The sequence below is a fragment of the Anarhichas minor genome, unplaced genomic scaffold, assembly GCF_050575085.1.
Source record: "Anarhichas minor isolate MPS153535 unplaced genomic scaffold, ASM5057508v1 ptg000003l, whole genome shotgun sequence".
Classification (NCBI taxonomy): Eukaryota; Metazoa; Chordata; class Actinopteri; order Perciformes; family Anarhichadidae; genus Anarhichas; species Anarhichas minor.
Window position 1 is genome coordinate 8441477 of NW_027466449.1, and position 60948 is coordinate 8502424.

The 60948-nt window shown below is 42.3% G+C and overlaps 2 protein-coding genes across 2 annotated transcripts; one reads left to right on the top strand and one right to left on the bottom strand.

Annotated features, from left to right (window-relative positions):
- Positions 1-34582: 34582 nt before the first annotated feature.
- Positions 34583-49669, top strand: LOC142954987 (rho-related GTP-binding protein RhoA-D). Its single transcript, XM_076096375.1, has 5 exons — positions 34583-34716; positions 43551-43706; positions 45685-45805; positions 47187-47317; positions 47782-49669. The coding sequence occupies exons 2-5, from the start codon at positions 43551-43553 to the stop codon at positions 47953-47955; spliced, it is 582 nt and encodes a 193-aa protein (XP_075952490.1). The 5' UTR covers positions 34583-34716; the 3' UTR covers positions 47956-49669.
- Positions 49670-49889: 220 nt separating this feature from the next.
- Positions 49890-60127, bottom strand: LOC142954979 (putative helicase mov-10-B.2). The gene is made up of 23 exons (XM_076096364.1): positions 59869-60127; positions 59684-59786; positions 58437-58618; positions 58182-58278; positions 57951-58092; positions 57431-57683; positions 57203-57316; positions 56541-56721; positions 55824-55966; positions 55376-55561; positions 54306-54418; positions 54015-54211; positions 53654-53751; positions 53386-53483; positions 52756-52854; positions 52479-52581; positions 52282-52399; positions 51402-51593; positions 51172-51240; positions 50963-51088; positions 50795-50883; positions 50580-50692; positions 49890-50469 (listed from the first exon to the last, which is right to left on the bottom strand). The coding sequence occupies exons 1-23, from the start codon at positions 60000-60002 to the stop codon at positions 50408-50410; spliced, it is 3012 nt and encodes a 1003-aa protein (XP_075952479.1). The 5' UTR covers positions 60003-60127; the 3' UTR covers positions 49890-50407.
- Between the last annotated feature and the right edge of the window lie 821 nt (positions 60128-60948).

The following is a 60948-nucleotide window of genomic DNA, read 5'->3' on the forward strand; positions in this document are numbered from 1 at the left end:
CTCTGCCCTAAATGCATAATTTTGTAAACGAAGCATCTGCTTGTGTGGTCCCAGTAGCCGCATGTGGATCAGGCTGAGGCTGACACACACCATCACTCAAAAATAGTTTTGCTGACATTCCCCAGAAATATGTAGCATCTAGGAAGTATACTTGGAATGACAGCTCTGTCTTCATACCTTAGTGTTTCGGCTTGTTAAACGTTACTGAAGCAATAACAAGAAACGGTGGAGTGTCTGCAAAAAATACCATAAAATAACATAAAACGTGAGAGCAGATGCTGATTACTGCAGAGGCGATGAATCATGACGCTGAAGAGGTGGGTTGCTCTGTCAACCGAAACAAAGTCTGTATTTCGGTTTCCCTAAATTAGGACGAGCCTTTTATCAAGAGCACATTTATTCTGTGTCTGGTACCGGAGCCGCACAGATAAAGCAATACACTGAGAGCTTTCAGAGGAATAATGCGCTGGAAATACTGCAGAGAAAAGCCAGGAAGCAGCTGTCAATATCAATCTGTGCAAAATGACTGTTAGCATGATGTCAGCGTTTCTAACATAACTCTCGGTGTAGTGGCATGACAACAGAATTACAGTGAAAACATATCAAAACTGGCTCTGGGGAAGTGAAGATGGTGATCAAGGCCCTGAAGAGACCCAGTGCGTTCTAGCAGCATGGGGACACTTTTTGTGGTGGTTTTTCAAAGAGGGTGACATGTTTTGCGTGCTGCTTTTGCGTTTTTTGAGCGCCTCACGTTTTTGCATGAGCTCTCTCAATGCCTCAAGTTGAACATAAATCAACTCTGAGAGAAAAGCGCCCTGCATCATTAGCGTTCTTTGCTCATTTTAGTGACTTTTGCTGGACACACGGAGCTATATGACTTCACCAACTGTAGTTTCCATGATCTGAATAGAAATAGCAGGCCTGGAGGCCAATTAGTGCCGTACTTGTTTTCATCCATTTAAACTGTACTATTAACTATCAGGTAGCGAGCAGTTCATGGTTCGTGTTAAGCTAACATTAGCACTCATTCTGTGTAACAACAATAAAAAAAAAGGACATATAAAACTGACAAAACAAACACTGTCTGATCGGGCGGTGTGGTGTGCATAACACAAACTTCACCTCTTTCTTTTTGTTTGTCTCTCCTCCCCAGATCACTCCTCACTGCCTTCCTGTTTCACCTTGCAGCCTGGTGCACATAACTTATGCATGCTGTTTCACACAGGTAGCCATGATTTGGTATCTGCCTGTGAGTATGTTCATATGTGTGTGTGTGTGTGTGTGTGTGTGTGTGTGTGTGTGTGTGTGTGTGTGTGTGTGTGTGTATTTAACCAGCAGCCATAGATAGCAGCAGAGCAATAATGCTGTATAACTCATCCTAATGATGCACAGTGAAGCAGCAGGTAAGGTCAACACAAGAGATGTGGTGGAAGGTGAACTGCCTAGACACACACACACACACACACACACACACACACACACACGGACAGACTTGTGAATGAATCAATCCCCAACAAACACACCTCCAGGCTCGTAAACATGTACCCTGCCAATCTCTATATCACTCCCCATCCACTTTCTCCCATATTTGCCTGCAACCCATTTATTCTTCCGCCTGCCCTTTTTCTTCTGTCCATTTCTCCATCCCTGCACCTCTCTTCCCTCGGCCCCTTCATCCCTCCTCCTCTTCCACTCCCTCCCTCCATCCCTCTGTCTCATGGTGATATTGTTGGAGGTCAGTTGACGCCCTGAGGAAGAGGGTTGATGAATAGACCATGATCACTGGCTGTAATTACAGTGTCAAATGAACTGTTAGCTGTCCAGTATGTGCAGGTTCAGTGTTTGTGTGTGTGTGTGTGTGTGTGTGTGTGTGTGTGTGTGTGTGTTCTCTCCTAATGTGCTAGTCAGCTCCCCACAGATGCTGCTGCCATATCAGCATACACAACAACAGATGGGCTCCAGTTACACACCCACACACACACACATGCAAAAACATTTTCTCACGTATCATTTCTCATAGTATGAAGAAATAAAAGTAGCATCTTCAATTAGAATATTTATAACTGTACGTGTGTTTGTGTTTGTGAATGGGGAGCATGGCGCTGTTGTCTTCATCCCTCTTCATGCAGGCTCAGGTTTGTATCCAAACACTAAACCACAATACATCCTGTCCTTGCAGATCAAACTCAGCAGGACCCTTTAACAGTCTGGCAGATGTAGAGTTTTGGCACACACAATCATACACACACACACACACACACACACGCACACACACACCACAACGTTATAACCAACAGATCAGGGTGAGCTATTGACTTCTACACACATCTCTCTACCAGACACGATAATGGAGACCTGAAGCCACTGGGGCAGGCAGATCAGCAGCTGGGCTGGCAAGATTCTGAGGCAGACAGACGGCCAAACAGTGAGTTTGGTTTTTCTGATGGAAGAGATTATGTCTCTTTTTTTTGTTTCTGTCTCACTCACGGAGAGGAAAGAGACCGAAAAGACGTTCTTGAAGCTGGTCCAATCTACTCTTGAGTATTTTCAAATTAGAATATTTTTACATATGTTAAAGCTTCGGTCTAAGACTAATGTAATACTGTAATATAGGGTCTTTCTTACACCTGCAGTAACTGATGTTTTTTGCCCACTTAAGGGAAGTGGAAACACGTTGTGAACACAGCATCGGCACATCATCACTACCTTTCACCTTTTAAATTGATATGCAAACTTGTTAGCACACCGTTGCCTATTTACACATCCAGCAGGTATGGCGGCATGTTTCTCTCCACTTGATGAGTGTTTTTCCAATGTTCACTCTGTTTTGACTCTGTTTTTGGTCTCTTTTTAGCTGCTAAACACTCCACTTTGTTCACCACCTAGTCTGTCTGCTGTTTGGTGCTGAGCAGGTAGTGTACAGTGGGTTTTTACTTTTTCACTGAGAACAAATGCATCTTGCGGCTGAAAATGATGTTACGCAAGCGGTGAGAGTGAACCAAACATTAAACAGCTGAAACTAAATAAACCTCAGGTTCATTACTGGGAGCGACCCCTTTCACATTGTTACATCATTTTACATTTTTATTATAAAAGTATCGTGATTATAGTCGCATTAAACTCTGCTCTCTGCCAATAAGTGTGCATTAGAGTCAGAAATACGCCGGCATAGAGAGAGTGTGATTGTTTCTGCATCTGAGTTTTAGAGTGATTTGGTTTTCTACATCCTGTTAATATGGGCGGACATTTTCTTGTGCTGTCACTGTAAATTGAGTGAATCATTTATAATGCTTGGCCTCATGCATCCATGTTCCTGCAAAACACACACACACACACACACACATACATGCCTTTGTTTCCATGGATGCGTTATATGAGGAGAAAATATTTACAATGCCGAGGCAAGTCACCGAATCAAATTGAAGAGCTGCATCTCGAGGAAGAGAAAACATGAATACTCATTCACTGCCACGTGTGCGTGTGTATGCCTTTGAGTGTGTGTCTGAGTGTGCATGCATCTGTATGTGTGTGTGTCAGAAAGACAGAGAGACAGAGAGAGAGCCTGTGTCTGTCTAGTTGGTATTCCAGGGTGGCTTGTTGTGAGTGTGGTTTCCTACAATTCTTATCAGAATTGTGATCACAGAAAACTGGTCTCCTCAAATGGAACACATCCCTCCCTCGCACTATCAGGGATGCACACACACGCACACACACACACACACAGACACACAGACAAACAGTCATCCCTATGTTTCTCTGTTCGTGCTTCCATTCCTCGAGTCCAATTCAATCTTCAATTTATAATCTGCCGCAGAAACACGCGTAGCCAAGAACATGAGTGCAATTTGGAACAATCTGAGGTTAGTATATCTGTTTTATGAATATATAAGAGTTTATTTCCTTTAGAAGTCCTGCTCAGAACCAGCAGACAGCTAAAACAATTGCTGGCTTTGAAAACGTGAAAACAAAGGGAAAGAATGCCTCGCCAGATACAATGGACCAGGAAGAAGAAGCCATGTAATATTCAGTCTGAAAAGTAAAGAGTTCGACATTTTGAGGACTGGTGGGGGGGAAGAGGGGGTGGGAAAAAAAGCAAATGGCTGCCAGGTTGTACTTGAGTACAACCTGGCAGCCTGGCTTGTCTCTTTCACCCTGCACTTTATTTCCTGAGATTGAAACGCCCACTTTTTTCATCAAGAAATTGTCTAATTGGCAACCCAGTAATGCAGTCGAGAAATTCAAAGTGCATAAGCTATGTACTCACTTTAAAGCAACGCAGCACTTCAGTAGCGAAGCAGATCTGCTCGCTGATGTGCTGAGTAATGCATCACACACAGCAGTTCATGCAGAGGTAAAAAAGTGACAAAAATACTGAGATCTTGTTCAAAATCTGGCTTTGCTTCATTCTGGGAAATGTGTCCTAGTTAGCATCCTGCTGCTCAGTTTACACTCTCACATGCACCCACACTAACACGTTCCTATGCTGCTAATGAACAGGCTGCTTGCTCACTTGGGATTTCTCTCCTTACATGTTCCCTTCTCTCTACCTTCACTACATCCTTCCATCCCTCCTCCCCTCCCTTCTGCATTGCCATGACAGCTTCTACTCTCCAGGGTTCAGACACTTGACGTGTGTAACTCATACAAACTCAGACTGGCAAGTTGTATGAAACCAAAACGCACACAAACACTAATAATACGCAAAATTACATTATTTTTCCCCAAGACAATTCAAAGGTAATGAAATACACTTTGTGCTTTATCCCAAATAAGCACACACACACACACACACACACACACACACACACACACACACACACACACACACACACACAGCGATATGAGGTGATCTTCAGTCGCTGCATACATTAACACATGTCAGTATGACACCTCTTGTAAGTGACTGAGCTGTCACCTCTGCATCTGCAAATTGGATGAACAAATAAATCTATAATTCTCAAACATCACAGGCTATTTGAAACGCGCTAATCCCCACATCCGTAATGTATTCATGTTATCCGTCTTCACGCTTGACACGCACAACCCCTCTCATTGAAATATTTGTTTTCACATCCTTTTAATCAAATTTGCATGGATTGATTGGCAGAATGTTTAAAGCATTGAATCTCTCGCCTATAGATAGCTCAGCAATCCGTTTGAAGACCGAAAGATACACTTGCGTCTTAGTTTAACATTGTGTTGTTGTGATGTGTGTGGTAATTCAAGCAACGATAGTTATTTCTCAGCTTGTGTTGCAGGTCACTGTTATGTTTCATCAAAGACTTGCCGTGTCAAACAGCCCTACATTTAAAGCCCTACATTTGAAAGCAGACTTCAAACATGTTTTTTTTTAAGTCAATCATATAAGCGTGTTTTACTCGGAGGCAGAAGAGGATGAATTGCTCAAGCCAGGTTAAAAAACCTTTGAAAATGATCTGGAGCATGCAGAAGTATGTTGCAGAAATAGAGAATAGAGAGAAAGGGAAAAGGAGAGGATGGATCATCATCACTAATCAGCTCTCTCTCTCTAATCAGTCAGCTAACACAAAACACAAAGTCAGAACTGGTGCCAACATGGCTGTTTGAAACCTCGTCTTCAGTTCAGTGAATGCCTTACATGGGGAATCCTGGGATATCTAAAAGAAGAGTATGAATTTAATCTTTACCCACCCACTGTTCGGCCTGCAGGACGCTAGCACCACGCAGACTTTTGATGGACTACTCGCACAATTCAAAGTTACAGAAATATGACCGGCTGAACTGGAACAAAGGAAAATATGGTGTCTGCCACACATTTAAAGCAGTCAAACTTTACATCCTATAATATTGCAAAGTATTGCCAACAAGTTCATTGTGATGCTGCCTCGGTTTTTTAAGTGTCAATAACTCCTAAGTAAAGCAATTTATGCTTCATTGTCTTTCCAAGTTGTAGGTTACGAAGGCTATGAAGTTGACATTTTTTATATGACATTATGGATTGTTTTACTTTACTTAGTTTGACAGTTGTCTGGATTGTACTTGTGCATTATTCTTCTTGTAAAAAAAAAAATCGATTTTTAGTAGGCAGAAGAAGTTGAGTTTTCTGAAAAGTGTTGCCAGTTATTTTCAACAGAAAGTATCTAAAACCTTCTCAAAAAGTCACAAGATGTTGCTAGATTACATACAACATACACAAGTGTGGCTGATGATACATACATATAGAGCTCTAAAAGTATTATTGCAAGCTGACGATCAAAAATAGTCCATTCATCTGTAATTAGGCAAACCCTTCCCTAAAAGAGAGCTGGCTGTTAATGGGTTAAAGAGAGAAATCTACTTTTTTTTATACAACACCATATGTGTTGTGTTTGTGCCTAAGGACCCAAGTTAGACACCAGACACCTCAAGGAATTCCCTGTGGTGCCAACAAATGATAGTGTTGCATTTGCCCCCTCACTGGTTTTACTATCTAGCAGCTGTAGTTAGCTGTAGGGTGCTATCTCACCGACAAGGCTACATCAAAAACAACGGCAGACAAACAATTAAGTGGTCACAGAGGTGTAAGAATTACAAGAGCAGTCTGTTTAAATGGATGCAATTTTTGTGTGTGTGTGTGTGTGTGTGTGTGTGTGTGTGTGTGTGTGTGTGTGTGTGTGTGTGTGTGTGTGTGTGTGTGTGTGTGTGTGCATTAATGAATGTGCGTGAGTGTGTGATTGAGTGGGTGTGTCCATAATTAAACCTGAGCTTCTCTAGAATAACACACATTCACACTACAGCACGCACCACCTGATTATGCCTGATTACAGACTTCTTACTTCTGGGTGTGACATGAGATTCAGATATACGGCTCGACACACACATAGCACAACACACACACACGGCCAGTGTCCCGTCGACCCTGGCAGCATATTCCCAAAATGAACAGCATCAGTCCTGTCAACACAGAGATCTCTCACTGCGACTGAGAGACTCATACACCTGGTCGTAGCACACACACCGACACAAATATAAATCTGTGCACACACACACACACACTCAATAAACACATCTGGCAATCAGAGATATGCAGAAACACACAGCAGGGAGTAGAGGATCAGTGGGATATTGATATTATAAACACACATTCACACACCTGTGCACTCTCTCTCTCTATCTCGATCCCTCTCAAACACACACACACACACACACACACACACACACACTCCACCCCTGACAGAGATACAGACTGTTACTGACAGGCTGGAGGACGAATGATTTCCTGGCAGCCATCGTCTCCTCGCCTCTTAATCCAGGCTGTGGGAGGCGGGCAGTGTTGACATCTGAGAACAGTGTGTGGGATCCTTTCATATCTGACCTTTAACACAGCCAGACCAGAGCAGGTAAAGGTCCACAACTCCCCAATGACTTGCATAGATTTGATAATGCACTCCAGAGCGAGAGAGAGAGAGAGACAGAGAGAGAGAGAGAGAGAGAGAGAGAGAGAGAGAGAGAGAGAGAGAGAGAGAGAGAGAGAGAGAGCGTGCACTGGGACAAATTGATAGACCTTGAATAAAAACCTATTGGCTACAAAGAAAAATAGGTTACTTCCCCTTTCTTCTTAAAATTCAGATTCCCTTTTTTCCTCAATAGAACTTTGTGCTCATGAGACGATATTAGCAAAAGCTTGAAATGTTGTGATGGAGCATGAATATATTCATTAGAGTATTCTGTGTATTTCTGGTTTTAATTTATATTCATAAACACAGAATAGGGTCCTTAGTGGGTTAAATAGGTGGCCCTACTTTACGCCCTGTTTAATTCACATTCTCACCACATTATGTGATTGCATCATTAATACAGCATCATAGTGAAAAAACAACCAAGTATCTTTTTTTAGCATAACTTTTTACACTTGTGAATTGGTGACCTTTAGAGGTGCTGCAAGCCGATTATCCTTGGACAGAGACAAGCTAGCTGTTGCCCCGTTTTACAGCCTTTGTGCTAAGCTAAGCGGACGGCCTGCTGGCTGTAGCTTAATATTTACTGTAAAGACATGGTAATAGCACCAATCTCCTCATCTATCTCTGCACCACTTCCCCAAAATGTCAAACTATTCCTTCAATTATACAATAACCCTCCTGTACTTGCATGCATAGATATTGTAGAAATTAAAGATATGAATACAAAATGTGGGCATTGAGTGTCAAAATCCAGTATTATGCCAAAGTGTCCAATATCCTCAAGTCTTTAAATAGGATTGCAATACGACTTTAGTCTAGTGAGGTCGCTTTAATGTGGCATGGCATGATGGCAAGTGTTGATCATCACTATCACCAAACGACCTCCCACATCCACAGCTCTCCCCAGCCGGGAGAAGGGAGATAAGGGCAGGCTTTGACCTGCCACCCGTACCCACGACACCTGCCACATGGGTCAATCAGCCAGGGGTGCCACGTCTGTTAGGGCCAGGGTGAGCCGGGTAGCTGGTCAGCAAGCAGTTTAATCTCCAACAGATTCCCACCACCTGGCTCTACTGGCATCGCACCAAGCCCTGCAGCCCTCCAATCTGGCAACCCCTACTGTCATGTTGCACAGGGTTCAACGGAAAGTGAACTGGAAATGGACGGATGGATGGATAGATGGACTAAGCACATAAGCGCAGGCAGCCTACATTTGAACCTCCATCTCTTAAAGAAAACGGGTTTCTTCTGTCGTGCCATGATCAGTCCTGCTGCATGTTAGCCCCAGGGGAGGATTTGCTCTTGGGTCTTTGATTACCAGTTTGCAGTCAGGCTTTTCAAAATGACACAATTCTTAGATTCCCCTTCAGCAGTATAGCATGTGGCTTGTACTTAAATCTCTCATCTGTTGGATGAGGATTTAGCATTTTGGGTTAGCTGTCCATGTCTTTGTTGTAAATGTGTGCTGCAGAATTGTTTTATGCCTCTGACTGCAGTGTGAGGTTAACCATGTGTGGCTGAGCTCCAAAAGGAGGCTGAAGGAAATCAAAGAAATGCTATGTTTTAGTTTTACAGCGTAATCAAGAGGGTTGTACAGTATTTTGCATCGAGGGTATAACTGGCTGCACTAGATTGCATAACCAACGAGAATTTGTGACACAATTTGGACACAGCAGATTAATTTCCGTATCTTACAAATCCGCCGCTCAGCACATTATCAGCCTTTCTACACACAAAATAAACAAATACATGCACACAGACCCACACTATGCCCCCATTCACACACACACACACACACACACACACACACACACACACACAAATCACTTTGCAAGAGGTTTAACTAAATGATTAATTTGTCTTCTGTATTAACTTATAGTTCTGTGTTTCTATATGTCTGTATGTGAACCCTTTACATTACATTTGTTGGGTTGTTGTGGGAACAAAGACAAATCCAATTAAACTTAGATCATCCACCGTTAACACACATAAATAAGACAAATGAAAGTATTACGAGTTACTAGAGCTGAAACTGATCTCTTATATCTTCGTTCTGACCAAAAACAATACCCCAAAGGTATTCAATTAACAATGATATGAAGCAGGGAGGAGCCAAAACTGCAAATATTTAGTATTTTTCACTTTACTGACTCAAACGAATAATAGATGGCGAGATTAGCAAAATTGCTATCGTTCAATGTCTTAAATGTAATATTTTTATACATATTATCTATAATTGCGATCTCATTTTGATGCTTGGAAACACTGAAAATCCAATTCAACTGAATTAAAGTAAATGGAGTTGATTTGAATTGAGACATGTGCTGTGCAGGAAACCAGAGACAGGAATGTCTTTCAACACCCAGACACATTTGGGTGACTAGTAATAGTCCACAATGTTCCATCAATCATGGTTATTAAGCACAGTATAAGAGAAAATATTTTCACTTGAGTCCCCTGGCTGCTTATTTTTCACGGTCTCATTGAACGGAGAAAGTTCGGAGATACAGACACCGCGCCCTCCCTCGCGATACCAACAAACAGCATCTCCATGACTCAACATCATAACGCAGTTAAGCAAATGAAGAGCTTGTATTTGTGCTGCACTCGGCCGCCACTTGAAAACAGAGGGGCACGAGTCTGAGAAATGGAGCACCCAGATTGAAATAGATGAGTGTAAGGCAAGAAAAGAAACCGAGAGGCACCGGGACATGGAGAGAGGAAGGCACACGGAGGAAGAGAGAGGAATGGTTCGTAGGTGGGGACCTTGAAAAGCTTTTGTTCTCTGGACACAGAGGGTTAGTGAGGCATCACTTGGCAGTTGGTTCAAAGCAACAAACTCTAAATCAATCTTTTACAGCTTGTCCAAACAGACTCACACAGACATGCACACACTGACACAAAAAACGGACATACACACGGTAGCAACCACAAACAAGCAGACACTTTGTAGTGTCGACCTGTGTTGAGGAAAAAAAAGCTTTTCACTTTTTCACTTCCTATATGCTTGAAATAGGAGAGTCTGGCTTGATACTGAGACTGTGTGTGTGTGTGTGTGTTGATATAAAGTGTGTGTGTGGCCATGCTGTGTTTCTTTAATGAGCTCGGTTTACACACTTCGTTAATTGGCTGGCACAGCAAAGGACCATCCAAGATCTACAGGCCAGTCTGCACACACATATACAGATACACATCTCCATTTCACTGCGCTTATTTATTCATGTATTAGTTAGTTTGTTCCACTAGGTTCACTTGCAGGCTGCTGTAGTAATTGCCACTATATTCCCTGCATTGATTTCCACTCCAACGGCAACACTCTGTGCCATGCACATGAGCACACACACACACACACACACACACACACACACACACACACACACACACACACACACACACACATGCATACACAGTCGCCGACTCCCTGTGCAAATCTGCCTTTGCAAGAAACAAAGCAACTGCAAATTGTATTCTCACTCAATTTATCCATTTACGTGTATCTCCCTAACATGTATTCATTTTGTGGTAACAAAGAGACAGGTGAGACAGCAAGAACTGCAGCCATTCTAATTAAAGTATCTGTGAAGGGAAGAGAGCAGAGCTTTCTTTCAGCACACCCCTCATCACACTGGCTGTAAAAATAGCATCAGCCCCACAATCCCGTGCAATGTTCTCTCTGCTTCCAGCTCAGGGCTGGTTTCTGGTTAGCAATAGGAGGAACAGTGGAGAGATGTTGCCGTTGCTGTACAACAAACACAGAGCAGCCAGATTCGGTCCACATAGGCGTTCTGTTAGAGCCGTATGTGATGGGGCAGTCGGACTGGACTGTGTATGTGTGTGAGAGAGCCATGCAAAACATGATTACAGATGGTAGTGGTGGATGTGTGTGTGTGTGTGTGTGTGTGTGTGTGTGTGGGTGTGTGTGTGTGTGTGTGTGTGTGTGTGTGTGTGGGTATGTGGGCAGGCAGGACAGGAGGCCTGCTGGGAGAGATAACTTCTCAAATCTGTCCTCTCCTTCTCACTCACACCCTTCTGCTCAGACCTCTAAAAGCTTACCCCTTAGGCTTACCCTGCGCACACATACAAGCACACACTCGAGCACGTGCGCACACACAGGATCCTCATATCAACCCTATCCCCAACTCCCATTTCAGTCGTCACAGTTCTCTGAGGTCCATTGGAGCTGCGGTTGATTTGGGTAAGATGGACATGGAGAGACAAGAGAAAGAGGGATGGACAACAAGTGCATTAACACAGGTCTGTCCAGCCGGGGGTTGTTATCTATTAATGTGGTGCAAGTTCACACATGCGTGCGCATATACGCACATATGCACTCACTTACACGAGCAAACACGCATTCACAGAGGGAGAGAGAAAGTTGGAGAGGGGTCGTTTAATATTTAAACAGGATGCTTTAAAGTCTAAATTGAATTAGGGTGACACAAGGAGACACTGTTCCCCCAAAAATCTATTAAAATCTCATGCATTCTACAGATATACTGCATGAAACTCAAAACGATGGCAAACAAAGCTTATTTCACAAATCTCCATCTTCTGTTTGTCCTCCATGTGCTCTCTTTCTAGAATTACTTTTTGTTTTTTCAGCAGCGGTTCTTCCTTTGCAGCGACCCGTTGCCCTCCCCTCCCCTCTTTATCCCCGTGAACAAACAACTACACGTCAGATGGATTTTCCCTGCACCGTGCTTCATTGCATTATCTCCTATTTTCCAAGCACCTTTGGGGCTGAGAGGACAGACAGAAGGACCAGGCGATGTCAAGGAGATTCTTTAAATCCCCCCATGCTGGGGAGTCTCAGCTTTGAACAAATATGTCCTTAAAGCAGCTGAGCACCCCCACCTCGGACAGCACTGTCATCCTTGTTAGTCAGAAATGATTATGATCTGAAGAATTCTGAAGAATTCATGTCAAGCACACCAAGTGGGCTACACCTACCACTGCTAACATGTTTGGACCCTGGTGTTTGTTCCTGCAGCACCACAGACAGCTCCCTACTGCATAAGGCGCAGTCAGGACGACACAGGACAGCAATACCCAGAAGTCCTTTAAGAGCCCAATTAGTGTCGTCAGGGGTACGCAGATTGTGCAGGATATACCCACCTCTAAACAGACAATATAAAGTATACTCACAGCTCAGTCTGACACTAATTCCTACAGCGTACAACCCAGATGGGGAAATTTGACCTGATGCCTCACTGACGGTCATCACGCTGCATGCTCGTGATGACATTTAACTCATGAACACTTCATTCTCCTTCCTGAGTTTGATGTAAAATGCATATCACAGTCATCCATATTTTTTCAGAGTCATAATTAAATCAATCTTTAAAGAAGACAAAGACTCAGAAGATGGACTTAGGCACAGTATCACTTTGAGCTAACAATGCTAACATGCTGACCATGTTCACCAACTTAGTGTAACATTTTGTCAACAGACCGTCCAACAGATCAACATTGCCATCTATAGACCCGTACCGCTATCATGACTACAAATACATTTCTAATTTTAACATAATACTACAGAAATTCTTAATCAGTCAAAGCCAAATCATTTCTTGTTGAGATAAGAGCAACAAAACGTGTAGAAAACATATTGATTAAAATAATTGACAATGTAATTCCTTGTGACCAAAAGCCCTAAAGCCATCGGCATCACAAATAAAGCTCCTGTTTGTGCCCTTTTCTGCCACAGCTGCAGTCCGGGGGAGGACACAAGGCCGGCTTAGCCTCATCACATAAAGGCAGGCGGAATGCTAATAAAGTTGGATTCAATCAAATTGAAAGCAGTCTTTTGGTAATTCATGGCTTTAAATTTAGAATTTCTGTTCTGCATTCAGAGCCTCTCTCTGCCGTTCCCACAGAGGCTGAGTGTTATCCTCACTCCAACTGAGAGGATGTTGTGTTATCTACTGACTTCGTCATACAACATACTATGATTACAAATGATCTTAAAGTGGTTCTGAATGAAATCCTCTTTTGTTATTGTAACGTGATCTTTGGTGCTAAACAAACTGCTGATGTTCCATTCCTCACGGTAGATATCATCTTTTTCGAGTCACTTTTGCTTTTTCCTCTCGCCATTTGTTCATTAAGTCCTGTTTTCTGGCGGCGCTGACACATGTCTTTGTCTCCTCGGCCTCGGGGGTTATCACTAAATCCAGCTAAGCAACACATTCCTGTAATGAACAACTGTGGCTGCTGGCAGAAAGTATCGAGCGTCACAATCTGTCCACCAAATGGTTTTCTCTCGAAAAGACCGAACCAGCACTGGGTATTTAAAATAATGAATAGCAAATGTGAAAGCTACATACATGTTCAGTTATAAACAGCATTAAGACAGATGTTTATTTGTATTAAACGTTGCATATTAAAACCGACCCAGGTTTGTGTTCATGCATATGTGCATGGCTGTGGTTTTCTCCCCGTGTGTGCCCTCAAAATGCTCTGGCTAATGGCAGTGTCATAATATTAGTCATATTAGGAGGGGATTAGTAAGAGAAACCGTCTTAAGGATGTGATCCCAGGGAGGGGGGTGCCAGATACTGCTTGTATTACTGTCAGCCCTGTCTCGCACACACACTGGGAGCCTAGCAAGCCTCGCCTGCTCTCTTCAATAGGATCTGTAGAGAAACATGTCACACCGAAGCGCATCACCTACTGTAGCTCATTCCCCTTCTTCCACTGTGTTGTTTTTTTTATATATATCTCATCTATTGGAGTGCTGGTGTGAAACATGTCTTGTAGAAAAACAGAAATGCTCCGGCTGTGTATGAACGTTGAAGTGTACAGATTAGGAGAACAAGACCAACGCTCTTGAGCTTCTTAACAAGGTGTTCCCTCTTACTGTCATTTGTGTTTGAAGCGACTTGAAGTGACTTCTCAGTAGCTAAAGTGCACGACTTACGTAACAGTATGTTTCTGAAAATGTAGTGTCGATACCGGTGACGGCTGGCCGGTGGAAGGGCGCACATGCAGCGAGCCACAAAGCTTATTCAGTGTCAACAGCTTCCATAGGATCCAATGGGAAGCGGCTCGATTCCCGGCCCCTACAGTCTGCCTGTAGAAGTGTCATTGGGCAAGATACTGAACCCCAAATTGCTCCCAAAGGCTGTGCCATCACTGTGTTTGTCAATGTGCATGAGTTTAGATCCTGACATCTTGCATGGTAGCCTCTGCCATCAGTGTCGGAATGTGGGTGCGAATGGGTGACTGTTGCCATGTAGTGTATAGTGTTTTGAGTGGTCGTAAGACTAGAAAGGAGCACCATTTACCGATATGTAGCTATTAACACTATATCATTCATTTCCAGCTCCACTGGTCCGGGCAGCTGTCAATGGCAAGATAGCATGGTAGGCTAAACTGAAGGCTGTTGCAATTTGTTTTACTGCACATTGAAATTGCAATAACAGAAGCAGTAGGCCGTTAAGCATTAAGCCGAATATAACAACCAAATCACGACAATATGTTTATAAAAAATTGGTCTGAATACATTGAAATAAACTATATATTTTTTCTAAATCTATGTTTGTTTTTGTTTGCTTGAATCAGAATCAGAACCGTTTATTGCCAATGTATGTAACATACAAGGAGTTTGTCATGGCAGGTGGTGCATAACATTAGACAATCAACAACAATCAACAGTGCAAGGAATAGAAATTGAGAGAAAAGTTAGTCGCCAAGATGAGCTGTTGCATGGAGTGTGTTTGCTTGTCTGATTCCATTTTTAAGTAATTCTTCTACAGTTGGAGTCAAAGTCTCTCTGACCCAAGATAAACCACAACATTGCTAGTGTGTAAGCAGAAGCTCTCAGGAGCCCCACCCAGGTAAATAATCATCATCAGCCACTGGTTGATACGTGGACACAAAAGTATAAAAATGTGTATGTTTTTATTCCTCCATCCCCTACAGCTCTGCCATTGGTGGGCTTCAAGCAAGAGACCAGCTACACCACACTAACACACAACCAGCTCCCTGCAGTAATAGCTGCTGTGTTTGTGCTACATCTTAAACATACCAATCTACAGCATATAAAGCTTCATACTGAATGCATAATTGCATAATTAGATATAATTGCATGTGCTGTGGGCTTGCCCAACAACCTAATGAGGCAGCCATAAAGCTAGTGGTTCCACTTATAAGAGCATAATGAAAGACTACAAGATAAAAGGGCATACACAGACAAACACAGGCAGCCAGTAGGATATGCCCTGAGCAGAAAACAGGACAAAAAGAGAGAGTAGAAATTATTAAAGTGAGTTGAAGACTCTCATTATACTCAACAGCACTCATCGCTGACTGTGAGTGTCTCTGTGGTTCCCATGTCACAGCCTTTTGGGACGTCATTTGCTCCCAACTTTTCTTTCGCCGTCGCTGAAGTAATGACCAAGACGAGCCTCGCACAAACACTCCTCAGGAGAGCAGACATCTCACAAACACACACACACACACACACACACACACACAAGGCCGGGCCTAACTATGGCGTCCTAATGACCACAGTGATTGCTGCGTAGTTGAGCCAGAGGGTTGTATGTGTGGCGTAGCTCTGACTTCTGGTTAACGGCTCCTCGTTGCCGTCAGCCATAATGAGTCAGCCGTGACGCCGCCAAAAGCTGCAGTGTCTGTGTCGGTCGGTTTACTGCCGCCGCGGAAAGTGATACCACATCTACAGCCCACACACTGGTGGAGGCTCCTGTCACTGCAGACTCATTAGCAGAAGCTACAGCTGCGCCGAAATCAACAAATCAAATTGCTTTCTTAATAAGTTGCAACGTGTCACGGCACAGTTGGCTGCTAAAAAAAGCAACCATTGTTCTTAACCGCAACATCCACCGCAATCTAATGTTTCTGAAATGTTGTCAGCTATGCCTCGATGAGCCAGCAGGTTTTTACAGTTCTGCAACATTGAAATGTGTCAACCAAACAAGCGCATACGAGGCAATCACCACTACACTATTAAAGAACTATTCAGCTCAACTCAGATGCAGTGCTTTAGTTCCTGGTGACAATCTGATTGAAAGAAAACAAGTGATGCGTTGTTCACTTCCTGATGTACACACTGAAGTACAGTTTATTGCTTAGCTTAGGGGAAAAAAGTTATATAGTTGGTGACAGTGACTCTCCTAACTGAACTGAACTAATCAATCAAAATGTCCACCTCTATTTTGAAATGAAAATTTGAGTTTGAGAGTGAGAGGCTGACTGTGAGACAGCACAGCAGAGAGTTTGGTCAAGAGAGAGAGATGGCCATTAACAGTGTAAATGAAGGGAAACATGTAATGACAGGACCCTCGAGTCACTGATGAGGGTGATGGATGGCTTTCAACTCAAATATATGGCAGGTCATCACTCACCGCAGACTTAAGCACGAGCATACGATGCATTTTCGGACACAGAATCACACACACTCACTCATGCTCTCTCTCATTCTCTCCCCTATTAACCTTCTGCTCATCCACTTACACTGCCTCGCATGTGCTATTCAGCATTGCATTGTTGGCCCTGCAATCACATCAATAGCTTTGGAAAACACTCATCTATGCACGGAAACACAAACACACACACAGAGCGTCGGTCAGCGTTGCCCTATTACATAACCTCATTAGTCAAATAAGGAAAGCACTGCCGCAGTATTCCTGTCTTCTGTCTTTTTCTTTGCCACAAATAATTATCATTATCTATAACCATTTGCTTATTATTTTCTGTTAGTTCTTGTTTTTAGCGTACAAAATGTATAAAATAATGACGAATAGCAATCAAATAATTACAAGAGTTCAACATGATGTCTTAAAGTTGCTTGTTTTGTCTGACCAACTGTAAAACATCCCGAACAAATCAATACAATATGGCTGTAACTGGAAAACATTTGTTATTTTGTACTTGATAATTATTAATTTAGGGCTGCTACTACGGATTATTTTTATTGTTGATTATTTTGTTATTATTTTAGTTTATTTTTAGATGAATTGGTTAAAATCTTAAAATTGCTTTTTATTTCTAACAAATTGTCCAAAACCGAAAGATACTGAGGGAAAGAAAGCAAATCCTCATATCTAAGACTCTGTAACTAGATTTATTTTGGCATCTTTGCGTGTAAATTACCGAACTGATTACTCAGTTATCAAAATTGTTGGAAGAGTTCAACAGGAGCTCCAAAAATTGCTAATTTTGTCCAATCGTCAAAAAAAACAAGTTCACGTGAATACATTACGGCAGAAGTTTATTTCTATTTGAAGAATAACATAAACTATTTATTTAGAGCTGCAACTACGAATTATTTTTATTCTGGATTAATCATTTAGTCAATGTTCAACAAATTGTCCAAAACACAAATATATTAAATTAGTGGAGCTATTAAATATAGAAAAGATGATCCTCCTCAAATTTAAAAAGCAAGAACCAGAATTTTTAAAGCATTTTTTATTTATCTATACATTTTACATTTGTCTTTTATTTTGCTCTTCTTTGTTTTGTCTTGGTGCCTTATTTTGTCCTTTTGCACCTTATGTTGACTGCCTTGTTTGCACTGCTTCTAATCTTAAATGTGGCACCATTGGTTCACTCGGTTATCAAAAGTACTGCCATGAATTTTCTGATGATCAACTAACTAATTGATTTTCTCTCATTTGACCACTGAGTTAAACAACAAACAGCTCTACACACACTGCCCTGGCTGTGACAACGACTGAAAGAAATGCTTGATGTTTCCCCCCCGATGCAACTTCTCTCCTCTCCCTCTGGTCTTCGCCACTTCCTTGCTCTGTAATCAAGGGAATCGGTGTGTGGGGTACAGAGGTGCTGGGTAAACAGTGGTTCTGCAAAGTGCTTTTTGCCGGGCTCTGTATACCCGGGTAATAGAGGCAGTAATGGAGTTTGTTCAGGCTAAGGTAATCCTGGAGCTGTGAGCGCAGCATCTGCTGCTGTTTCCCTCTGACGCGGTTCTGTTCCACAGCAGGTACTGATGCTGTTGTAGCTGTCACCGTTACTGTCCCACACAAGCCGTTTGGGAGCAAAGCAATGTGTTGTGTGTGAATGTGTATTTTCTAGAACAACAAAAGTGTGTCAAAAGAAATATATATGTTTGTGTATATGTCTGTGTGCATCCTGAGCAAAACATACATACAGATAAAGTGAGGGTTTGCTCAAAGATGTGTGTCTGTGGGGGAGGGAAGGTGTCTTGAAGTGTGTGTGTGTGTGTGTGTGTGTGTGTGTGTGTGTGTGTGTGTGCTTGTGTGTGTGTGTGTGTGTGTGTGTGTGTGTGTGTGTGTGTGTGTGTGTTTGGTAGAAAAGTCCGGGTCTGTGTGTATATGTGTGCGCAGAGAAAGAATCTAAAAAATATATGTTTGGATGTGATAGCTCACCTTTGGGAGGTGGGATAAGAACAGGGCTGGCGGCTAGGAATGAATTTACGGGGCCCGATCTCCCAGAAACAATTTCTTTATGTGGGTTACACACATTTAGAGTGGCTACTCGTCCCCCCTGGGCCTCGGCACACCACACACAGCTACTGGAGATGGCCAATGAAATACAGAACACCTTTTATAGGACACATGCTTTTTATTTATTTTTATTTATCCCCGATAGCTTTCTCCCCCCCCCCCCCCCCCCTTCTCTCTCTCTGTGTTTAGGTCTCTGTCTCACTTGCTCCTGCTTCTCATTCTTGTTCTTTCTCTTTTAATTATCTCCTTTTCTTTTCTCATCACGCACAGCTACAGGAGGTGGCAAATACAAACAAGATCACCTTTAACACATACTATACTTTTTTATTTCTTCCTTGCTCTCCTTGTCTTTGTCTGTCTCTCTTTCTCTCTGGACAGCAGCTTTGACAGTATTCCCATGACCCAGAGGGCTTATTGGTAGAAGAGAAGGATAAAGGAAGTGAGAGAGAGATGTGTAGGAAGAGTTAAAGGTGTACAGGGAGACATAAGGAAATTGTGGATTATGGAAACATGAAAGCTTGCTGTATTTTAAGGATAACTCGCGTGTGCTTTTGGTCATGTTGCCAGAAGGAGAAAGGGTAAAATTGTCCAATTTAAACCAGTCCTGTGGACTCTGCTGGTTTGCAAATCAGTGTATCCCCTACATTGCCAATCCCATACAGCCATTCAATTTCCAAAAGCAAACATGCGCTGGGGCGTCCCTGTGGGACAGGGATTAAGACGCCCACTATGACCTTTGTTGCATCTCTCTCCATTATTTCCTGTCACCTTTCCACTAATCACTATGTAATAAAGGAATAAAACGGCAAAGAAATCAAATAAAAAGCAAAGATTCACCTAAAACCGAGTATTGACCGAGGTGGTTCCTCTTTACATCATCCTCTCCATCTCTCGTGTTATTTCAGTTAAATAGTTTGCCTGGATTTGAAGGAGATATAATGTGAGTCAGCCAACCTGGCAATTCATTTTAAAGTAAGGACACATGAGGAGAAGTGCTATTCTGTTGTGTTTTATTTAGTGGACCGGTTGTGCAGCCGTCACAGAAAGGAGGCTGCAATTACTTAATGTTTCCTAAATGACACGGCACAAAGGAAGACATAGATTGCATAAAATGCATGTAAAGATTTATCTTCATTAAAAAATGAGTCTAAATACTTTTACCTCCTGCTCACTTGAACGTCATTTCCATTCTACCTTCCTCTGTCCTCATTTTTCTATCTTTCCTTTCATTCTCTCCATTTTATTGAATGAACTGGTGATGTTTTAACATTTCATGATGGTATTCATCAGCCTGTGGCCATATTAAAAATACATCTGAGAACCATCCTAGGAGCAAGTGACCTCACATGTATTTGTTTCTTTTAATGCATTCCTTTTCCACATAAACCTCAGCACCTTATCTTGCACCCCCCCCCCCCCCCCCCCCCCCCCCCCTCCACCCGCCTCTAGCTGCCACCTCCCTGCATCTCTACTCTCCTGTCGCTCATGTCGCACTGTCAGTTCTCTTCCTGCTTATTTTGTTACTCTCTCACTCCACTTCTCAGCCTCGCCTCTTCTATGTTCCTTGCAGAGGCTCATGAAAACAGGGGGAGAGTAAGAGACAGAGACAGATGGAGCTGGAGCATGTCAAAAATATGTCCACAGTTGGGATGACCCTCTTTGTTTAAATCCAATCACCCTGTATGCACACACAAGGATTTTATGAACAAGTCAAGGGGATTAAGGCCAGAAATAGCCATAAGATAACATGATGAGGAGACACAAATGTTACCATGCAGGCTGTTCTCATACACTGTTATTCGCTATACCTACGAAAAGTAATGCACTGTAATATCTCACTTAATCAATTTACTTAATTATGAGCCAGGACAGGGGACGTATATAAAATGAGAGATAAAGTCTGCGTACAGAAGTAGTAGGTCTCAGAGTGGATGGTTGAGATACAAACACTGGACTTTCATCTGGGAAACCGCTGTTCATGTCTCGTGTGAAACCAGAAGTAAATGTTGAATTATTTGTCACGTAACTTTTGTACTCAAGTAACAACACTTCTGTAGTTATTTTAACCCAAAACACGATCTTTTGCTAAACCTAACCAAGTAGTTTTGTTGCCTAAACTCCGCAGGCGCTTGCGCAGGTGCACTGATCACTCGTGTTGCTTGACATTCGTTGGAAAACTCACAAAAAAATAATAGGAAGACTTTTCATAAGATATCATACGAACCATTGTAAGAGGATATGTTGCGCCATGTTACCTCGAACAGTGTATTTTAACATATCCAGAGCTAAAAGTAGCGACTGCAACAACTCACAGCCTCTACACTGCTACCACATTGATGCACAATGTGTCCACTGTCGCCAATAAAGGTCATCTTATGAATCACCATCTACAGTAGATCAGGTGATCCATGGTGCATGCTGCAGAAGACGCCCACCGCTTTCAGGGTGATGAGTTCTTCTACATGCTCCACACACACCTCACTTTTGTTATGTGTACAAGCACTATGTTCCTCTCATGTAAAGACTATACAAACCACTGTTGAGCGCAACTATTTTTATTTTTTTTCAATGGGAGACAATTTAGTGCGAAGGAAACGTTAAGATTCCTTAGCTGTTCTTTCACCATGAAATAAGGCAACAACATATTTATAATTTAGCATCTTTGGACACAGCACAGCTCATAGGATTTGTCAAAACGAGGTGAGCAGCTGTTTGCGCCTGCTAAAGCTCTGCATAAAACAGCGCACTGAACCCGGTGCCATATGCCCGTATACGCACAGCTTAGACCTACGTGCCCCCTTTGTGCACACGCACGCGTGTGTGAGAGAGAGAGAGAGAGAGAGAGAGAGAGAGAGAGAGAGAGAGAGAGAGAGCTGTGCAACACCTGAAACACCCGCAATCATTTGTCTTTGCTGTAAAAGCACCACCGCGATAATAAAACTCATACCATGCCAGAGAAGGCTGATGGGATATTACCGCGAGGAAATCTTTTTTGCATGACTCTCATGCATTCATAAAATCAATATCTTGTATATTCCCTAAAATGGAACGGATGAAGTGTAATCCATTCCGTGCGTAACTGGTTTTCAAAGACGAGATGAGTCGACTGTTATAAAGCATATTAATCACGCGTGGCAGGTGTGCCACTAATTTACTTTGTCTCACGCGCACTGCCAACCGTCAACAGAAATCGCATTAAAACCGTGGGCTGCACCAAGCTTATCTGTGCAGGTGTAAAGGCACTGATCCATACCTGTTGGTGCGGTGTGGTCTTGTTCTGTTAGCCCAGCAGGTGATCCTCTCTCCTCATAGCCGCTCCGCTATCCGAGACGGAGGAGAGGCTCGCATCCCCTTTCCGGTACCATAAAACGGCTCCTCTCTCTCACACACCGGCCGCTTAGGTTCGACTGAAGCGGAAAAAGTTACACCATACCCTCCACCTCCGCAGCCGGGCAAGAGAGCAACGAAGCCGGTGAGAGATATGACCTCCTGGGTTACAAGCAGCGGTTACTCCGGTGCAAGAAAAGGTCCCCTGAAAGTTCCGCTGCTCTCCTCCGCTTTTGCCCAACGGGGTGAGACAGGAAACTTAATTATTAAGACATACCAACATGGAGGAAACGTCCAAGTTAAAACCTCCCCCAATCAGCCTATTGTTTTGCACCGAGAATCCCCCGTTTATCCTCTTCTGGGGGAAGCGACGACAAAGTAGCCGAGTGTGACGGGACAGAGGTGCGATGCGGTCGGGGAGTCAGACAGACTGTTGGTGCGCTCCCGCCTGTGCGCCTGGAAGACAGAGAGCGCTGCTTCACTGTCAGCTGTGAAGCGGAGCAGCGCTCCCTAGCGGCCTGAAGAGGGAACAGCTGACTAGACAGGCGCATGCAATAAATGTAAATGATACTGTACAGTAATGTGAAGAAGAACATATGGGCTGCGCCAAGACCTGTTGGATATATGATATTTGTCCTCTCTTGTCGACATAGACTGGTAGACAAACATAAAGAGGCATGAGCTAATGTAGGCCCTATCAGCAACCACACACACGTACACACACAGTCACACAATTCCAAATGCGTCAGCAATGGCTCTCTGGGGGATGGATGCTGGACATGGGGAAAGTCTGAAATGTTTGTGTCACTTCAAGAAGGACAAAACCATATTGGATCGCCCACACCCTCCCCCTCGTCTCTCTCCCTCTCCCTCTCGCAGCTGTGTGAAGTTCAAATTAAATTGAACTCACTTTAGCTGAGCTATGGGCATTTCCCGGTAGACTATAGCACCAGGAGCAGAGGGGTGATCGACACCATGCCCAACCGAATTGACCTGTGTGTGAGTGTTGGTGTTTGTGTGTGTATGTGTATGTGTATGTGTATGTGTGTGTGTGTGTGTGTGTGTGTGTGTGGTCTCCGTCTTCCACTGCCTGGAATGACCTGAGCTGCCCAAAGAAGTTTACTCACAACAAATGACTTTGTCCAGACTCTGTGACTCTGCAGTTCATTTGAGGAGGCAGCCCCACTGGCTCTGGGGTGTAACTGTGTGTGACTGTGCATTTATGTGTGTGTGTGTGTGTGTGTGTGTGTGTGTGTGTGTGTGTGTGTGTGTGTGTGTGTGTGTGTGTGTGTGTGTGTGTGTGTCTCGTCTGTCTGCATAAGAAACAGGTAGTAATAGGTATCAATGCCACAGAAGTCAGGCAGTCGAGACACTTGGTCATAAAACACTAGACACACAAACACAGCCAGTGAAAGTACAGTTGAAGTTCTAGCGGTGTGTGTGTGTGTGTGTGTGTGTGTATAGTATAGCCTATGTAGGAGTTAACATGCAAGTGCCAGAGTTTGTGTGTCTGTGAGGTGTAATCGAGGTGATGATGTACGGCTGCACACATGGACGACAGGGTAATTGATCCATAGTGGGGGCGTGGTTGTGCGGGTGTGCTTGTGAGGAGGCTTAGTGCCATGTCATATATCATTTCACCCAGTGAGCTAATCTGTTACTCTGAAAAAAAGAGTTCCGATTACTGAACTCTCCTCTCCTTTCCGTCCCCGCTTCTCGAGCCTTCAACACTCTCCTCCTTAACACTTTTCCCCTCTTTTTTCCCACACTCTGTGTTTTATTTCTCATTCTTTGATTCCTCCATATAATATAACAAAGCATTCTCCTTCTCTGTCTCTCTCTGACTGTCTCTCCATTGCTTTCTCTCTCTCTCTCTCTCCTCAAGTAACACGGGTGAATCATGGCTAACCAAGCCACCGGATTTGTCTTCTACACCGTTCTCTGGCAGCACAGTCAAACTCAGCATGTGGATTGCGAGATAACAAAATAGAGATGCTAGATCCCTGTGCTGCTTGGAAGAGCTCAAAATCAACCTAATTCCTTTGGGATCTGTGGCATTTGCACACATACATCGTCACCCACAGACATGTATACTCACTCACATGCACACACTCCAACTGGTGGCCTCCCAATCACACAGGGAGGGATTTAACATGTGCCAATCAGAGTGCTCGGTGCATTTCTGTCACAGAATAGATAGTCAATTCCCACAGAGAGAGGCTTTGCAGACCACAGCCCAGGAGAGTCCCTGTTTTGCGTACATGGAGAGGCCCATGCTAGCACACACACACACACAAACACAGCCACGTGGACATATTAATAGAGCAGCTCAAAACAATCTAATCACGTTTGCTTTTCACACATTTCCTTCAATCACTGAAAGGGAAATCAGCTCAACGAAAACAACTGAAATGGAGGAAAACGCTGTCGGACCATGAGATAATCCTCACAGGGATGAGAAGTTTGCCACATGGCCTTTCGTATCATAATCAGAGCTGTTAATGAGAGCAGACGATGTACAATGGAGCAGATGCAAAACCTCATAGAGAAAATGTAAAAAGCAATATTTCATGGCCTGTCTGTTCCTCTCAGCCCCCTTAGCCCATCAGTTCCTGAAGTAGATCTTTAAAGCAGCTATATGGTCAATATTTCTATCTATCTAGTATTTACAGCCACAGGATTTGCTCGACATGTAGCATCAGGTAATTGTTGGTTTTGGGTCTTTTCGTGGGATTTGTTGCCATAAGAAAAATATGGAATAACATCAGACCTATATATTTTAAGAAAAAGGCTATTTCCCATGGCCTCCATCTGTTACAATACATTCTAACTGTCATCCTAAAACGTACCCAGCACAATACTGCGTAACATTTGATTGCCATGTAAACACATCAAAGTAAAGATGAAAGCTTGTTCCACAGTATTATGTGTACAAACGTGCGTGTGTTTAAAAGCCTTGCCAGATGACTCTTATTAGCAAAACCACGTGAGTGCATCGCTTCATTTGGAATAAACACACAGAAACACACACGTTGTGTTCTGTGTCGCATTGGCAGGCAGTAATACCAGCATTAGCATATGAAAGACGGCAGCTGGAAGGTGTAGCTGTCACTGTTGTTGTTTCTTGTTGCTTGTTGTGTTATTCATTTGGATGGCAGCTCCTCTGTTCCTGCTAACCCTCGCCGCTTTTGCACTCCCTCCCGTCTTTCTGTGTGTCTCCTTCTGTCTTGTCAGTCATGTCTCCTCTTTTTTCTCCCTCATGTATCATACTCCTCTGGGAATGCAGGGGATATACAGCACACATGCATGTACGAAGGGTGGACACTCATTCCAGACAGCTCGTAGATTTGTGGTAATTTTTCTCGGTCAGAATTCAAACATATATGCTGACTCTCTGGAAATTCTAAAACTTACTCCCTCAAAGTTCCCACTAATCTAGGAATCTCTGCATTAATTTGTAAACTTGAAAGAGCTGAATAAGCTTCTTTTTCTTTGACTCGAGCAGTGCCTTTTAGAAGAATGTGATTTACAGTGTTAAATAAGTTACAGTAGATCACTCATCACAGAGCGTTAGTGGAGTTGAAAGACAGAGCTGCCCTCGCCAAAGAACACTTTTTCTCAAATAGCAGCAGGGTGCCACCTACCAACTGAACTCTCTCTCCTCCTGTCTGCTTCCGTCTTTCTCCCACTCAAAGATGTAAATGTTCAAACAGACTAATTCCTTCAAAGCGCTGATGAGCATGAAAGATCATTCTCCGCCCTCATTGCTAATTGATGGCCTTGCATCGCAGCATGAAAGCTCCATGAGCCATGCTTGAGACTCTCATTAGCGTTAACTACACTAGAGTTAGCCGCATTAAATTTACATGACATCCTAGACACACCTTATATCGATCTGCTTTCTGTCACGTTAAATGTCATTTACAGTACATGGAAATGAGCTGAATGATGTCATTGCCAAAGAAAAAGAGGCCTGATAGCCGCAGTGTTTATTCAGGTGGTCAGACTATCGTTGCTCTCTTCCTCACCTTTCCTTGTGACTGGTCACACCACCGGTTCATGCTTCTTTTTCAGCTTGAGCTTTCCCCCTGGGACAGCCAGTGTGGCATGGGACCGTAGGCAGTTGTTGAACCTCAGACACAAGAGCAACATGACAGATTGACTGACAACATTTCCCAGCTGGTATGGCAGCACCTGGAGATCCTCTAGGGAGAGCTGGGAGGATGCTGCTTTTAGAAAAGATCATCTATGACGCTCTGCTTGCCCTGTGAATGAATGCAGGGGAAGATGCATTTAGTCGTTTTTGTAAAATAAGTCTAACCTCCTTTAAAACGACATTAATTCATTCAAGCTGTGAACCCAACAATGTCACATGTTAACTATATTAAGTCAATATTCCCTCTTCTTTACCTCTGTTGTCTGTCTTTAGCTGCTGAAGTCTCCACTGTGTTCACCTGCTAGTTGCTAACTGGGTCTGATATTTGGTGCTGAGCAGGTCGTGATTTTACAGCTTTTTCACTGGAAACAGCTGCCTGATGAACCTGGTTAATGACAGCAGTGAATGTGAGTGCGGGCTATAAGAAATAAAACAAAACAATGAGCTGAAAGACACCAAAACTGTAAATGTGGGCTATATGTGGCTGTTGGTTTACCATGAAGAGCGAGTCCTCTCACACATTGTTACAATGCAAATGCAGCTTTAAAGGAACAGTGTGTAACATTTAGTTGGATTCATTGGCGGAAATGGAATAAAATATTCATATGTTTAAATCAGCGTATAACCACCTGAAACAATGTTTTCATGTTTTGTTTTCATTTATTATTAAGCTGCAGTGCACATCTCTGATCTCTCTGCCGGGGCTGAGCTCCTCTAACTAACACACACACACACGCACGCACACAAACACACACACACACACACACACACACACACACACACGCACACACACACACACACGCACATACCAGGTGAAGGGAAGGTTACTAGAGTTGACGATGACTAAGCTCGTTACTGTTGAAGATAAGGGAAGTAATTACGTCATCATATCGTCGTATGAATTGTATTGTAATGTATTGTACTTTTAGTGGACTAACTAAGCCACAGGAGTGATCCAAGTGTGTTTAAAGGAACAGTGTGTTGCTGATTGCAACCAACTAAATACCCCTCTGTTCACCCCACCCTTTCCAAGCATGTCAGGTATGGGTATCTTTAGGATTTTATTGCTACTAGGAGCTACTCTTATCAATACTATGTTCTTCTTCATGACTAAATAATTGCTTTTAATAACAAATACATTCAGAACAGGATTAGAATTGATTTCTATTTTAAATATAACTAAATATTGTTTCTAGAGCAGCAAAAGTAATGTTTACAACAGCAAAGTCACCATAAAAAGTAATTAATATCTGGAAATAAACAAAATAATTAACAAGTTCATAAAGAACGATGAACACAGACGTCCATCTGTAGCCGTCAGTATTGTAGTACTGTGTTTGTGTAAACAGTGGTTTAGAGACTGTGGACACAGCCGATTGAATTAGGTTTTGCTTTTGTTTACATGTTCGTGCTTGAACAGATGTATTCATAACGTTCTGACTTTTTAACTACACTCATGTCAAAGGATTAAGTGGCAACAACTCCACCAATCAGTGGTCCAGCGGTAACACGCGTAGGCTTGAGGACATGCTGGATCGCAGCCTCCTCACATACAGTTGACTTTGATGAACACAGCAAGGAGGAAATGAAGAGCATCGTGTCACCACCCGATGTTCTGTTCTGCTGTGTTCTCAAAATGTCGCTCCTTTACGCTTCGTCAGGTTTTACACAAACGTAGACACAACAGGAGTGCACCAGAGACATCTCTACAGGAATAGACGGTCCTCAACAGGCTTTGTCACCAGGCTGCAGTGTTTGCATTCAGCGCCAAACACGGAACTACTGTAGCCAGATGTTTTCAAAGAATGTATGCATTGATTAAGCATAGAAGTAAGTAGATTACCAAACGTGTCATACGTGTTGATTATAGGAATGCAGAGAGTGATGATCCTTTAACTTATCAGATATCCATGTGTGATGGGAGTCAGTTAAACCATAGATGGAGGAGGATATGCACACCAGCTGGAGAGCTCTCTCTCAGTGCAACGAGAGACTTGTTTCCATGGCTTTTTAAAATATTCAGTGGTGAAGAGGTGAAGATGATGGCACCGCTTCACCAGGCAGTGCAAATAGAAGCTCTATTTCTTTGTGTGTGTTTTTTACAGATACTGGGGAACAATAGAGAGTAACAGAGAAAAGGTCTTAGTACCAATCCTTAAACAACTCAATTCCTCAGCTTGTGTCTTGACCTCTCAGCTCCACTCATCTGAGCAGCAGGTTTGTGAGGTCCAGTTAGATAATCTCCTGAGCACAATCAGATACAGGCGTTATAAGGCAACAGCCACTCATAATCCAAAAATCTTTTCAAGAAAAACAACAGCCATAAAAATCTGGGATTATGTTGTTCCACGCTACCGGTCCAGGGACAGGAATATCTATTGCTCCTTCTGTCTTTCTTTTTTTAATCCTCTCTCACTCTCAGTGTTTCTGTCTTTCTCTCCTCCAGCATTTCTCTCTCTCTCTCTCTCTCTCCCTCTCCCTCTCTTTCCTTCTCTCAATCTCGTAAACAGCTTTAGTAGGATGGAATCAGACAGATAAGGGTCTATTTGGAGGCTGAAGAGCACAGTTGCAATGTCGAATGCACTTGTCAGGTTTATACTGTACTGTAGTACAGCTAAGAGAAAGAGGCAGAGAGCATATAGTTGTTTGAGGGATTAGAGGCTGTTCTCCCACTTGCATTGGAAAGTATTAGTAGATATTGTGCCTTTAACTCATCCCTGCATCCACCACCCTGCTGTGGCTCAATGTACATAAACTGGATTAGAAGGTCTGACACAAACACAAGTACTGATGCACGCCTTTAGGCTTTACATATTAAAACAGCACAGCTGGGTATTTGACCCAAGTGAAACGAGATAAAAGTTGAACTGTCCCCTCAATTCCTGGTTTTTATGTTTGCATGGCTTGCTCATCCCTGTCAAGCCTTACAAGAAGGAGGTAATTGTTTTTAAACTCCTTGTGAACTTGTTCTGCTGAACAAAAGATTCACATTCATATAGGTTTAAATTGCCTGATACTCACACTGCATCCCATCCATACAGATGCGTGTCTGTAACCCCATAGAGGCATCCCTGTGCAAAGCACAGCCACCGAAAGCAATTCAGTCTGTTTGTATATGCTGCCAGTGGGACCACACTGCATTCATTCATCCGTCTCACCCCTCCCTCGACACTTCTTTCCCACCTGCTTCCCCCTGTCCCCCTCACTTCTTTCCTCTGACCCCATTTCCCCCCCCCCCCCCCCCCAATGACAACACCGACACATGATTAATGATAATCCATGCTGGCCAATGGTTGTGATGTGGGAGCGTTTTTATACGAGGCAGCAGGGATGATTTCCACTCACTCTTTCTCTGTTCCCAGTTGTGTCTTTTACTCAACTGACTCCAGCTTACTGAGAAAAAAGACACCAGAGGGAGCCACGATGAAAGACACTTTGGAGAGGAGGAAACCAGTGAGCCCACAATCCCTGCTACTAATAGCACTATTTTTGAAGTACTCCGAGCATGAGTAGGAGGAGGCAGACGAGGTCGGTGGTTATAAATGTCGTCTTCTGGAGAAATGTGTTTTTCATTTTTAGTTTTGGCCTTGTTCAAAACGTCAATGTTGCAGTTGAAGGGGTGAACGAGCATGAGCAGTAGGCAGGGGGTGTTTCATCGGAAGTCAATAGTGGTGAAAATCTGTCTCTCAAAATACCGTATGTGAAGAAAATGAATTGTTTTGTACCCATGAGGAAAGAAAGGCATACAGAGGAGTTGTTTATTGTCACTATTTGTGTGATTGTAGCGCCATCTAGTGGTCAGGTCTGTTGTATGTTGATGGGAAAAGTTACTCTCCTCAAGAATATCGGCCATGTGTTGTATAATATTAGACTATTTACTTGAAATATTGATGGCTATTTTGTGGAATATTTCTTCATGTTTTCTTAATATAATCAGCAGATATGACTTGTTTTTCTTAAAGGTTATGGAGATTATGAAGTTACGATAGGAGACATAGACTTAATATCTTCAGACCTGCTCATAAAATGCCCATCCCAAGTTCTCAGAGCCTATATTCCCAGACCCATAGAGCAACAGTCCAAAACCCGAAAATATTCAGTTTACTATCATAAAAGACGAAGAAAAACCGAAAACATTTACAATTGAGATGCTGGAACCAGTGATTCTTTGCCATTTTTGCTTAAAAACTGCTCAAACCCTTTATTCTTTTCCCCGATTTACTAATCAATGAATCATTACAGCTCCATTGTTGATAACTTGTTTATTTTGCTTTCCCCATCTAATCTTATTTTTCCTCTATTCTGATTGGTATTCAACCCATTTTGACATATATTTCCTCATTTAATCAGTTACTGGTTAAAGTCACTGGTGTGTTAATTCAGGTGCCAGGTGTTTGTTATCACAGCCTATCGCATTATTAGTCTAAAGATGTTTTGGTTCACATTGTGAATTTGGTCCATGGCCAAAATATTGTGTCTCTAATCATTTCCGTGCTGACGGAGTATGAGGGACCTTTTCTTTCTAAGCATGAAAGCATCTGGACTGAAAACGAGTCCAGATGTTGACTCCATTGTTTTAACCAAACGAGGTTGATGAGGTGGATTTCCTTCTGTTTCTTGTCGTCAGCCTTCCTCACTACTCCAACAGATTACCTCGCGCAGACAGTGACACGCATGCCGGTTGTACTGTGTGTGTTACACCACTAAGGGTCGCTGCATCATCACATACTGCAGCTGTGTAAATGCCGTGAGGGTGAAGTGAGGACATCTAGTCCACCTCCTGTCTCATGAGAAAACTTCCTCAGGGACTTGACGGGTGACTCAGTAGTTCACCGCAGCCTCAAGCTTGTTCTCTTGTGTTCTGTGTTCACTGATCCATAACGACCAGTGCGAGAAAACGATGAGAAATGCCAGAAGTGCGTTTCACAGAGATGCTATTGATGTTTTGGTGTTGTCTCCAGAGGGAAAAGGCACTGTGTAACCCCAATGCTGAATTATATAAGCTTTAATACATCAATGAAAGGCTTAGGTCATTGTACGTGCAACTTTTGATGCACAAGCCGTCCTCTCAAAAGGTCTATATGCCACACTGGGCACCGTGATGCAATGTCAGCATAGTCTGTGATACTGTCATTTATTTTTTCACAACAGAGGTAGATGAAAGGTTTTACGTACATTGTTAAACTACCATCTGAATTGTAATGGTGTAAGATTAAAAGTGCATCCTCTAAACCCACCGTGTAATGGTGACATGTTGACAGAGTCTACTGTACAACTCTATCATTCATTTTTGGTTGGTAATGCATAATTGTATGACATATTGCCCCAGGCCAGTCAACATATTGCCAGTTTGTGTGAACAGTTTTGCAGTCACATTTGCATTTTCCCAGCTTATTTATCTTGTCTTAGCTATCTGTGGATGGATTCCTTCCTCGGTTTATTTTACCTTGTGACACTAGACATTTAACATTACACATGGAAAATAATGGATTTAAATCCATTATTTTCAGTGGAAGGTGATAGTGCCATGACATCAAACCAAACTTTTGCACCAATTTCTTTATGAACTAGTCTATTTCTTCCAATCAAGCACCCTCCTCCAATACAGTAAATCACACAGCATCTTTTCTCGACAACTTACCTGTATACTCATACTGTAAAAAAACAACAACACTAACTCACTCCATACATCTAAATTACTGTGAAAAAGTCTGTCTATCTCATAGCAGTGTGGGAGTTTCCCCTCGAGGATGTACAAACTTGTACAAACTGTATATTACTGAGCCCACACTGCAAACTCTACTCACTCTTCCAGCTACTGGAGGCGCTGAATAGTAACACTTGACTTCTGTACTTCAATCGTGCTCACTCTGGTTCAGCAGTGGTGCTAAATTCTAATATGTTTTCTATATTGATAAAAATAATACTTTAATTATTCTAATCTGTTTAGTTCTGCGACTCTCATGATTAAAAAAAACACAGAAGTGCTTCTAGATTTAGAGAGTATAGCACAATTATGCCTCCTTGTGAAATAGGTGGTGCCGGAAACTTGGTGGTGTAGTGGCAGTTTATACTACGACTCTTAGATTGGATGGTGCTAATATGATAGCTGTCTCTCCATATTGGACCAGGTCTCTCTGTTTACTCAAAAGCAGTGAAGATGAATTATCATTGGTCAATGACATGGATTTATATGTGAAAGTTCAGCCTGAAATTTCACTGTTAAAAACCTTTAGAAACTCAAAAGTTTACATTTGTTTACACTAAAAAAATGACTCTGTGTGCACAGATCATTAAATATTAAAAGTCCCCAACACTATAGATGTCTCCAAACAATTCAACCATCTACATGTCATGTACAGAATCAGCTGATGCACCACGTAGCATGGTGTCACAATAGCAGCTAGAGGGAGAATGATGGAGAGAGCACATAGGGGTGTTGTTTGCAAGCTCTCTGAATTGCAAACGCTCATCTTTCTCCGGTCGACACACATCCGCCAGCAGCCCCCCATCCTCCCAGACAGCTCACATAAATACCATCAGTATTTTAAACTGCCGTATGTGGGTATTACCATGGAAACTGCAGGGAACTGTCCAAATTACTGTCAAAGAGCCAGGATACAGAGGAGGAGGATACATTCAGTGTGTTGTGGAGGCTTGTGGTTCAAGCCTGTCAACAACTAAAGTCTTTGTTTTGTCTCCCCACACGAGAAGCACAACTAATGCACTAAAAACTGGCCGCTAGCTGTTTTTCTTTGGGTACAATAAAACTTCCCGGTTGACTTCAAAATAACTCTGTCTTGATAAACATGTGAGTGTTTATAATAGGCTACTGTGGGTTAATAATAGGCCTACTGTATGCCGTGAAACGTCCTTCTTACCCTGGAGCTGCTATGTTTTTACAGTGTACTGCATTCTAGGGCGAATTAACTTCTGACCTCACAAAGCTCAAATCCCTGTTGTATGATTTCCTGTAGCACTGTGTGAAAACAGCAACCAGTTAAAGTCCATTTCCTTACACAACAAGGAATGATACTACTGATAATAATTAGTAATTATTAACTAATGATATGAATAATGAAACTAACATACGATTATGTCAATGTTCTTATCAATAAGAACAGAAGTATTCATCTCAGATTTTTACAAAACACTGAAAAACATTGAGCATTGAAAACACAACTAATGGTGACAACTTAAACGACAGACCACCTCTTTATATAAATGATGTCATTATTCTCTAACCGTAAAGGGGAGGGGCCTCTTAACGGTTAAATCCTGTCCACCAATAGCGTGCAGAGGCTGGGATCTTAAACAGTGAAGACACCGTGCTGCATTCAGGTGCAATCGGGAATTTTAAATTTCAGAATGCTGTACGCATGTGAGCCTCTGTCCCAAATGTACCAATTCTGTGTTTTTCAGTGTGGTAGTGTTAAACGAATAGTAGAATTTAATAAATTCCTTTAATTGTTTGATGTGTAGTATTGATGGACGATTTGTGTCACAGGATTCTGCACACAGTGGGATTTGCAGGAGCCTTTCACATCAGAAAAAATGTTGATGTTTTTGTGCCAGTTCTGGAAACAGCTCACAAAAATAATCGCTGTTTAACATTCTATTAAATACTGGAATTTTATAAGAAAAGGGACAACCTAGATTGGCCCTTCATCAGGAAAATGAGTATCACTTGAGCCAGTTTTATCTTTAAACGTTGGACTATTTTTGATGTTTTCACATTTGAAATTGGCACGACAAGAGTCACACAAGAGTGCACTGTGACAAATTGGTACACCGTGTAAACCTCGTGGTATCACAAAGTAGATATTTAGTATGCAATTGGGATACAAAGTGGAATGTATTTGTTTCCTTCCGGAAAATATAGTTACAGAGACAGGAAATTTAAGAAATCTTGGTGCCAATCATAGCAATCAATATGAGCTTTAAAATAGCAAAAAGGAACATTAATTCACTGTATATAAATCACATTGGTCAGTAGAGATCTGGTGTGGTATTCAGTGTGACGAATTTGAGGGGAAAGCTGGCAGAGCGCATGCAAACCATGTCAAAAAATATGGCAACAATAAGATACTGCACTTAACTGTTTTATCTGTATCTTCTTTAAGTGTGCGTCTTAAAAATATACAAATATGTTGCATTAGTTCCTCGAGCCAGACGATTAAAATGGCGGTTTCAAGTTTTCCGAGGGGGACCGTGAACGCAGTGTTAAGGGCGGGTCTTGTGAGTATCGGTTTGGTCGCTTCCTCCTCGGCCGTTTTTACTCTACAGCTGCTCCACGGACGGAAGTCGGCAGGAGAGGGGAACACGGAGGCCTTTGATATTTAAAAAAAAAAGCACACTTAAGGTAAGAAACAATATTTGTTTTCCTTTTCATTTCACGAGCGCCGAAGTGCGCCTCGAGTCAGTAAAGCGAGTTTTGCGGTGTGAAGGAAAAGTGACACGTTAATGAGCCGAGATACGACCAAGCTGCAGCTCGGAGAGTTGAAACCTGTTACTTGTTTAGAAGTTGTTGTTTTTCCAGCCTAATGGCTTACGCGTTTTCGACGTTTAGTTCGTATAAATATAAAATAAAAGTACAACTAACTGTGTGGGCACACCTGTTTGTTCTCTCCCGTCGGAGATATGGGTCATATCAGCATTCCTACCACACAAACCCAGCCCTGCCTCATAATGTGCCTTATTACGTAATCTAATTATATGGACTTCAGCTGTGGAGGAAGGCAGCGCTGATCTTTACTCGCTGTAAAAACAACGTATCGCCTCTTTCTTTCGGGAAACCTGTTTAGCCAGTAAATGGGAGTTGATGGCATCGAGTATTTTTTTCCTGCTGTACATGAACTATTAAAAGGCAACATATCAATAATACTTATAGGCTACCGAATGAGGGACCATTTCTTATTTTGTCTGGGCCTTTTTTTTAAAGTCTCTCCTTCTCGCCCATTTGAAGTAACTGTTAAAACGTTTGTCCGTCCCGAGGACATTCCTCTCTCGGAGTCACCACACCCTTGTTGTGCTGCTCGGCTGCTGTAGCCCTCATACAGCTCACAGACTTGTTCGTTCCCTCAATTGTCTTGGCGCGTTCCCCATAATAAAGATGCTACCGCCGGTATCCGAGCCCTGCAGAACTAATGCCATCCATCAACTGGACTGCTCCCCTTTGTGTTGCTACACTGTCACATTGTAAAAGGGCAGACACAAACCCAGAAGAAGAATGCTTAAAGATATCTTCCTGGCATGCGTGTGTTTGTGTGTGTGTGTGTGTCTGTGTGCATGCTTTTATGTCAATTGTTTGTGTGGCTACTACAGGATAAAGTATGATGTCATTGTAGCAGAACAGCTGATCAGGCGGTTTGCAGGTAGTGGTCAGAAGTGGAAGTGTTACCCTCACACACACACATAAATCAGTGCCAATGCAGTGGAAGGAAATCCCCGATCTAGACTACATTAATGTAAAAGCAGAAGTCATTATGTCTGCAGCTGTCGTCAGCAGCATCCGTGTGGTTTTGACTGTCACGCGACCGAGTGATGTAATCCAGAGCCTCTCTGTGTGAAGTGGGCTGTGTTTGGCTTGTAAAAGTAAAGTATGAGTGGTGTAATTTCCAAATAGAGATAGATGTAGATGGTGGATTGGAAACACTAATGTTCAGAAAAGAAAAAAGAGCTCACACACACACACACACAGATTAATCCTTGCACACATGTAATTAGAAGAGAAATGACAAAGTGCAATCTCTCTGATCAAAACATTTAATTAGTGAAGGTTTTCTTGGCCTGAAGTGCACAAACAAGTATTTTACCCACAGCATACCAATAAGTTAAGCTTATTGTTTTGAGTCAGGATCCTGAGTATGTGGATCAGGTAGCTTGTGGAACGTCGGATACATATTAATTCAACATTTAGGTAAAAGTTAATTAGTATCGGGTTAAATTCTGTATCAGCATTAAAGGACTCGGATCCAGATTTGATCGGGATATCCATACAAATATCCTAACTGTCTAATTAAAATCAGAGATGGTGTATCATAATGACAGACTTGACATCTCTAGCCTGTGCACTCTTATTCTTTTCTTCTTGTCGTATTGAGGTCGTCTCAGACGACAGCTGAAGCTCAGTTGGTCACTACGGAAGCCTTTATGGACAATTCTGGATCAAAAGCTCTATCTATATGTGTCGGGATCTCCAGAGGCTGTGTCACCCTGGTGCTGCACCTCATAGTGTTCTCCTTGGCCTGCTCTCCACCACTGGCCTACTACTGGTGTTTTGCTTATTGTACATGCCAGCCCGAGCCTTAGGGATGGCGAACGCAGGAAGTTCTCCCGAGCAAAGATTTAGGAAGTGGAGCATGGACAGAAGGGGAATGCCCAATAACGGCCGTTATTCCATCCTTCCTGCTCATGCTCATATTCGGTGGGGAGCCGCTGGTTTGTGTATTTTAAGGCCATAGGTGCTTATCAGTCGAGCTGCTCAAACACAATGTTCCACCCTAACAGAACCCAGGGAAATGCTGAGTTTAGGCTTATCTGTGTTCTAGTCATCTGAGCGTGACTAGCAAACAAGTCAGCATGGGAAATTGTGTCTGTAGGCTGCTGGGTGTATAGGCAGTAAGCGGATGAGAAAATCCTCTAGGGCAAAAAGAAAGATCTCGTTCGGCGGCCTTTTGCTTTGTGCTTGCAGTTTCAGGAAGTCCCAAAAAGGGCAATTAGGAAAGCCAAACATGTCTTCTGAGTAACATTATCAGCAGAGCTCTTAGGAATGGGAACTGGTAGCTGGTTCCATTTTGGAAAATACCCCGATTAGTTAGCTGAGAGATGCTAACGACTCTCTTATGAAATCTTTTATCTCTCCTCACTTTTTTACTAGCAAAGAGTGCAAATCACATAGTCCGCAGGCTTCATTTTTATTAGCCGGCTCTTAAAATGACAAACGTCGCGATCAGCTATTGCGTTAAATTTGTTCAACTACAGTGAAATGATTGTCTGTTCATGTGCTCTCTGCTGTCTGTATTCAGCCAAAGATTGTTTGTTAAAGGACGCATCACTCTCTGTTGTGTCGCTGTATGAGGACTGTTAGTGGACTGTGTGTGTTCTTGTAGTTCAGCAGAGATCAACAGAGTGGCGAAATAATCCAGCTCATCACCTCAAGTCACTTTGAGAATCTCCCCGTTGAACCTTTATTCATATATCAATATTTGACAGTAATCGGATCATCCTAATAGTTGTGAGACGGGACTTTCAGTATTTAGTAGGTAGGCTACAGATATTATTTAAATGTGTCCTAATGTTTTAAGTACAGGCTGTGAACATTTAAAGCTGTAGTGTTTCTGCCTTGTCAGCCAAGAAAAGGTGATTAGACATCATTGGGTTGCAGTTATTTTGGCATTTAGTTGCAGCCAAAGTTAAAAAGGTGAACCTAATAAGATAAGGGATTTGAAATGATTGGGAAATTGTTATTGCATTTTAATACTATTAAATGCTATTGAACACTACACATAGCTGTAAGGCACAGGTGGACTGGACGAATGAGATAAACTGTCGCGGTCCATGTGTGTCAGCTCTGGCTTTCATTTGTGCCGTGTATGAGAGTCAGATGGGAGGAATGCAACACCCTAAGGATGCGGAGCATTAGCTCCCTGATGGTGACATCACCCTGCAACACAGGAAGAGAGAGAGAGAGACAAGGACAGAGTGAGAACAAGAGGAGGAGAAGGGAGGGAGCTACAGGAACAAATTCTGAGGGAGTAAGAAGCAGGGCTACGAAAACAGAAACGCGTTAATTATTTCTAACCAAGTCCTGATTAGCTCTGTTCCCTCTCCACTCCATGACTAATTCATCCATTTATTTATTTTGTACTCATGGAATATTAATCAAAGACGTTGGTATGTTTTAAGTTTCTCCATATCTGTTGCTGGTGTATAACTTGCTAATGTTCTGACCACCACGCCTCTCCTTCCTCCCTTCCCTCCATCCGTCTGTCTGTACAGCAAGCGAAACTCAGGGGGGCGGATGAGAGGATAATTCTGTGTGCTGCTTCTCTCTTTCGTCCTCTGCTCTGCTCGGAGCTGTGCTCTGTGATGAATTGGGTCGGAGTAGTCTCAATGGCTCCGTCCTATTTTTGGCTCCAGCTAGGTTCTCATGACTTTATCTGGATCCTGAGCAGCCACTTCTGGTCTCAAGCTGGATTCAACCTTGTGTAAGGCGAGAGAGACAAAAAGCTGATGGAGCGCAGCAGTAGTTTCTAGGTACATCCTCGGTTGTATTTTTTTGTGCCACAACTTCCAGAGTTTGATCGTTTATGTATATATTTTAAATTATATTTAATTTATATTTCCCTACATTATACATCTCCACAGTACAAACTTAGCCTTAAGTAAGTCTACATTGAAATAAATAAAGCAGTCTGAGTATGTTTGTCAACGAAATAGCTCTGCATTAAGAAAGTACATCCGGCACCTCCCTAAATAGGTCCTCCACTGATTTTACACATCAGTCTGTTCCAGCTCTTCCAGGAGAGCATTACTGCATATGTGAGAAAAGTTCTATAAAGCCGTTTGTGGCTCCAGAGCTGCCAATTGAAACGTTTTCTTTCTTTCCTGCTCTTTCATTTCCTTTCGGAGCGACACACACCGCGTCCTGTCAGGCGTGGGTCCGCATGACGTCCTGTACATTTTGTCATCTGCGTTTTGTTTCCTGCGCTGATTGTTCTGTATTCCCCAATCGCTGTCTTATTCTCATTAAGTGGCTGCGCACAGCGTCAGAAAATCGTGAAAAAGTCAACATGTTCAAATTGCTTGTTTTGTCTGACCAAACCCAAACTTTTTCAGTTTAACGGCAAAGAAAACCAGCAGTTATTCACATCATTATCCACATCCCTACACCAGGGATTTTGTTTGGGGGGGCATTTCTGATTTAACAATGAAAATGTTTCTATCATCTTTTGTGTAATAGGAGTGTCAGTGTAAACCTGTTGTGTCAGAAAGCTTTGAACAGGATGCAGACAGCCTCTCCGTCCCCAGCATGTTCAAAACACTGCCCTGAAATGCAGTCTTCAACCAAAAACAACACTTAAATGAGGTGGAGACAAGTTGCTCCACCTGTTACAGTGTCAGGTGAAAGTGTAGTTGTTGCAGGTTGGCCATATGTCTGTTATCCACGCTGGTCTCCATGTCCAATCCATTCCTCAACATTTCAACCAGGAGAGGTACTGGTGTACGGAGAGATGTTGTGTGTTTAGAAGAAAGGGGTGAGGGGTGTTGAAAGTGGGTGAGACATTCCTCAAAGCTTACGTCCTCCCACAGTCAGACAAGGTTTGATTGTGAGCGTTCACTGATCCGTTATTAATCTTCATGTGGAATGCTTATTCCTGCTTTTGACCGATCATTGTGTCAATATCTCAACTGTTAACACTCAGCAACAACTCAAACTCTTTCTTCAAACATCACCTGAAAGTATACAGCTAGAGTAAAGTTAACAGGGGGTGTCCTGGCACATTCCAAGGAAAAGGAAATGAGGTGGACATGACTCAATTCATGGTCTGCTGAGCAGCTGAAATCCTGTTAGTTTGAAGGCTTCCCAGATGCCAAAATGCAGCACAAGTTTATAATACTGTGAGACAGGATTTTACAACTTCATCACGAGGTGAAGAGTAGAAATATGCTGTTCATGTTGCATAGTAATCCACCAGGAATTTGCACTTGTATGTATTTAATGGGTCACACAGCCGTGCCTTGTCAGGTTACATCATGTTGCGCTGCAGCAAAGGTTGCCCCCCGTGTTACAGGAATGGTCTCATTGAAACGAATGACGGGGCGTGTTTTTGCAACATTCCACTGAAACGCAGGTATCTTTTTGACACAAAGCAGCTCTGATTGCATTACTTTGTGCTGCACGCTGTTCAACTCTTTGCAGTTCCACTGTAACAGTTTTACTAAATAACAACAATACCTACAATGTTTATTTTTGTTGTTTTAATAAGTACTCTTTATCAAAAGGGTCACTAACTGCAGTGTTGGTGTTAATGCCTTGAGTTTGCTGATCCATGTGATTAGAATGTCTTTTTTTGCTATTGTCCCCCCCCACCACCACACACGCACACTTCTGTTGAACAGGACTGGCTAATGTGTCGTGCATGTGCAAGGAATGTGAACTTTGTCCTTTGCTACCCCACACAGGGACAAACATTATGTGAGTGTGTGTGTGAGTGTGTGTGTGAGTGTGAGTGTGAGTGTGTTGAATGGCGTTTTGGGGTTCTTATTGTTTTTTGTAACACTGAGAATAATGCAGCTGTAGTATCACGTGGCTGGCTTGGTCTAATCAATTCACTGCTGCTGGTATAAGCGGTTGTAACAACACACAGATCTTCATTTCAATTATTAATGAGTGTATTTGGACTGTTTTCCCCAAACGCTGAGGCCTACTTATTGCAACACAAAATCAAAGCCACCCTGAATTTTTGATTGTTGAATATAACTCAACATAGTGTCATAATACAAAAGCAAAATGGCAAAACAATGAACAGTTGCATACTTTGGGATGATGTTCTTTCGTGGGTTTAATTTGTTTTAATGAGGTTTATGTAGCACTTTGTAATATCATTTATAACATTAAGGGATTGTTTTGAGATTCAGTAAAACTCGCTCTCAGGCCATAGAGTCCTAGTTAATGATGTTATGAATCATATTTACTTTAAATCTAACAACCTCCACTCTGTTATATGGGTGTCTGCTCTCCATGAATCCTCACACACGGTGCAGACTCTTATTAAAGGAACAATCCCACACTGAGTCCAGACTTGTCTGACTTCAGGGAAAGGAAGAGACTCCTCCTTGTGCTAATAAAGCTTATTTGTAACTGACCTGAGGGGAGAAACTCGAGGAGGGAGAATGAGAGAAAATGACAAAATGGTTGAACTCCAGATGTCTTTCCTGTGGCTCATTTTCTCTCCTCCCTCTACTGTTTGTCATACCAGGAAGTCACTTAAAGTAAGGAAGGCATATAAGGGCACAAATGTCATGGGAAAAACCCACAAAGCACATTAATCACCTGCAGAATTGTTAGCATCACCACTTCGTATGATATCACTGTTAAAGTGAATTGTTTCATGCCACATTTTAAGGGTAGCAGACCACGCCTCAACATCAGCGCTTATTTAGAGAAGAAGTCCTTGGAGTGCCTGTTCCCATCTTTGTACCGTCACAGTGTGCACACACGCATTAGTGCAAAGGTAAGGGGCCATTATCCCCACTAAGTACCATGTGTAGCCCCCGGCACCGTATAGGCAGCATGCTGGGAGAGCTATCGTCGTCAATAAGCAGCATTATTTTGTAACGGCACAAGATCTGCAGGACTAAAGCATCCCAGAAGGTGTGCGCGTGTGTGTGTGTGTGTGTGTCCCTCCTTCTGGTAGTGACAGTATGATGAATGGAGTAACAGCAGCCTGCTATCACTGAGAACAGGTGGCTCTCTCCAGAGACAAACTGGCCTGATTTAATGTGTGGGAGAGAAAAAGCAAACTGAACAATTGTCTTTTGATTCTTGTGGTGAAGATGGTAGATGAGGCGAATCAAAATGAAGGACGTGGAGATACACAAACGCCTGGGCTCAAAGTCTTTTTTTTTAACAAAGCTGAAGGAAATGTAATTCATGCAATAAATGACAGAATACATGGTTTTGGTCCCTCTATGTAGAGGAGCCGCCATGTTCCCATTAAAAATTTAATTGGTTTTGGTTTCTATGAATATTTGGTATCAACAGCCCACCCACTGACCATTTCAGAGGAAACTGTTTATACACTCAGCAAAACTCTGTTTACCATTCCATAGCACAAAACTACAGTTTGACATATTACAGTTGCTAGTCTACCTGTTGGAGTTTGTGGATCTGATGCTGATGCGGAAAGAAGTACTTTAACAAGTGCTTAGAGGATTTGCTTTCTTGGGGTTACTTCTTGTTTTCTAAGAGCTGCAATAAATTACTTTTTGGCCACTTTGCAGGAAAAACAAGCTGTAAACACGACACTGAATGATCACCTGTTACGTTGATATGACACACGTCTCAGCAAGCAGTTGCTTATTTACACACACAGTAAATACAGAACAACCTTATTCGGTGTGAGTTGTTTATGGCTAACTGGTGAATGTAAAAGCAATCTAATCTCTCTCCTTTTTTAGCTGTGTGTTTGCTCCACTAACTGGCTCTTTAGCTGCTAAATGCTCCAATATGTTCACCAGCTAGCTAGCTGTGTCTGTCTGCTGTTTGGTGCTGGGCAGGTAGTGTAGAGTGGGGATCTTACTTTTTTTACCAAAGACAGCTGCCTGCTGTAGTGTTGTAGCAACACTGTGAGAGCGGTGAGAAGAAATTCAAAACCGTAAAGTTATGGGTCTTAAAACCAAAACAATAAGCTGAAAGATGCTGGTAAGCTCTGTAGAGCCGAGGAGTCCGCATGCAAATAATCATATCATCCATTAATAATATCTAACTATTATAGCTCCTTTAAATAGTCTGTGTAGATCTTTGTTTTGGTTCAGAAACTCTCAGATTGGTGAATGTGCTTGCTGCAGGCAGCCAGTACATTGTCTCATCACCTACTGCCTTCTCTCCATTATTGTCAGTGTGTGGGAGATGGTTATTGATCCGTGTGCGTTTGTGTGTGTGGCCATATCTTTCTCTGGCAAGCCACATTTCACTCCCATACACCCACCTCACAGGGATACAAGCAAAGATAATAGGAGAACATTGTGTGCCGTACAGAGGCGTCAACAGAAAGCAGTAAGAGCTGTAGATCACAAGGCCACAGGGATGTAGAAGTGACACATTTAGGATCATTTTTAATGTGATGTGCAGCCGTGTGTTGGAGCACTGAGGCTGCAGCATTCCCAACACTGTTGCTCTGCTCCGGTTCTCTTCCCTCTCACTGGTCACCCCTCAGCCGGACTCTGTTTTTTCACAGGACGCAGTCCAGGAAAGGGAAGAGGGTGCGGCTCTAAAACAGACTTCGATCATCTCTTCTTCTTTTTTCCCCCTCTTGTTCTTTCTCTCTTACTATTTCTGGTTGGATGGATTCACCTTCCTCCTGTCTTCAAAGAGATTTGCGTCTCACCAGTGTACTGATTGTTTGGTTAATTCTCATGCATCTCTCAATTCTTAAAATAAAGACTACCCACATTTTATTCTGTTTGCAGATGGCTGCCATCAGGAAGAAGTTGGTGATCGTTGGGGATGGTGCGTGTGGGAAGACCTGTCTGCTCATCGTCTTCAGTAAGGACCAGTTCCCAGAGGTCTACGTCCCCACGGTGTTTGAGAACTACATCGCTGACATCGAAGTTGATGGCAAACAGGTACTTTATATTTGAAATTATGAATAAGGTTAATATTTTCAGTATACTTTTATTTCAGAAGGAAATATTGTGCTTTCTACTCAACAACATTTAGCTGACTAGTTGCTTTTCAGAATAACACAAAAAAAACATAAGCTATGCTTATAAAAACGTATTGTTAACCAAAAAATCTGTAGTTCCCAAACCTTTGACTTGTGACCTCCTACAAACTGTCTGGTTGGGGCATCTTGTCATATTTCAGACGTCTGAGATGGTAGAAATACCACCAAAGAACCATTTTCCCTCTAAACTGTCATCAGAATAACTGTTTGAGGCCCAAAAGAGGTCAAATCATCCAATATTTAACAAAGTCAAAATCATCTAATGACCTGAAATACAGATGTATCTTCTGACCCGATGGAGGGGCCCAAACCCTAGGCAGCTAAAACTAGTTGCACCTCTACCAGCTACAACAGCACCACCTGCATCAGTATTAACAGTCTAATCATGTAATGTATAATAATATATCGTTCACAAGTACTTTTACTTCTGATACTCTAAGTACATTTAGCTGGTGATGCCTCTGTGTTTCCATTTCAGTAGGATTTTAAATGGAGTACTTTTACTTGTAATGGAGTACTTTTACTTGTAATGGAGTACCTTTACTTGAGTAAAGGATGAGTACTTCTTCCGCCACTGATAACTCAAGACATTCTTCAGAACAGGCATGTTTATGATTCGCTAAAACTGCTGCTGTAGTGATAAAAATGTGACCCCGGTGGCCCTGCTGGTGGAGAACCATGTGCTATCGAGGCCGATGGGGAGAAGTGCTTATTGTAAGCAAATCCTTGGGACGTTTTATTGTTATACAGCAGCAGACCTCCAGCCAACAACAGGAAATGGATCAGTGCCACCTTCCTGCCCAGTGTTGAAACCCATTCCCTCATGCATCATGACTAATCTCCCGTTTCCTGTTTCCTGTGCGGTATAATACAAAGTTGACTGTACTCCAACCCTCTCAACCGTGGCAGACAGATTTTGAATAAAAAGTGTTTGGTGTAGTGAAATTTTGTCAGTTTTATTGTCAGTGACACAGTTAAACTTACAGCTGACCTCTACTTATCATTCTTTGATTATATTTAGTTGTGCTTACAACAACCAAAAAGAGGAGTTCAGACAGGAAACCTTTTCGGTAAAGTAAGTAGGTGAGGCTGACTCCTGAGAGACATCTAGTGGTCAAATAATTCAGAAGCAGCAGAAATGGACACAGGTTTGTCACGGTCAATGTCAGCCCACCGTCTCACATACTATGGTGTGGCCAGCCAGGCTGGTAGCGTGTCGGTCCAACAAGCAAGGTTTAGCAAAACATGAGAGCAGAAGTGAGAAAAGTCCAGAGTAGCTGCTGACATGCTGTCCTCGGCTGCATCAGGCACACTTCTCCAGCTGTATCTGCAATGTGTGCGAGGTTACTGTAGGATTAAGTAATCAGGATAAACTAGGTCTACATACAGTTAAAGCTAATAGTCCACAGCCGTTTAGGAGATGTTTACAGACAGAAGCCACACCATGTATTCATGCACTGACACTTGTAGGCTACTGTGTAGAAGGCATTCCTCTGTGGTGCTTTGGGGTTGTTTTGTAGCATCTGTTACAGACCTTGCTGGGCATTTGTTTTATCTAGAGCAGGTCAGGCACGCAGGGACTGCTAACGGTTTGATTAACAGCCTCAGAATATCCTGTGGGAACAATCCCCACCTCTGGGGAGTTGCTTTTTAGGCATGAACACAATGCATTGTTTTAAATCCTCTTTTTCCTTCATCTCTCCTGTTATTCTGCCTTTATTTCTGTTGCCCGTCTTCTCTTTGTCCATGTTCACTTTTCCCCTCTTCATCCTGCTGTAGATGAAGTTGGATTGTTCTACCTTAATAATTTTACTTATATTGCGCTCTTGGCTAGCAGCCACTTGCTTCACTTCTGTTCTTCTCCTCCTCTTCCTCAGGTGGAGTTGGCGTTGTGGGATACAGCTGGTCAGGAAGACTATGACAGACTGAGGCCTCTCTCCTACCCTGACACAGATGTTATCCTCATGTGCTTCTCCATAGATAGTCCCGACAGTTTAGGTAAGGCTGCATACACATTGTTTACCTACTCAGCGAAACCGTCGGTAACATTTTTGAAAATGTGTCTCATTAAAGTAATGTAAACAGTCTTTGGTATCACGGCATGGTTTCAGTGACCCAAGAGTCTTGACACGGAAGGGACCTGATTTAAAATAGTGATATGAATTATTTAACTTATTTTATCTTTGTTATGCTACCTCAGTGAGTCAAGGCAGCTGGCTAATGTTTCTTTAGTCATTTATACAGAATTTAATTAGTTTGTAAGAAATTGTGAAGAAGCTCCACAAAGTGCATATATGGATTCAATCCACAGAAAAAGAAGATGCAAAGAAAAGCCGTACTGATGCTCAATATAGGAAAATAATAACCTGGTTGGGACTCTTTGCATTGGAAAAAAAAAAAACGATATTCAATAATATTTCATACAGATGCAGGAAGGCTCCATTAAATGTCCACATTTCTGTCAGTGCAGTAAAATCCACACCGATCCTCTCTGTAGGTTTTCCCCCTTTTTGATTATTTATGTATTTTGCATTACATTTCCCTGTCCACTGCCTCTGCGCATAATGCAGTTAATGATCCATTTTATGAAAACGTAATGCTTATTTACATTGCGTCTGTTCGTTAGTATGATTACATTATTGGTGTTGTAATTAATCCTGCTGCTGCCGTCAAGACGAGCCACACAGTAAACTGGTAGTCGTGTCTTCAGTGTGGAACTGAACCAGAACGGGGAAGCTGGCCGTTTCTCGGCTCCAGCTATTTGAATAAATAATTTAATATCGTAAAGGAGCAATGTACGGCACTCGGAGCATTCATATAGCAGCAAACTGTTTGCTATGTAAATATATGGTGGAGTAATTCCTACCTGAGCAGAGAATGAAGTCACTCACTCTCCCTCTGTGTGGGATGATATCGGACTCTCTCCTTGCTTCTATGACATAGCAGGGCTGGCCGTGCGTGCTTTTAGTGCAAAAGTACATTTTTATCCAAGATTAACCTCTTGTAGATTGATTCTGATCAATGCATCCTTAAGACTCTTTAACTTCATAGATGCATTTTAATTCAGTTGTTTCCACATTGAAAGGAAACCAGATGAACGAGCACATTTCCCGGGGCTTTCTCCCACAGTGTTGTTGATATGGACGATGACACAGATGGCATGTCTACTCCATCACAGTGGGGCGTCTCCCTCCAGACAGCGCAGCATGCTCGCCCATGTATCGGGGAGCAGTCAGTGACCTCTTGATATTTATGTTTGTACAGTCACAGGGGAAACTGCACGGGCTCTCCCAACTGTCCTTGTAGGGAAATAAGTCTGGAATTTGCTGTGCAGTGACTTGACTTGTTTTTGTATTTCGTTATTTTTTCCTTCTTGCAGAGAACATTCCCGAGAAATGGACGCCTGAAGTGAAACACTTTTGTCCCAACGTCCCGATCATTCTCGTGGGTAACAAGAAGGACCTGAGGAATGATGAACACACACGCAGGGAGCTGGCCAAGATGAAACAGGTGTGTGTGTGTGTGTGAGAGACTCCATATCCTTTTGTTACTAGCAGCAAATGATCCCAAAGCCAGTGCTGGAAGAAGTAGTATTACTGATCATATTACTTAAGTAAAAGTACTAATACCACACATTGAAAATACTCCACTACAAGTAAAACACCTGCATTCAAAACCTTAAGTAAAAGTATACAAGTATTATCAGCAAAATGTACTTTATGTTTGAAAAGTACTCATTGTGTATTAAAATGTTCCCTGTCTGTGTTTGTGGATGTAAAAAGTACAATATTTACCTCTGTGATGTAGTCAAGTAGAAGTATAAAGTTGCATAAAAGGGAAATACTCTTAAGTAAATGTACCTTGAATTTGTACTAGGGTACAATACTTGAGTAAATGTACTTAATACTATTCTACTACTCTGCTAAACTAATCACTGTTCATTCCAACCCTCCGTCTTTACCGTAAACCTGCAGGAGCCTGTTAAGTCTGAGGAGGGCAGAGACATGGCCAACCGCATCAGTGCCTTCGGCTACCTGGAGTGCTCCGCCAAGACCAAGGACGGCGTGCGGGAGGTGTTTGAGATGGCCACTAGAGCAGCACTGCAGGTCCGCAAGCGTAAGAGGAGGGGCGGCTGCCAGCTACTGTGAAGGGGCGGAGTCTGTTGGCCAATCAGCACCCGAGGGAGGATCCCCCCCCTTCCTCCCTTGCGCACAGAGCAAACCTAGAGAAACCTTAAATCGATGGCTTCCGTGGACTATACTTACTTCACAGATGCAGATATGCCACAGGACAATATGAAAGACTGACACACCTGTTTAAAAGCAAAACCAATCAGCCTTTTTTAACTCTCCTCTGCTACTCACACAACTTTGTTTCTGTTTGTTTGCTGTTCTGTCTTCCTGTTGGTGTGAAGGACCTGTCCCTCCCTCTTATATGAATGTATGTTTGTATTTATATGTGCATATACTTTACAAACATATCATGCCTGTATTATGTTTACAGAAAAGGGTATTGTAGCTCAAATGCCTCCTGAATGGAAAGACAGATTTAGGATTTGCTTTAATAGTATGGAACCCCTGCTCCTCTCCGACCTGCATGCACCACTGTCCCGATTCACCTCTATATCGCACCACTATTCATTTTACACCCTTAAAATCCTTTATCATCATGTGTTGAGTCAGCAGAGCTCCATTGTCCTCAGCTTTCTCTTCTGGCATTAATGACTAAATTTAGAGCTGCGTTCATCCACTGAAACCTGCGTAAACTGAAGCAGCGGCGGCTAATTTCGCTGTGTCTCTCTTTCATGGCGATGGCTTAAACCGGCACTGGAGACAGTCGTCTATTGTCATGGACACAATACTCAGTCACGCTCACACTGGCTCCGAGTCCGACAGACTTGCCTCTACCGAGACGTCAACACCTTCCCCAAACAAGCCTTCTGTCTGAACTCTGTACTGTTAAATGAGATCCAGTACACAGTAATTATGCATCACTGTATACTGAATCTACAGCTTTCTGGTCTTAACACACAATGGATGCACACTGTGTATAATTCAGACAGATTATAGGTCTATTCTGTGCATAAAAGTTTGAATAAAATTTCCAGTTGACAGCTCATATTTTGTCATTACCAATGTGATATCTCCTCAGATCAGTAGCTTTCTGGAATATTTGAAATCGGGGCTTTGTTGTTGTGCGATAGGCCTTCATTTGACCCGACACACAAGGGACATAGCTTGAAATGTGATCGGAATAACGAGTATATCCGAGTGTGCGGCCAGTGTCCGGTCAATATCTTTCTCTTGAGTAGTCGCCATTGAAGTAGAGCCAGCTGATAAACAGACCGTGTCAGAACAACGGTGGTGTGTTTGGGCTCAGAGCTGCACCAACACGTCATAAAAGTGCCGTTCACAGAACAAGAAATTGAATTGAGACGACTATCAGTGGTAGCAACTACAATTTGTAGACTTTTCTGCACAAGTGTATTGTCGTCATCGCTCAGTGACGTGATCATAAAACCCCCTCATCTTTTTACTGGCAGCCCTCTGATGCAGTTAGTGTTTCTGCGTCATGGCTGAAGCAAAGACATGCATGCAGTACACATATTGCATGTCCTGTCATGAAAGAATGTAAGTATATTTAATGGTATATTGATCTCACCACCGTCACAAGCTACAATAGTGGTGATCTTCTTATCGGGTACATTCAGACCCACATGGATCAGAATGTTGGGTTCATCGTTCTGTTAAACACCAGAGTTCCAGAGAAATGTTGATTGTGATGACGCTTTACAAACAGGAGTGCGATGTGTTTAATGTCTGGACGAGAGAAACATGCTATTAAAGTATTTTTTAAATACTACGTAATCTTAACTGGTTTAGCTTGCTTTGTCTTTTTACAAACTGACTGTTTGCAAAATCAAAACTTAAAATCTTGCAAATGCGTTTTAAATCTTATAAATGTATTTACATTCATATCGTAGCATTGTTTGTAGAACTTTCCCATTCACAAAAGGACTTTGTTTGGACGACGACATTGTTTTAAAATCGCTTGGTTTTAAAAAAGGCAAAACGGTTCAAAATTGACCACAAACATTTTTAATAGTCGATACATATTTAAAACGCTGTATTTTCTAACAGTGATTTCAAAATAGATACATGGACACATATACCACTTCATGATTCTAAGAGAGCAGTGATGATTAAATAACCCTGAGACTGACATTTTTGGTAAAATTCCTTTTCAAGAACAATATAGATTATTTTAAAAAAATGTAAGAATATAGTCCAAATAATTTTCTGTGACTTTAACGAGGTTAAAAGGAGCATTTGTAGCTGTTATGAAGTCGAGGGGCGTTTGTGCGGTCCTATAAGGTAGCTAAAGACAAACTGCTCTAAATATGAATCGGCTCATTTAGGGTCTTTGGTCAAGTTCATATCGCTGATGTTACAGGTCTATTGGAATGCTTTATTTGTTTGGATAAAAACGAGGAAAGGTGACATTAAGCCCTTTTTGAAGAATTTAAGTAAAAATGTAAAATCTTGTCTTGAAACGTCGATGCAAAATGAATCGGGATGGAAGATTGTACCCTGGTTTCCCTCACAGGTCGCTCCTCCACTCGGGGTCCAGAACCTGCTGAACAGCGCTCTCTGCAGTCTCCACTGGCGACAAAAGATTCAGAGAAAGAAAGCAAGGTGGACAATTTTAACATCTATTCAACAATGTTAATTTTGAGGAGTCATGCTAATGAAAACAAAGATGCGTCTGTCACCTTGAATATCGATGTTGATGAAGAGGGCAGCGAGTCTCTCCACCACGTCCAGGTCTTCCTCTATCTGCTCATAGCCCTCGTAGCCTCCTTCATCTCGACAGTACTGGATGAATCTGCATGGAGGGAGAGAATAATGTATTGACTTTGTGAATTTAAAATGAAATGTTAATGTGTGTGCTGGCAGCAGAAATTAGAAGCGGTCATGTGGCACATACCGGGCCCAGGTAGGATCTGAGTTCAGCACTCTGGGGTTTCCCACCACGATTAGCAGGGCTTTAGCTCGAGTCACGGCCACGTTGAATCTCTGGAAAAGAAGAGAGCGTGTGAGAATCCTGTCTTGTGTGTACATACACGGTGTTGGTGCATGCGTTTGCTTCGCATACCTTCTCGTTCTTGACGAAGCCTAGGTTGAACTGTTTGTCTATCTCTACGTAATTGGGGCTGCTCCGAACTGTAGACACCATGATCACTCTCCTCTCCTGACCCTGGAACTCCTCCACCGAACCAACCTGACACACACGAGTGTATACACACTTAAGACACTTCCTCTGCTGTGTGTTTCACATTACTTAAGCGTGAATGATTCTGTTACCTTCAGCCCGACCATGTCCTTTTTAAGGTCTTTACCAACTTTTGTCAGGGCCTGGCGGATTTTCTGCACCTATGTGACACAGAGGGGTGAAAAAACCAGCTCCAGCTCTTAATCAACATATAATTACATTGTTCCACTTCAACCTGTGTTCATTTGGACGTGGACTAAAGTAATCTGCAGCAACAAAAATATAAATTGTTCTAATCTGTGTACGTTGAATGATTTCGGACCTGTTTCCTGTAGGGAGCGATGATGCCTATGTCTTTGGGTGAGATGGTGGACCGGCCCCTCTTGCCATCTGTCTGCATCAGTTTCGTCACGTACTCCATGAGCACCTCCACCTCTGCTACGTTGAAGAAGGAAGGACTGCTTTTCTCACGATCGTCAATACCGGTCACACCTCGGAAGATCACCGGGAAGTTCTGAGAGGTATGTGAGATACAAGTTATATTTTATTATATAAACATTAAAAAGAAGATGTTTTGGGAGAACTTCTTTTGAATACTGAGCTGACAAATCAGTTTGCTTCTCTACTGTCAACAATCAATTTTAATTTAGTTTTTATTAAGATATTCTGTAAATTCATTAAATTAAATAAGATGTTAAATTTATTTTCCTTCAATTATTTTCATTGTCACTTAGTCTGCGTATTACTTTCTTGATCATTTTAATTGTTTAGTCTTTGACATATACTATGAAATTGAGATATACAATCATAGTTTCTTTAAAATTGCTTGTTTTTTTCCAACTGACAGTTAAAATTATATTCAATCTACAATGACATCATACAGAGAAAAATCTGCAAATCCTCACGCTGGAGATGCTGGCACTAGCAAATGTTTAGCATTTGCTACAAAAAAATGACTGAAGTGATTAATAGCTGGCAATTAATTTTCTGTCAATCAACTAATAGATTAGGAAACTAATTGTTTCAGCTCTAGCATGAGAATGAAATGGCTCCATTACATATTGATTAACAGAGATATAATTAAGTCATGAGGCTCAGGCGTATTGGTGGTCATTTTTGATTCTTTGATTTCTAAACGTCCGTTTCTGTTTGCACACGGTCTGTACAGTACGAGTGTGCTGAAATAAAAGTAGAAGCACTACCTTGTTCTTGAGGTATTCCCATCCGCAGTAGGAGCTGCGCAAAATTTCATCTGCGCAACACTGCAGCTCGTTATCATAGAAGAGCTCGTTGGGAACCTTCAGAATGGCCGGATGGGACCTAAGCAGGACAAACAAAATCAAATCAAAATCAAGCACTTCCCGTCAAGGAGTGCCGATAACAATCTCTAGTACCGAACCTGTAGTTGCGCAGCAGTTTGGTGACAAAGCGATTGTTGAACTCGCCCTCGTCCTTCCGGTACAGAGAGAAATCCTTCATCAGGCGCTCCAAGAGGGACACTCCTGCAGATAGAAGAGTCTTTATCTCCAGAAATGCACACACAAGTAGAGCAAACTATGAAGTGTAAGTGTGTGTGTCAGCTAACACAAACCGTGTTGCAGAACTACATATCCTCATTTATTCAAGCTACAGTGTTATTAACAAGACAGTGTCTGTGTGAGTGTGTCTGTACTTACCCATGCCGTATTTCAGTGCAAAGGGGGATCTGAGAATGGGTCCGAGCTGCTTGGGGTCTCCGGCCAGAACAACCTGACCCGACTCTGCGTCGAGCAGCCCTTTGTTTTGTTTTGTGTTTTTTTTGTCACAAGGAAAAGGTACAAAACAAGTACAATCAACAACAGTGCAAATTATGCTGCAAGACAATTGGTCACTAACGGTAAACAAAAGAAGTGTTGTTTTTTTAAAGCAATGGGGGTTTTTTTTGCAGCCAAAAATTCTAGTTTCATGAGCAAAACTAACAAATAATTCTCAGTTTATATATTTTCACTTACAAACTTGATTTTTGATTGCAGTGTGAGAAATTTGCTTTCAAAACTTTTTTTGTTTGTTTGCGTAATAAAGACACAAATATACCTTCATACAAAACCAACTAGTGTAAGAAAATGGCTTCTGCTTCTGAAGAACAAAGGGTTGTTTTGCTTGACTTTAGGAGCAATAGGATATGATGGATAAAAAGAATACGACTGTCGCCTTAAAGTTATCACATTATTTATCCAACACATGTATTGAGCAGCCCTTTGTCCCACAGATAACACAAATCAATCAACACATTAAGCAGGTTCAATAGTTACAGAATAGTTGTTTACCTGCCAATGGGACTAAACATTCAGTCTCCACAGCGTGTCCTGCCTCGTCCACAAACACATGAGTGAAGTGACCATCAGGAATGTCTCCTGTGACCAGCCTGCAGAGATCAGAGAGGACATACACAAACAGAAGCTCATCTGTGGACTTGACTGGTAATATTTTTGGATGACAGAGAATATAAACAGAATGTAAATACTGCAGTATGCAACAGTGAGATGCACATCTTTTTATGGTGTCATGCAGGTGAGCAAACTGCACCGTCACTACCTTCCAGCTGTTAACAGGGTGGTGACCATGATCCTATACTCCATCAGCTTCTCTTTAGCAGGATAAACGTAACACTCCCCTACCAGGTTAGAGCATGCCTGTGAAGGTACCACAATGACCGTGTACACAAACGTTAGTGAGGCTAGAAAAAGACCTGAGAATACAACAGTATCAAACACATAAAGCAGCAGGAAGTGTAGCAGTATTGTTGTGTCGTCTATAGACACTGCTCTGCATCACAAAGTCCACTGGTCACAGTTAGATAGTCTACTTAGAGTGAATGAATGTCACTTACTTTCTGCATCAAAGAGATGCTTCACATCGAAAACAAACAGCATGCATCCAATGCGTTGACACTGACCTTTAGTTCCTCAGGGACGTATCTTGGGTCACGGCTGCTGGCGTACATGCGGAACACTTTATGCTCGTCCACGTGGTCCAGAATCTTCTTGCAGATCAGATCGGCGGCGCTGTTGGAGGGAGCGCAGGCCAGGATGTGGCAGGAGGCCTGGGTCTTCTCTATCTGCTTAATGGCCTCCACCAGAGTCACGGTCTTGCCTGAACAGACAGGATACCCGAAATTGCTAAACAGTTTAGCTCTATTGACACAGTAGACACAGTGGACACGGTATTATGCTGGTGCTCGCTGTACCTGTTCCAGGTGGGCCAAACACCAGGTATGGGGCAGGTTTGGATGAGCCAGCTACAATGTGTTGTACAGCCTGATACTGCTCTGGGTTTCTCTCCAGCTTTGAGTCAAACAGCCTATTGACAGAAAGATACAGGAACAGAGGGATGATGTCAGAGCAGAGTAATTCAATTCAATTTATTTTTGTACAGCCCAAAATCCCAAATTACAAATTTGCCTCAGAGGGCTTTACAATCTGTACACATGTGACATCCTCTTGTCCCGGAACCCTCACATCAGAACAGGAAAAACTCTCCAAAAACCCCTTTAACAGGGAGAAAAGAGTAAGAGACCTGTGGGAGAGCAACAGAGGAGGGATCCCTCTCCCAGGATGGACAGAAGTGCAATAGATGTCACGTGTACAGAATGAACAACATAACAGAGTTACACATTCAATGCATATGACAGTAATGGGTAGAGAGAGACAGCCGCCATGTTTAAATGCACAGTGAATCACATACTCTTATCAGGTAACACAAGTACCTGGTTTTGGGCCAGCACTGTTAGAATAAATGGGTTTATCTTGTAATATGAGTAAAAGAAAGCTCTTTAAAATGGCTCCATTAATACGATATTTGATGCAGTACAGCGGCATCCTTTAGTGTTGTAGGACAAAAATGTATGCGTGTGCAATTATATTCCTTGCTTAAGAGTTTAGTACATAATCTTTGCTCAGGTATCATAATCTTGCAAACATATTCCTTGGGGTTAGTATTAGTTCATGTATCCTCACAGTGGCATATTCATAAAGCTGTGAATGGTCACGTATTTCATGTACTTTCATAAAAACATGTCGGTACACTAGAGGCCTTCAGCAGTGTAGCCATCGCCATGTCCCAAGCAAACAAGCTGTCCTTTGTGCACGCGCTGCTGGGTCAGCTTGACCGAAGGGACTGAGGGTGCACAGAGTCATCAAAACACAGATAGTCGAATGGTACAGAGAATTGATAAGGTAAAAATGTAGACGTTATGTCTCCATATTTGGAGCTGTAGTTAGGGTGTTGATATACAGTCTACATGCTAGCATGCCTAACCTGAGCTGGGGAAGCTCAGTTTGCTGAGAGGGTGCAGCAGGTGCAGCAGGTGCAGCAGGGAACAACACCTCTCCCAGTCTGAATGTAGTTGCCAGCTCTGCTGCTCGGTGCTGAACGCGCACCATCAGGCGGTTGACAGTGAACTCAACATTGAACTTCATGCCATCGACAAAGTGATCCAGCAACCTGCGAACAAATTTAGACAAGATGCGTGTATCCTTAATATTAACAAATGTTAAATATGACAATTTTTTTTAATTATAATAAAAAAAACTTTATTTATATAGCAGTTTTAAAAACAGTTACAGAGTGCTTTGACAGACAAAACGAAGGTAAATTGTAAACACTAATAAAAAGGTACAATAGCTAAAACTATATAAAAAAAAAAAAAAAAAAATGCTAGAAAGGCATCAACCGATTGTATGTTACCGTAATGTCTTGATCTTACTTTGACCCAAAGCCGAGTTTCACACTGTCCAGCAGCACACTGTGGACGTAGCCGCGGTACTTCACCCCTTTTTCTCCTGCAGGATACGCCAGCAGAGAATCTCCTCGTAGAACAGACGGGCGGTTCTCAGACACACCAGGCACCTGGCAGGTGAACAAAAATGAGAAAACACACGTTAATTAATTTTATGTCAGTGAATATGACGATGAATATGTTGCTATTTTAAATTATTTTAAATATATCAGACATTTCTTTTCTTTTGGTTTTCTTCATCCTATATTTCTTTTCTTTTATCATAAATGCATCACAACCGAAATGCATGATTACACTTTAGCCAGTATACTGGACATGTAAAAAATTTTTTTATTACAAGGGATCATTATGATATGCCCAGAATTATCTATTAAACCTGAACATCTGATTACGTCAGACTTCCACTGATAAGCATCCCCTAAAACCAGACTTTAGACCAGAGCCAGTACTTTAAATAAAAGTTAATCATCACTCATGCTTGCTTTACACTACTAATATTTGCACTGTGTTTATGATATGTACTTGTCTGTTTTATTTATTCCTCCTCTCCAGGAACTACAGATACTATTTGGGTAGCTAGCTAGAGTTGGATAGCTTATCTTAAATAAATCATTAACAGAAGGAAGTGAAGGAATGAGCGATGATGTGAGTACTGCAAGTGAATGAGTGAGAGCACATAATAACCTCCAGAACGAGAAGTTTCTTGTTGAGCAGATCTCGAACCATGACGGCGTGTTCTTTTTCACTGTTGGGGATGTTGTATCTCTTGATGTCCACTTCCATCTGAAGCTCCTCCAGATACAGCATCAGCTGAAACTTCTCAGTGTAGTTCTCCCAGCTCAGGGGACTGTCCAGCAAGGCCCTCCTAAGCAGACCAAATGGAAAGAAACAATGAACGATGTATGGCAGTGTATATATTAAACAACAGAAGCTGGCTTGTTTTTAATATGCCAGGGGTGATAGCGCAGGACTGTGAGACCAGAGACCAGGTTTCACATCCTGAGTCTCGTCTACGGTGGAATTTAAACAACAGAAGCACGTTGGTTTTCAGTTGACTGTTAATAATCACGTTGTGGTAGTCACTGCAAGTGGATATTTTGGTGAAAAGCATTGTCATGACATAGCGTCAACATTTTTCCGACTTGCCAGATATGTTAATAAACAACAATTCCTCATTATGTTGATGGAAAAGAATTAACTGGACGGCATTACGTTTCCCTCAAAAAGGTAGTTGCTGTTGCAAGTTAGTCATATGTGAACTTATTTTCTGCTACACAGTGATTTATAAAACACTTTCACATCAAATGGAAAACACATCAGACAAACGCATCAAAAATGTAATTTACCTTTTATCACCGAAGTAAGTAGAATGCTTCAGTGACTGGATGAGCTGGTTCATGTATGCTGGTATTTGATACTTTTTTAGCTCAATCACATTTTTTAGTTGCATCACTGACAGCCTGGTAAGAGGAGACCAAATGAAAAAGGTTGCATACATCACTAGGAGACTTACAGCATTTCATTTTGTTACATTTTGCTGTATATTTAGCAGTGTGTTGAGTGAACGCTCGTACCCTTCAGGTCGCTGTCCATCCACAATCAGGCAGTTGGCCTCAGGGGTCCAGGCAGGGAGGGAGCGGGGTTTGTAGGGGGCTACAGGTGCCAGCTCCCGTCCCAAGGCAGTTATACACTGAGCCTCAATGTAGCGCACGATGTGGAACGCAGCGGTGGAGGGCTGCAGGTCTGGTTTGAACTCAAAGGCCAATGTAGCTGGGTAGAAACCAACCAGACTGCAGCTGAAGATGACCTGGACTTCATATGTGTCACCTGAGAACAAGACATAACTGGTAATAATGTTTAGTGGAGTCATACTCTCAGCAGAGTAAAATATGCCATTATGAATTTATATGGAAAATGCAGGATAACCACCGCTGACACCTGGCTTCATTTTCACTAAGGATGCTGGAAGTATCAAAGACTTATCTGCACACTTAGATCACTGCAGAGTACTCTGCATAGGTCTAAATGTGCAGCTATCTCTTTTATCATCATGAATTGATATGAAATGAAACTGTTTAGTGATGTTTGCATTACCTGGTTGTAAACACAGAGGGTTTTTCTTGGTCACCTTGTTCTCATCCTTTAGGATGAAGTCCCTGAGCCAGTGCAGTGGGGTGTAGTAGGTGAAATACACTGGTTCTGTTCCAGTGTTCTGCACGTTCAGATTCACCACGCACTGTTTAAAAAAAAGAACAGATCTATGCAGTGGAGCTTCACATTTCAGCAGATGCTCATCAGAGAATGCGGCAGTCATTGCATAAGTACCTGACATGAGCCATCAACGCTCAAGCTAAGTTTCCCTTTCTCAAACTGACGGTCGGAGTCGATGCAGATGCCACGTTTGTCAGAGATGAACTGAGCCCTATGGGGCACAAAGAGCAGGTTACGATGCACTGTATTTAAGGCAGGGGACTGGTGTGTGACGTTGAAGATCGCAGAGCCAAATTTCAAATGTACTTTTTAGATATATTGTTGTTTTATTGCATTTAAAAGAGGACTCTCATTCTTTATTCCCGTTACCTGTCCGTCTTCAGTCTGGTCATCAGAAGGCTTGCCAGTTTCCTCCGGGCTCGAACTCCCGTCTCGGCCTGATCTTCGGAGGTGTAGGCCTGTTCCGTCCTGGGACTGGCTGCTCCATTCTGGACTGGTTCTGGTGGACTGCCCCTTGGTGAATGCCACTGGTCCAGAAAAAGAGCTGTGACCTGTGCGGAGGATCACGTCAGGTCAATTTTGTCTTCAGATGGAAAATTCCGAAAATCAAGTAACTATCCTCTATCAAGTTTGCTCTGTCATGATTTTTTTGTTAACAGTAGCAGACATAATGGTGTCCTCGCCTGCTTTTAAAGGAACCTAATCTGCATATAAAAATAATCGACAGAAATGCATTGTAAGTATAACTAGCAAGCTTTGTCTTCAGACATTCAAACGGGCTTTTTCTATGACCGGAAGTTTTGTTTTCTGAGAAAGTGACGCTATCCTCCCGCTACACAAACAATCATTTTGCAAGTCATCGGGGCTTGAGAGGCAAAAACATTTGCTTAAGAATTGACTCATTACTGTTGTCGGTTTAAAGCATTAAAGCCCTGAAAACTTGGCTTCAAATTTCATATTTTTCCATAATATTAAATCATTATTAATAACTGATCCACCAGAATAATGTTTTAGAACCAAGATTAAAAAAAAGATAAATATCTATTTATTTATACTTTACATTGTAGCAGTGATCTGTGGCGCACAGTGACGTCACTGTAGCGCGTGACCTACTCGTTGTTTATTGTGCGCTCAGAAGTGTAATAGACTTTGACACATCATTTAGAGCAATTCAACTTCAATTTGATTTAATTAGCTAATGACAGTTCTAAATAAAGACACGTTCGAGCTATATCCACCCAACAGCAATTCCTTGTTTTATTCTGATTCACGGCAAGTAATTAACTCATTATAAAGTGATTTAAAAGTATATTGAAATACTACATACTGTACTTAAAAGCGTGTACTAACTAACTTAAACAAAGTGGCGTCAAAACCTAAGCATGAGCCAGAAAGTACAGACAAAGATGAGCTTTGTATTTCCACTTTATCGGGTGATCGCACTGTATTGATGACTGTGCGTTAGGCTTCAGTGATCGGTTTCGATTAAACAGCTGGTGAAAGCCAAAGACTCCCCACTGACTCTGCTTAATCATTGAAAAAGCTGTAAATGCTGACACTGCTGTATACATCTGAAATAGGCTTAAGTGCCGAAAACATAACGCGGAAGTGCAAACCGTGGAGTTGAAGCGAATCGTATCCCTTCGTCTTGTTACTTTGTTGGACACCTTCAGGGCATAGAGGACTGAACCGAAGTTTGGATCTTTGGTCCCTGAATTCCTAAAATAAACATAAAAACATTGAATTCCGGAAACGTTCACAGAACTTGTCCCACATATCCCCATAATGTAGAACAACTCACCTACGCCTGAACTCCGTGTTGTAAATGTCTCTCAGTTCAATTCTGTCTGTGATGGATGCTCGATGACTCTCCTTCAGGAACTCAAAGAAGTCGATTCCAATTTGGCAGCGAACGGACAAATGCATATTAACCATGATCGAAGATCGCTGTGCCGATCAAAGATAGTCAAAGAAGAAACCGCCGGAGTCTGGAGACAGTGTAGCTCATCGACCCACAGCTTCAATTTGCGTCTCAGAGGAAATACCCGAGATTCTCCATTTTTATCTGTGGACATTTCACAGGGGCGGTGTTTCTCCGTTTCTCATGTTAAGGAGCGGCGATACCAAGGCGGTCACGCGCGGATGAGTAAAGCAGCTGCACCCAGACAGCCAGTCAGTCCGGAGAAACGAAACTTAAGACGCTGGTCCCGTTAAACCGAAATGACTAAAGCGAAACCGCAAACAAATGTAATCAAAGGGTTCAACAGTAATATAGTACCATTATATCCTCGTATTTCTGCTGCCTACTACTGCTACTACTACTGATATTTAACATCAATAATATAGACAGATCCAGCGCCTGTGTTATTTAAATCATGACTGGAAGGTTCAAATTTATCATACATACATCATTTATACAATTATGTTTCACCATGGCCCCATAAGTGATCACCTGGGGGGGCTTACATGAAAATAGAAAAAGAGGATATGAAAAGAGGATCATAATTAGAATGAAAATATACCTTTATAAGTGATTAAAATGGAGAGCAACATTCGTGGAATAGAAATGTGAGGCTTGTCTGGATCAATACAAAAAGCACAGGACTGTGGTGGAAAAACTATTCAATAGTACCGAGTGAGTCCTATAATACTGAATACTGACACAAGAAACACTAAGAGAAGAAGTTTGTCTTTAAAGTATTTATTCTCTGCGCAGAGAAGGCTTCACCGTCATACTGACTGCAACACAGTCCGCAGAGGATGAGCCTAGAGATCAGTTTGTCTCCTGCTCTTAACCATCTCAGCACACAGCAGGGGGGGGGGGGGGCATCAGGTATTTACATTACAACAATTGATCAGCAGTTTCAAGCTCCCCATTGAC

Coding starts and splice junctions, on each gene's coding strand:
- LOC142954979 (XM_076096364.1), bottom strand. CDS start 60,002: ATGGTTAATATGCATTTGTCCGTTCGCTGCCAAATTGGAATCGACTTC. Junction 54,212..54,305: donor GTTTGGCCCACCTGGAACAG/GTACAGCGAGCA, acceptor CTGTCTGTTCAG/GCAAGACCGTGACTCTGGTG. Junction 51,594..52,281: donor GGGAATACCTCAAGAACAAG/GTAGTGCTTCTA, acceptor CATACCTCTCAG/AACTTCCCGGTGATCTTCCG.
- LOC142954987 (XM_076096375.1), top strand. CDS start 43,551: ATGGCTGCCATCAGGAAGAAGTTGGTGATCGTTGGGGATGGTGCGTGT. Junction 43,707..45,684: donor TCGAAGTTGATGGCAAACAG/GTACTTTATATT, acceptor CCTCTTCCTCAG/GTGGAGTTGGCGTTGTGGGA. Junction 45,806..47,186: donor AGATAGTCCCGACAGTTTAG/GTAAGGCTGCAT, acceptor TCCTTCTTGCAG/AGAACATTCCCGAGAAATGG.